The 62,593-nt window shown below is 51.5% G+C and overlaps 2 protein-coding genes and 1 long non-coding RNA gene across 5 annotated transcripts; 1 reads left to right on the top strand and 2 right to left on the bottom strand.

The window, feature by feature from the left end:
- Positions 1-4,010: 4,010 nt before the first annotated feature.
- LOC138838261 (uncharacterized) lies at positions 4,011-6,153 on the top strand. Its single transcript, XR_011375577.1, has 2 exons — positions 4,011-4,417; positions 5,717-6,153. It is a non-coding gene; the product is annotated as an uncharacterized lncRNA (long non-coding RNA).
- Positions 6,154-7,453: 1,300 nt separating this feature from the next.
- Positions 7,454-36,580, bottom strand: Crybg2 (crystallin beta-gamma domain containing 2). 3 transcript variants are annotated; one of them, XM_070037562.1, is made up of 20 exons: positions 36,516-36,580; positions 27,169-29,653; positions 26,427-26,474; positions 26,227-26,339; positions 25,919-26,042; positions 22,971-23,110; positions 21,125-21,251; positions 20,357-20,392; positions 19,615-19,751; positions 19,331-19,457; positions 19,006-19,145; positions 18,773-18,899; positions 18,421-18,453; positions 18,187-18,299; positions 15,544-15,673; positions 13,600-13,739; positions 12,866-12,989; positions 10,604-10,762; positions 7,785-7,944; positions 7,454-7,687 (listed from the first exon to the last, which is right to left on the bottom strand). In XM_070037562.1, the coding sequence occupies exons 2-20, from the start codon at positions 29,596-29,598 to the stop codon at positions 7,599-7,601; spliced, it is 4,497 nt and encodes a 1,498-aa protein (XP_069893663.1). In that variant the 5' UTR covers positions 29,599-29,653; positions 36,516-36,580; the 3' UTR covers positions 7,454-7,598. The 3 variants fall into 3 exon arrangements, with proteins under 3 accessions (XP_069893663.1, XP_069893665.1, XP_069893664.1); XM_070037564.1 differs by lacking the exon at positions 36,516-36,580 and adding an exon at positions 33,423-33,579; XM_070037563.1 differs by lacking the exon at positions 36,516-36,580 and adding an exon at positions 32,652-32,791.
- An 8,205-nt stretch (positions 36,581-44,785) lies between these two features.
- On the bottom strand, positions 44,786-54,376 carry Znf683 (zinc finger protein 683). Its single transcript, XM_070036978.1, is given in 7 exon segments — positions 44,786-44,981; positions 44,984-45,125; positions 46,343-46,471; positions 49,621-50,312; positions 51,868-52,039; positions 53,305-53,442; positions 54,278-54,376. Coding segments are annotated over 6 exon segments (1,380 nt in total). The 5' UTR covers positions 53,392-53,442; positions 54,278-54,376; the 3' UTR covers positions 44,786-44,823.
- Positions 54,377-62,593: the final 8,217 nt, after the last annotated feature.

The following is a 62,593-nucleotide window of genomic DNA, read 5'->3' as shown; positions in this document are numbered from 1 at the left end:
CACACAGATGCATGGATGGATAGATAAGATTTATCCTGAATGCTATATGGTGCTATTTGGTGCTTTTCACCCTGGCTGAGAAAGGGTGAAAAGTTCAGGACAGATCACACTGTAATATGTGCTACAATGCCCTTCTCCTCTCTCCACCCCTGCTATATTCCACTCTGTCACTGAACAAGTACACACTGAGTACTTACCCCCCTGAGACTGCTAGGCCCTGGGGACAGTCACTAAAGAACATTGTGAAACTGGTATGGCTTAGCAGTCCCCATGCTTTTCCTACCTAGACTCCTCCATTCACTGTCACCCCTGCTTGTGAGCGGCCTGTCCTGACCAGTTGCCTAGAATATGTCCCCCACTCCTCATCTCTTTCTTCTCACACTATCCTCTTGGTTTCCTCATAGCATTGATTTACTCAGCACTGAGTTTGAATGTCAGCTCCGTAAAGCAGGGACCATGTCCTTTTGCCCACAGCTGAGGACCAAGAGTTTAAACCAGACGCAGAGCAGGCAGTTATTATATTATGCTACAATGTGTATTTCCTTCTGATCTATCCTTCATTTCACTAATTCTCTCTTCAGCTGTCCCTGATTTGGGATTAAACTCCACACTGAATTCTTCATTTCTATTCATGTATCTCTCAGTTCTGGAATTTACAACTGGTTCTTTTTTCTTTTTCTTTTTTATCAGTCATGGGGCCTGAACTCTGTCCCTCAGCTCTTCAGTTCAACTATAGCGCCACTTCCAGTTTTCTGGTGGTTAATTGGAGATAAGAGTCTCATGGACTTTCCTACTCGGGCTGGCTTTGAACCGCAATCCTCAGATCTCAGCCTCCTGAGTAGCTAGGATTACAGGTGTGAGCCCCCAGTGTCTAGCCTAACTGGTTCTTTACGATAATTTCCATCTCTCTATCTTTTTAAAAAAAATATCTTTGAACACATGAGGCATAATTATTTGAAAGTTTTATTGATAATTTTACTGCTTGGATCTTCTGTGCAACTTCATTATCTGTTCCTTCTCTTGTTTTTTGCTTATTACCAAAGGTCAGGCTGCAATTTCTTGTTCACTCTGATTTCTCAAGTGTAATTTCTCATGCTCCAAACTCTAAGCCAAATTGGAAAGTTTATCAAGGCCTTCTTTTTTTATGGGGTCCTGAATTATTTTTTCTCCTTTTTGCCCCATAAATATATAGAGAGCTCAGCTCAAGTTTGTGTGTGTGTGTGTGTGTGTGTGTGTGTGTGTGTGTGTGTGTGTGTGTGTGTGTGTGTGTGTGTGTGTGTGTGTTGGTACTGGGGCTTAAACTCAGGGCCTGGGTGAAGTCTCTTAGCTTTGGGGCTGAAGGTTAACACTCTACCACTTGAGCTACAACTTCACTTCCAGCTTTTTACTGGTTAATTGAAGATAAGAGTTCTCATGGAGAAAACTGCCCAGACTGACTTTGAACTATGATCTTCCAAATTCAGCCTCCTGAGTAGCTCGGATTATAGGCATGCGCCATGGGTACGCAGCCTTCACCTCAGTTCTTCAGCTGTCTCTTCTGGAAGTGACAAAATACTTGCAGGAAAAAGGTAGACAAATGGCAGCGCGTTTCTGTACCAGCTCGCAATTCTTCTCATGGGTAACTCAGCACAGAGCTTGCTGCTGCCCAGAATAACTGAAGCCATGACATGCAGGCGGGCGGGGTGTGGTAGCAGAGTGGATGCTTTACTTTCACTGTGCTCTTGGCATGGCTGACACCTATCTGTACTACCTTTGAGGCTGTGTAGGATTGGAAGGGTAACAGGCAAGTCATATATCAGACCATCACCTTAGAGTCATTTTCAACTAAGGGGGCCCTTGGGACTTGGAATGAATGAATGAATCCATGAAAATCAATAGAAAGTTATGGCCAGTATTTAACTGTCTTTTCCACACAGCTGGCCCTCAGGCTCAGTTCTTTCCAATAATAGGGAAGAGATTGCCTAGTGCTGGGTCATTTTCAACAGACCAATCTTGGGTTTCAGCATGGGCCTCATGAACCGGGCAGGGCCTCCCTGCACCTGCTGCTCCTCCAGCTCCCAGATGGCCTCTCCCAGGTACAGCAAGGCAGCTGAGAACCTGGGCGCCACATGGTAAAGGACCAGGGGAGGGGAGATAGTGAATGGGTGGGGCCTCCTCTCACTTCCCTTCCTACCCACTTGCCTCCTCTCCACTTCCTGTTTCTCTCTCGTCTTGACTTTCACTTCTTTATTCTTTGAGTTGGTCTCAACCTTGATGGAGAGAAAGCCCTTTGAAGCCACTCCAGTGCCACCTAGGCTTGTGACCCAAGGCACTGAACTATAGAAGGAAAGTATGGGGCAGTCCCCTTACCATCTGGTATGTAAATAAGAAGCCCATGGACTCATGGGGGAGAGAAGGCCAAGTAGGAATTGGGCTGCAGAGTCAACTCCGGGGCCCATGGAAGCAGGACAGAAATTGGGACATAATCAATGAATTCTAGACAGGCTCTACACACATGAGCTGGGTGCTGGTGGCTCACACCTGTAACCCTAACTACTCAGGATGCTAAGATCTGAGGTTCGAGGTTCAAAGCCAGCCAGGGCAGGAAAGTCCATGAAACACTTATGTCCAGAAAACCAAAGTGGCGCTGTGGCTCAAGTGGTAGAGTGCTAGCCTTTAGCTGAAGAGCTGAGGGACAATGTCCAGGCCCAGAGTTCAAGCCCCATGACCAACGGGGGGAGGAGGGGGAGGGAGATTACATACACGGCTGTGGCTTCACAGAGACATGGAGTCAAGTTCTGAGCAGAGTGGACCCACCATTATTTATGACTCTGAACAAAGCACTTTTTCAATCAAATAGAGACAATGATTAAAAAAATAATAATATTGGGGCTGGGAAGGTGGCTCAGTGGTAGAGTGCTTGCCTTGCATGCATGAGGCCCTGGGTTCAATTCCTTAGCACCACATAAGGAAAAAGAAAAAAGCCGGAAGTGGCGCTGTGGCTCAAGTGGTAGAGCACTAGCCTTGAGCTGAAGAGCTGAGGGACAGCGACCAGGCCCAGAGTTCAGGCCCCATAACCGGACCTTTAAAAAGCTCCTGCCTGCATCCCTGGGTAGAACAGAGCACCATCCAATATCTGTGGGGTTCATCCCCTCACCCCACCCCTCCCTGGGACTTCCCAGCTGCTCCCCACCCAAATCCTGTCCCCTGTACTTTGCTTGTCCCTCTACCTAGCTCCCTACACACAACCTACTACCTGTATTTTCACCCTAAGCACAAAACACTAGCTGTTAAGAAATTTCAGAAAGAGCGCTGGAAAGGTGGCTCAGTGGTAGAGTGCTTGCCTTTCATGCACGATGCCCTGGGTTCGATTCCTCAACACCACATAAGCAGAAAAAAAGCTGGAAGTGGTGCCGTGGCTCAAGTGGTAGAGCACTAGCCTTGAGCTGAAGAGCTGAGGGACGGCACCCAGGCCCAGAATTCAGGCCCCATGACTGACGAAAGAAAGAGAGAAAGAAAGAATCCCTTTCTGTCTTCTCACTTGAAATGAGGAACCTGAGGCTGAGAGAGAACGGGGCCTGACTCAAAGCCAGCCCAGGGCTCCCTTGTTTGCATAGAAACCTGTTGCCCCTTCCTGAATCTAAGCACGCTCAGAACCTTCACTTGGAAGTTGCAACTTTATCTTGAAACCTACATTCCTTCTGCTCTTACCTTCAGTTCCTACCTTTTGCCTGTCTTACACACACACACACACACACACACACACACACACACACACACACACACACACACACACACACACACACACACACACCATTTATATAATATTTACTATTGTTACTTTTTTGCACTGGGTTATTATTAGTAGAGCATGGTGGTGTGTGCCTAAAATCTCAGCATTAAGAAGGCTAAAGCAGGATGACTGTGAGTTCAAAGCCAGCTATGGCCATGTTGTAAGAGCAAAAGAAATCAAATAGAATGGTCTATCACTGCATTTGATCCTTCTGAACATGGCTCAGCGATAGCATTTTGGACCTGGAGTCCCAGAGTTTGTCATGTGGTCGGTCAAACCATGATTTCAGATCCAAGGTTCAACTCTCTCCAGCTGCCCCTTTGGCTTTGCTGATCACTTATGTGCTGGCACTTAACCTGGTCCTTAGCCAAAGAACTCATCTATTGGGTCTGGGCACCTTGAGTCTGGTTTTATCCACCCCCAGTTCTGCAGGAAAGAAGCCGCTGCCCTCCCCACCCTTAAGGCCCTCCTTCCTTCCCCTGCCCCTCCCGCCTCCTAGTTCAAAAGCAGCTAAGCCGAGAGACGCGCCGCAGACAACCCTCAGTTCCTCTCCTGAAGCTGCTACCGAAAGCCTGGCAAGATCCTTCCAGGATGAAGGGCTTCCTCTTTCTCCTACTGGCCATCATCTTCCTGCTCACCATTCAGGTAGGAGCAGCCCCTGGAGCCCCTGGAGCCATTGCAGGACTCTCCCGACCACTCTCCCGGCATGGGCAGGAGAGCATGCAGGCTCCTGGAGGACCCAGCCTTCTGCCATGGGGACAGATGCAGTCAGGCTCCAGCAGGGACCAGGGCTATGGAGGTCTGCGTGTCTGGGCTCCCAGCCTAGCTGTGGTCAGTGCACAAAGGCTGAGCACCAGTGGCTCACGCCTGTAATCCTAGCTACTCAGGAGGCTGAGATCTGAGGATCACGGTTCAAAGCCAGCCTGGGCAGAAAAAGTCCCCTTGAGATTCTGATCTCCAATTCACCACTCAAAAGCTGGAAGTGGTGCTGTGGCTCAAGTGGTAGAGGGCTGGCCTTGAGCACAAAGAGATCAGGGACAGCCCCTGGGCCCTGAGTTCAGCAACAACAAAAGCTGCCTGAGTAGAAGCCTTATTCCCCTGTGGGGATCCTCCTAGGGCGCCAGGCACGCAGGGCTTCACAAGGAGCTGTGCATTACTAGGGAATGGAGGAAAGCGAGGACTCAGCCTGGTGAGGATGGTCCCCTCTACTGGGAGCCTGTGGAAATGAATGTCCCCAACAGAGGCTGCTCTGTTCTTGGAAGTGGCAGAGGGTCCCCCACCCCTGCCTGAGAGAAGCCTGGGGATGCAGTAATGCAACACAGGTGTCTCAGAATCAATGCCGTTCCAGACAGCGGCTTCCACAATTTCCATGTGGCCAGAGAGGGCTTTCTTAGTCAATATAGCAGACAGGTGTCATCAAGTTCTTGATCAAGAACAATTTGTTCAAGCAGCAAAGATAGCTCGATAACCACCCAAAATAGTTGATTTTCCACCCAGAGTAGCTTCAGTTGCAGCTCGATCAAGCATTAAGGACAACTTGTCACCATCTGGCCCATCCATCCCCTACCCCCCTCCTTCGCCAAGGTCTTTTCACCCAGCCCTGCTCCCCGTGACTGACTGCTGGACTCCCCTCATTTGGAAGATGAGAAAATGGGGGTCAGGGAGCCCTTGGCAAGGTCGAGAGGTCCAGGCTTGGGGCTCCTTTGTCTCCTTCTGAGCCCGAGAGGCTAATGGTCTGGACAGGTGAAAAGAAGTTTCTAGAACAGGCTGGGCAGGGACCACCCTCGGTTCCTGCCTGTGTCAAGACAGGAATCAACTAAACATCCTGACGGGACTTTGGGTTGGTAAAGGCCGAGAGTGAGGGGAAATTGTGTGCGTGTTTGGAGGAGCTGTGCCCTCAACATACACAAGCACATCTGAGCACCCCCACTTCTCCTCTTGCAGATGCAAACCGGAGTCTTGGGGAATCAGACCACCCCTGCTGGTGCCGGCCTTGCCCCTGCCACCACCACCAGCCGCAGCAGCAACAAAGGCTCTACCAAACCCACTGCCAAACCAGCCAAGAGCGGCGTCCTAGCTCTTGGTGACATGGGTTGTGGCAGTTTCTTCTTCTTCTTGACCAGCACCCTCATTCACCTCTTCTACCACAACTGAGGTGACAGCCTCACCACCCCCAGCACTATGCCCCCTTCAAAAAGCTGCCACCATTGCTAGCCTGAGTCATCCTCCCGCAGTCCTTGGGAAGGGCTGATCCCGGAGGTCCCAGGTGGGAGAAATTGACAAGTGGGGTGGGGGGCAATGATCAAAAATGGGGAGGTAATGATGTAGAAGGAAAGAACCACCAGCTGGGGGGGGGTCAATAAAGTTGTCCTTGGACTGGAGGGAGTCCCGTGTGTGGTCATCGGTCATCCCTAGTCCCCAAGAGTCTTTAGCAAGCCGTGCGCCAGTGGCTCACGTCCGTAATCCTAGCTACTCAGGAGGCTGAGATCTGAGGATCGTGGCAGGAAAGTCTATGAGACTCTTAGCTCCAATTAAAGACATGTCCTTCCCCCTCCCTCCCAAAAAACCTGGAAGTAGATCTGTGGCTCAAAGAGGTAGAGCACTAGCCTTGAGTGCAAAAACTCGGACAGTGTCCAAGCCCTGAGTTCAAGCCCCATGACCGATTAAAAACAAAAAAGTCATCAGCACAGAGGAGCTCCGTGACACCACCAGCAGGGCCCCAGTTATTCCGTACACACACACCCAGCTTCCCAGCTCTCCTGTGCCCAAGGTCCTTGCAGAGATGAGACCCAGATGCTGTCCCCTTCCCCTCACCCTTACTTATGTCCCTAAGTGTTTGGAGGTGAAGGTCTCAGAGATCCTATTCCAACCTGATAGACCTTGGGTAATCCCAAACTCAAGACTCTCCACTACCACCCCATAACTCAGAGTGAGAGCGGGGGTCTCCCAAATCCTGGGAACAGCTACTTGGTCTTACATCTCTCCATGGGGCTGGAGTTGAAGCAGGAGGCAGCTGCTCACCCATCCACCAGGGGTTGTGGGGAAGTAGGGGAGGTCGGGTAGCGGGGTGTCAGGGAAGACCAACAACCACTCTATAGATAGCCTCACCCCTCCAGGGTTTGGGCGGTTGGTGTCTGGAGCCACAGGGGCACCTTTCTCTGGAAGAAATGGCCACACTATAGGTCTGGGGTAGGGGGTGCTGTGTCCAACCAGGTTAGTGACATGGGCTCTGTCTGCTTTGGGTGCTTTGAGATCAGAGTAGGGGTGGTGGAGAGGAGCCTGGTGACATCATCTGTCTTGGCCAGCTCCCTGTGCCTACGCTAGTTCCACTTCAAAGTTTTCTGCATCCTGGGAGCCTTCGGGCCTGGCATGGTAGCTGAGGAGAGTCCTGCTCCACTCTCTGTCCTCCTTCCTGTCACTGGGTGTTCCCCCTGCCCGCTGGAGTCCTTCACTGGACCGCGGGTGCCTTACGTGGGCTCAGAGCAGGCTCAGAACAGATGTCGGTCCAATCCCAGGGTTCCCCCTGGTGGCCCAAGGTGGCATTACATCTGAGCTCCAACAACACCCCTACTACCCAAGCCACTCTCCTCTAAAAGATAAAAGAAAAAGAAAAAGAAAAAAAAAAAACACATCTGCCTGGAAGAAAACAGAGAAAGAAGGCCCGTGATCCTCTTCCCCAACTCTCAACATCGAGATGACAACAGCTGACAGCATATTAATTAGAAAATAGCTTATGTTACAACAAAAACCTAAAAAACATTTCATCCCAGCAAAGCCTTGGCAGGGTGGGGCGGGGGGGGGGGGTGTTGGGGAGGAGGAGGGCCAGTCAAAGTACATGGATGGTCCAGATCTGGGATGCTCTGTCCTTGTCCAGCTCCCACAGCACCACGTGATCCCGATCATAGCCTCGGCCACCTGGGGGGGGGTATCAGAGGTGGTCAGAGAGATCTGGGGGCAAGGCTGGCCTCGGCCCCCCCCAGGTGCCCGGCCCCCTGCGCACAGCGCACATTACCCTTCACATCCAGGATCTGGCCTTCAAACATCTGGCTGCAGATGTGGCCCAATTCGTCGATGCTCCATGTCTGGCGTGGCAGGCGGCTCTCTGCCCACAGCACCACCTTGGAGCCCGGGCTGGGAGGTCCAATCACCTGCAGGCTCATGGTGGGGGCCACCTGAGGCCCCAGGGGGTGGTTAGGCACTGTTTTCCTTACAGGGACTCTGGGTGTAAATCCTGACAGGGCTGAGACCCTAGGCAAGCCTCTCTGTCCTCTAGGTTGTTTGTTTATTTTGAATTTTTTTTGCCCGTCCTGGGGCCTGAACTCTGGGCCTGAGCACTGTCCCTCAACTCTTCAGCTCAAGGTGCTCTACCACTTGATCCACAGCGCCACTTCTGGCTTTTTCTGCTTATGTGGTGCCACTGAGCCCCTTTTTGTTTATTTGTTTGAAGGGCTGGGAAAATATTAGTTCCTGCAGAAGTCTTCTTTGATCAGTTTCTCAAAGTGTAGGATTTAATACCAGAAAAAAAAACTCAGGGCTGGGAAGGTGGCTCACTGGTAGAGTGCTTGCCTTGCATGCATGAGGCCCTGGGTTTGATTCCTCAGCACCACATAAGCAAAAAGAAGCTGGAAATGGTGCTGTGGCTCAAGTGGTAGAGCGCTAGCCTTGAGCTGAAGAGCCGAGGGACAGCACCCAGGCCCAGAGTTCAGGCCCCACAACCGGACCAAAAAAAAAAAAGTTGAGAGAAAAAAAAACTCCACACATGTGGAGCTGTGTGACTTTCAGCAAATTACTGACCTCTCTGGGCTCTGATGTCCTTACCTACACACTAAAGAGTATACTAGGACCTGCCCATAGGGCCAAGCATACATTTGTGCGGAGGGCTTTGTATAATACTGGAACACAGCAAGTATGCTCACTCCCGTAAAACAATGGCCTATAAAGCACTGCATTCCCATTATCTCTGGCTACTTTTTTCCTCTTTTGGCACTGCTAGTCCTAGAAAATTTCTGGCATGAAGATACCTCAGGGCCTTTGTACTTGCTGTTCCCTCCATCACCCTCCCTCATTTTCTTTCCTCCTCCTATCTTCCATTCCTTATTGTTGTTGTTTTGTCAGTCTTGGGGGACTCAGGGCCTGGGCACTGTCCCTGAGTTTTTTCACTCAAGACTAGTGCTTTATCACTTGAGCCACACCTCCACTTTCAGCTTTTTGCTAGTTGGTTGTAGATAAGAGTCTCATGGGCTTTCCTGCCCTGGCTGGCTTCCAACCATGATCTTCTAATCTCAGCCTCTTGAGTAGCTAGGATTACAGGCATGAGCCACCAGTGCCTAGCCTACCTTCCTCCTCCTCCTCCTCCTCTTCCTCCTCCTCCTCCTCCTCCTTCTTCTTCTTTTTTTTTTTTTTTTTTTTTTGCCAGTCCTGGGGCTTGAACTCAGGGCCTGGACGCTGTCCCTGAACTTCTTTTGCTCAAGGCTAGCACTCTACCATTTGAGCCACAGTGCCACTTCCAGCTTTGTTGTTGTTTATGTGGTACTGAGGAATTGAACCCAGGGCTTCATGCTAGGCAAACACTATCACTAAGCCACATTCCCAGCCTCTGATCTTGATTTATCTTTTCTCCATTGCACTTTCCCATCACCTAACGTAGTAAAATATTTCTCATGTAAGTTGTTTCTGTCTTCCTCTTCCCGTGGGACAGAAGCCCAGGACGGTAGGAGTCCCTTCCACCTTTGGCTGATATAGTCTAGCACTTGGGACAAGAAAGAAGTGCTTAGGAAAATACAGAGTAGCCAGGCGCCAGTGGCTCACACCTATAATCCTAGCTACTCAGGAGGCTGAGATTTGAGGATCACAGTTCAAAGCCAGCCCAGCCAGGACAGTCCGTGAGTCTAGTAAACCACTAGAAAACCGGAAGTGCAGCTGTGCTCAAGAGTGCTTGCCTTGGGCTGGGAAGGTGGCTCAGTGGTAGAGCGCTTGCCTTGCATGCTCAAGGCCCTGGGTTCGATTCCTCAGCACCAGATATGCAAAAAGAAAAAAGCCGGAAGTGGCGCTGTGGCTCAAGTGGTAGAGCACTAGCCTTGAGCTGAAGAGCTGAGGGACAGTGCCCAGGCCCAGAGTTCAGGCCCCACGACCGGACCCCAAAAAAAAAAAAAAAAAAAGAGTGCTTGCCTTGAGCTGAAGAGCAGGGATAGCGCCCGAGCCTAGAGTTCAAGCCCCACGACCGACAAAAAAGAAAAATACAGAGTGGATATCATTATTACAAGGATTCAATGGAAAGGGAGGCATGGCTCAAGTGTTGGAGCATCAGCCTTTAGCAAAAAAGCCAAGTGAGAGCTGGGCGCTGGTGGCTCACGCATATAATTGTAGCTACTCAGGAGGCTGAGATCTTGAGGATCCCAGTTCAAAGCCAGCCCTGGCAGGAAAGTCTGTGAGACTCTTATCGCCAATTAGTCACCAGAAAACTGGAAGTGGCGCTGTGGCTCAAGTGGTAGAGCGCTCGCCTTGAGCCGAAGAGCATAGGGACAGCGCCCAGGCCCAGAGTTCAAGCCCCATGACTGGCAAAAAAAAAAGTCAAGTGAGAGCGTGAGACCCTGAGTTCCAGCCCCAGTACTGGCAAGAAACAAAAAGTCTGGGTCACTGTCTGTGTGGCACACTGAGGCCCTGAGAAGAGAATGGCTTGCTGGTGTGTGTGTGTGGGGGGGGGGGTCCTACCCCTGCATTCTCTATTCCCCCAAGGCATCATGGGGCCCGTTCCTGACTGGGCTGGGCTCCCTAAGATAGGCTTGCAAATAACTGGGGCTCAGCTGTCCTGGGCCATCTCCTAAATCATACCTGGTTCTTCAGCAGCCCGTCCTCATAGAACCAGATGCAGCTGCCCCTGGCCTGGGGCCCGGACACAACCACACGGCCTGCCTTCATGTCCTCCACACGGTCTGGCACTGCCAGGAATCCCCCCAGGGCTGAATTCCACAGACGGAAGTAGGCTCGGCGCTGGGGGAATGAAGAGGCAGAGAGTCAGGAGACCGAAGACAGGCATGGCCTCCCAGCCTCAGCTCCGCATCTTCCCAAGACCAGGCCTCCACAGCCTGCTCCCAAGTCTCCCCTTCTTATGCACACATACTGTGGACACATGCATAAAACACATACACACACAGTTCTATGTGTGTGGGAATGCCTCTGGCCCACGGAGTCGTGGCACAGAAGTTCACAGAGGGCAAAGACACACTTAGATGCAGCCACCAGACTCACACAGCCTAGAAAACAGCCAGGCCTCACCCCAGCCTACTTCCTGCCAGATCAATTCGGAGATGTATGGAGGGATTCAGATGCACACACATGCACATGCATGTGTGCATACACGTACACGCACACACACACACACACATAGAAATGCTTTCACATGCCCATGCCAAAGAGAGGCCATGATGCGGTGAGTACCACACCACAAATCAGTGTGGCTCTCCATGTGGGGTAATAACAGCAGTAGTAATAATAATTACAGCTCACAAGCCAGGCCCCAGTGGCTCCTATCTGTAATACCAGCTACTCAGGAGGCTGAGATCTGAGAATCACAGTTTGAAGCCAGCTCCACCCCTCTGCCCCCTGCAAAAAAAAAAAAAAGTGGATCTATGACTCAAGTGGTAGAGAGCACAAAAGCTCAGGAACAGTGCCCAGGCCCTGGGTTTGAGCTCCAAGATGGCACCAAAAAAAAAAAAGGAAAAGGAAAGAAAATTAAATCACAGCTAGCTAGCGTTGGGAGCTGGTGGCTCACACCTGTCATCCTAGCTACTCAGGAGGCTGAGATCTGAGGGTCACAGTTCAAAACCAGTGTTGTCAGGAAAGTCCATAAGATTCTTATCCCCAATAAACTACTTGGAACAAGCCAGAAGTGGTGCTGTGGCTCAAGTGGTAGAGTGCTAGCCTTGAGTAACAGAAGCCCAGAGTTCAAGCCTCAGGACCAGATAAAAGAAAATTACAGCTAATGTGGGCTGAGTGCTTCCCATTCAAGCCCTGGTCCAAAGGTTCCACCACATTCCAGGTCTCCAGGCCTCAGATAAACCCATGAATCTATATGCTCTCCCCATTTTAAAGATCAGGAAATGGAGGTCTGTGGAGGGACAATACTTGTCCGAGATTGCAGAGCAAATCCTTGTCCACTTGTCTGGGCCTCTATTTCCCCATTTGTAAAATGTGAGGGTTGGAGCTAATCTCCAGGGTTCCTTCCAGCTATATGAGTCTGTGAATGGGGACTGTACAAACAGCCTCACACACAAACCCCCACTCAACAGGGGCCCGACGTGTGTTCAAGCACTCACAAAGACAATGCATACCACAGATGGGCACACCCATGTGCAGGTGCACATACACAGATCCCACAGCCTTGCCACCCCAAAATCGCATGCGTGTGGTAACTAGACCCACGCGTGGCCAAGCCTGGAGCTTTCATATACAGAGCCCAGGAAAGTCAGCTATGCATCCTACCAGACACGGGAGAAAATTCTCAGTCCTGTGTGGAAAACCTGCGTACATAGGCAGCAAACCCACGGGCTAAAGAATATTATTCCTTAAGACAAAGTACGGAGTAAAGCCAGGCACTGGTGCCTCACACCTATAATCCTTACCACTCAGGCTAAGATCTGAGGATCAAGGTTCAAAGCTAGCCCAGGCAGACAAATTCAATAGACTCTTATCTCTAATTAACCATCCAAAAGCTAGAAGTAGAGCTGTGGCTCAAGTGGTAGAGCATTAGCCTTGAACAAATAAGCTCAGGAACAATGCCCAGACCCTGAGTTCAAGCCTCAAGACCCTGAGTTCAAGCCTCAAGGCTGGCACGCACATACACACACACACACACACACACACACACACACACACACACACACACACACACACACACAGAGCAAGTTGATTTAGAGAAAACTGTGTATAGCCATATTGCACTGAGTCTTGTCTGGTCTTACAAGCTAGGCAGGGCCAGGCCTGATTAGACAATGAACCCCACTTTTGTGGCAAAAGCACCCAAACACTCCCTCCCAGACAGGCACACCCAGGGACAGGCGCAGCCAGGCACGGCCACCCCGATGCGCCACCCACCTGCTTGATGGGGTAGAGGGAGCCCACCCTTTGTGTGCCACTGTAGGTCAGCCAGTTGGTGATCTCACAGCTGCCCACCAGCCACTGGCGGCCCCGGAAGTCACTGTGCTCACACAGTACCCAGCTGCACTTGGCAGGTGCCAGGGACACAGAGAAGAAGACAGACAGACAGACAGACAGACAGACAGACAGACAGAAGAGAAGGAGACACAAATGTCAGAATAATAATCTCAGCCAGGCCTGGAGGCTCACGCCTGTAATCCTAGCTACTCAGGAGGCTGAGATCTGAGAATCACGATTCAAAGCCAACCCAGGCAGGAAAGTCCGTGAGATTCTTATCTCCAATGAACCATCAGAAAACTGGAAGTGGCGCTGTGGCTCAAGTGGTAGAGCGCTAGCCTTGAGCTGAAGAGCTCAGGGACAGCACCCAGGCCCAGAGTTCAGGCCCCATGACCAACCCCCCCTGTGCCCCCCCCCAAATAACCTCCACCTCCTCTCTCTCATGCTGGGCCCAGGGTCCCAGGGACACAGGGCTGGAGTGGGGTGGGAGGCGAGAAGGAGGCTGGAAAATAGATATGGGGTTTACAGGGCAAAGTGGGGGCTCAGAAACCCATGGGGCTGAAGTCCAGGCCCCAAGAAGAAGAGACTCTGCCCAGTCTGCATGTACCCCTCTCTCCCCACCAGAGCCCCTGCCTCCCTCATGCTCCCACCCCCACCCCCGCAGCCCCACTCACACGCCCCCCTTGATCCGCACGGACAGCACGTGGTTGTTGAAGCCCTCAGCCTGCAGACTCCGCACTTCCCCTCGGAGCTCGATCTCCTTCCCTTCAAAGCACTCCAGGCCATACAGGAAAATGGCGGGCTCTGAAAAGTGCTAGGGCAGGGTAGAGGAGGGGTGAGGCCAGGAGAGCCCCAGGCCCAACACGTGGACTCCCACGTGTGTCCTGAGGACCTACATGGCTCCTGAGACTGTTCACTGCCAGTGTGCCATCCCCAGATTCTCCATCCAGTCCAAGCTGGGGACAGACTGGGCCCCAACTTTCCCACAAACATCTTCTCTGGTAAATGGCATTTCCAAGCATTAATGGCCCGTGGCTCACACCTGTAACCCTACTTACTCAGGAGGCTGAAATCTTGAGGATCAGGGTTCAAACCCAGCCCAGACAAGAAAGTCTGTGGAGACTCATCTCCAATTACCCAGCAAAAAGCTGGAAGTAGTGCTGTGGTTCAAGTGCTAGAGTGACAGCCTGGAGTGAAAAGCTAAGGGACAGCACTCAGGACCAGAGTTCAAGCCCCAGTACAGGTATAAAAACAAAAATATGAATGACCAGACCAGAAACTTACAGTTCTTTCTATATTTCCTCCCCCCCCCCCTTCCATCCTTACAATGTATAATATTAGATAACAGCAGTGATGCTCATTTCCCGGGCTCACTGCATGTCAGATCCTGGGCCAAGTGCTCCACCTGCTCTCATTATAAGTCAACAACTCTGTAAGGTGGATACTATCATGACCCCCCTTCTCCCCCCATCTTTTTTTTGGTTGTTGTTGCTGTTGGTGGCAGTCAAGGGACTTGAACTCAGGGCCTAGGCACTGTCCCTGAGCTCTTTTTGCTCCAGGCTAGTCACAGCTCCACTTCCAGTTTTCGGATGGTTAATTGGGGGCAAGAGTCTCAGGGACTTTCTTATCTGGGCTGGCTTCAAACTGTGATCCCCCAGATCTCAGCCTCCTAAGTAGCTAGGATTATAGTTGTGAGCCACCAGCGCCCTGCTATGACCCGCTTTCAATAAAGGGGAAATGAACAGAGAAGATGAACCTGTTTATCCAAAGCCCCAAAGCTGAGCTTCAGACCCTCATCTGTCTGTCCTTAAGTTTCAGACCTTTATCTGTCTGTCCTTAGAACCCAGCCCGCGGCAGTAAGGGACACAGATTGCAGAGCCAGTTCTGTTTCCAGTGGTATAACTTGGAGCAAGTTATGGGGTGGGGGGAGGGGGAGCAGCTATGTGCCTCAGTTTCCACATCTAGCCATGGTAGCACATTCGCAGGGGTGTGGTAAGAGTGTAAGGCCTTGGTACTTGGGGGGGCCTATGCGTGTTTTCTCTGCGCTTAACCCAACATCAGCTGTTCGGACCGCTGATCCCCCCTTGGTTACCCAGTCCTCCAGTAGGGCTGGGGTCACTTTTGTCTAACTCTTTCCTGGTCCCAGACTTCACTGCTCCTTCTCCATCACTGAGGCAGCCTTCCCGCCACCTGCCTCGCTGTTCCCTCCCAATCCACGCCTGCTGCGGGGCCATCTTCCTAGTAGATCCTGATCTGATGCCTCTCCTTGCACACAACATCCCCCAGGTATTGCTGGTGGTGGGCACACCCTGAGTGTCAGCTTGCCCTGTCCCCATAGTACCTCTCATCAGCACACCCTAGTCTGTACTGTAACCTTGAGGTCCGTGCAGACCCTGGGTTTCTTGATGGCAGAGCTGTGTCCCCAGACCTATCTCAGCGGATCCTCCATAAACCTAAAAGCTGAACTGGCCAGTACGCCACAAAGTCCAGGACATCCGGGGAATCTGAGAAAGACTGTGTTTAGCTCCTGCCAGGCCCCTTAAGGAAGACAAGACTTTGTGCCCAGGACTCCCCCAGCAGGATCTGCCTCTGGGGTTGCACTGGATTGGGGGACTCACCAAAGGGACTTTCTGGAGAGAGCCCAGAACTGTGGAGGCCAGGCAGCCCATGGCGGTGAGAGTGGGGAACTCGCCCTCGGAGACAATGTGCTGGTCTCCCTTGAAATTCGGTTCATCAAACAGGATCCAGCTTCAGAGGGGAAGAGTGGAGGAAGGTGGGCAGTCACCCTAGCATGCTGCACACCCTGACAGCCAGGAGGGGAGGCCCAGAATGAGCAGCAGCAGGGATGGGTTAGACTTACAAAAGGACTGGAAGAAATCCTATTGCCCCAGTGGGAGAATTCAGCAATATCAAGCAACACACTGTGTAGCTACTCAGCATAGCTAGGAGTCTATCTCAAAGACATCCTTCAAAAACCAGGTCATAAATTGACCTGGAGGGCAAGGATGGGCTGGGGAAAGATGGGGGAGAACCCTGGAAGGGGTGACACTGACCAAGATGCATTGGACTCATAATCTGACTTCTGAAATTGAAACCCCTTTGTACAACTAATTAATAAAAATAAAGATTGCCCATCCTCAGTAGCACATGAACAGAAAAAGCCAGAAGTGGTGCTGTGGCTCAAGTGGTAGAGTGCTAGCCTTGAGCACAAAGAGGCTCAGGAACAGTGCCCAAGCTCTGAGTTCAAAATCTAGGACTAGCAAAAAAAAGAAATTAATCAATCTAATTGTATTCCAAGTTGGTGGTAGCCATACAAAAACAAAGATGATTTCAAATGTCTGTACATACCACTTTTTTAGGGGGGTGGGGGAATCGGTCGTAGGGCCTGAGTTCTGGGCCTGGGAGCTGTCCTTGAGCTCTTCAACTCAAGACTAGCGCTCTAACACTTGAGCCACAGCACCACTTCCGGCTTTTTCTGCTTATGTGGTGCTAAGGAATTGAACCCAGAGCCTCATGCATGCAAGGCAAGCACTCTACCACTGAGCCACCTTCCCAGCCCCATACATACATATGAATAATGCATATGTAACGAGATGTAAGTGAATACCTTGAAGATAGAAAGAACCACAAAGAAACCTCAAAGAGCTTTCAATGGTTTCTATTGTTCATACAAATACTGCTATTATAACTAGCATACAGACTTTATTTTTGGGGGGTTGGTTGTGGGGCTTGAACTCTGGGCTTGGGCGTTGTCCCTGCGCTCTTCAGCTCAAGGCAAGCACTCTACTGCTTAAGCCACAGCGCCACTTCCAGTTTTCTAGTGGTTTATTGGAGATAAGAGTCTCATGGACTTTCCTGCCTGGGCTGGTTTTGAACTGTGATCCTCAGATCTCAGCCTCCTGAGTATCTAGGATTACAGGCATGATCACTGGTGCCCGGCTGCATACAGACTTTTATCTTCACATACTACTTCCACTGGAAGGAACCAGAGTTCCTTAGGAAGTGGCTCATTGGGGCAAGAAATATACAAAGTGGTCCACAGGTAGAAAAAACAAGGAAATTCCCAAAACTTTTGGGGTCAGATCAAAAGGACCCCATAACAACCTGAGGGTGTTCCCATTAAGCCAAAGGTGGGTCATTTGAGCATATGAAAGAACAGGGCTGGGAAGGTGGCTCAGTGAGCGCTTGCCTTGCATGCATGAGGCCCTGGGTTCCTCAGCAGCACATAAGCAGAAAAAGCCAGACATGACGCTGTGGCTCAAGTGGTAGAGTGCTAGCCTTGAGTTGAAGAGCTCAGGGACAATGCCCAGGCCTAGAGTTCAGGCCCCATGATTGACCAAAAAAAAAAAAAAAAACAGTAACAGGCTGGGATGTAGCTCAGTGACAATGTGCTTGACTAGCAAGTGCAATGACATGGGTTCCATCCCCAATACAAAAGGAAAAATAAAAGCTAGGTGTTGGAGGCTCATGCCTACAATCCTAACTACTCAGGAGGCTGAGATTGAAGGATCACAGTTTGAACCCAGCCCAGGCAGAAAAGTTCCTGAGACTCTTATCTCCAATAAACTACTTAGAAAAAGCTGGAAATGGCTCTGTGGCTCAAGTGGTAGAACACTAGCTTGAGCACAAAGAGGCTCAGGGACAGCACCCAGGCCCTGAGTTCAAGTCCCAGGATCAGCAAAAAAAAAAGAAAAAGAAAAAGAAAAAGAAAACGGCAACAAGATTGGGAGCTGGTAGGTCATGCCTGTAATCCTTCCTACTCAGGAGGCTGAAATCTGAGCATCACAGCTCAAAGCCAACCTGAGCAAGAAAGTCTATGAGACTTTTGTCTCCAATTAACTGTCAAAAAAAATTGGAAGTGGGGCTGTGGCTCAAGTGGTAGAGTGCTAACCTTGAGCAATAAAGCTCAGGAACAGCACCCAGGCTCTGAGATCAAGCCTCAGAGTAGGCACACATATAAACACACAAAAGTTGTTTAAAAATAGGGGAATGGGGGTACAGACTACTAGAGGGGGAGGCTGGGATTTAGCTCATGCAGGCTCAGCATTTGAATGCAAAGCTCTGAGTTCGGTCTTCAGCTACACACACGAAAGGACTGGAGGGTGTAAATTTTATTGAAGTACATTATGTAAACATATGGAAAAAATAAAGTTAAATAAAATGGAATGACTAGGGACAGAACACTCCCATGCACCTAAAAGGTGCCCCCCACCTCCACCCTCACCCCCAAGCACACCCTGAGCTCCACCTCGTCTCCTCACCTGGCACCATGCACACGACAGGACTGGGGCTGGAAGGAGGGAGGCAGAGAAGCCTGGTCATCCTCGAAGGAGATGTGATCGCCCAAGAAGTCGGGTCCGGAGAAAAGTTGAATCTGGCGGGAGGGAAGGGGGGGCGATGGGACAGGGCAGAGGGAATGGAGGAGGGAGGAGGAGCTTTTAAATGAGGGAAGAGGATGTGGGCGCCACCAGCCCCTTGTGGGGTCGCTTCCTTACCTTTGAGACAAAGTGCAGGTCATGCTCCCCAACCTGAAGAGAAAGGACCCGGTTCAAGACTCAAGGAGGGACAGGATGACGCGATGCATCAATAAGGTTTCAAAACCACATAGTTCTCGGATTGCGCGGGCAGATGCTAGCCACGCCCCCCTTGGCCCCGCCCCTTCCGAGAGCCCCGCCCCCACGAGCTCGTGGCCCGTCTGCCACGCCCCCTCCGCGAAATACTGTCCCTCCTCAGTGAGACCCGCCCCGCTTGCGGCCCCGCCCTCGACAGTCTCGTCCAATGATTCCTGCGTGCCGGCCCCTCCCGCCCCGCCCTCCCACCCGACTCCGCCCACAAGCCTGTGTGCACCTGCAAGACTGGCTGCAGCGAGGCGAGGGCGCTGTTGCCCGAGCCCCAGTCATCACAGTTGCGGTACACGCCCTTCTCCAGCACGTACTGCTCCCCGGAGAAGCCCACCTGCTCGTAGGCCACCCACCTGCAGGAAGGGCGGGACTCGGGTCGGCGGGGGCGGAGCCAGGACCGGTCCCGGCACCGACCCAACTCCTGCCAGGCCCACGCAGGGCCCCAGCCCCGTCACTCACACGCCGCTGAGCACGTGGATGGCCTGTGTGCGTGGCCCGTGCCCTACGAGCTCCACGTCGGGCAGTGAGGAGCTCACCTCCACGCCGCGCCCCTCGAAGTCCATGGCCTCAAACAGCACCACGGCCGGGTCCCCGAAGTCCTGGGCCCCAGGGACAGTTAGATGGAAACCACCAGGAGTATCCAGATTCCAGAGAACCCACCGGGGAGGGGGAGAGACCAGCCCTCCGAGAGCAAGCACTTCCTGGGAGAACTAGAAAAGGGGTACACATTCTTCCCACAGACTGGGGAGGTCCAGAGGCAGTCAGTCCATCTGCCCTTGCTTACCGTCCGGATGACCCGCAGGGAGGTCAACAGCTCATCATAGCCACCCCACTGTGACCAGTCGGCGTATTCACCCTCCTCCAGCAGGTACTGGTGGCCCCGGAAGCCCTCCTTCTCGTACCCCACCCAGCTGGAGGCAAAGGGAGGATGGACAGACAGACAGATGAAGTCACAGGAAGCCTATGGTTAAAAGAACTGCTCTGACCCCAGACAGTCTAGCTTACTCTCCACCCTAAGGGTAAAGCAGCAGGGACAATGAGGTAAAAGGAATCATGCTAAATCCTCACCAGCCCCCAAGAATTCGTAGGGACCCCACAGAGGCCAGATTGGGGCTCTGGCTGTCCTCTGGCTGTTGAAGGTTGTAGATGTCTCTGCTTACTTCCCAGCTCCGGCCCTGAAAACCTGGGGCTTCATACACCACTGCCTAGAGAAAAGATATCAGATCGATGGGGTGTCATCTGGACCCAAAAACACCTAACCAGCCCAAAAGTCAGTCTAACTAGCATGAGCCAGGAGCTCCCCCAAGAATCCCCACCCTCTCACAGAGCTCCCTCCCTGTGCCTAATTCCTGTCTCCACTTCTGGCCTGGTTCTTACACACCAAAAGCTATTTTCTTTTCTTTTCTTTTTTTTTTTGTCGGCCGTGGGGCCTGAACTCTGGGCCTGGGCGCTGTCCCTCAGCTCTTCAGCTCAAGGCGAGCGCTCTACCACTTGAGCTACAGCACAACTTCCGGTTTTCCGGTGGTTTATTGGAGACAGGAGTCTCACGGTCTCTCTTGCCCGGGCTGGCTTTGAACTGCAATCCTCAGATCTCAGCCTCCTGAGTAGCTAGGATTACAGGCGTGAGCCACCAGCGCCCGGCTTACCAAAAGCTATTTTCTAGTAAGGCTTTTAGGTCTACTCTCCTAGACCCAGCTTCTGGGCCCCTCCTCGTGCCTGCTCTTTGCCTTCCACCCCAGGGTACCATACCGCCACCCCAACCACCACAACATACAAAGACACTCTCCGATCCTGAAGCCCAGGCCCTTACCTTGGGCTCCCCAGGCTTCTCCACACTTGGACAGCCCTGCAAAGGAGAGATTTTATTTTATTTATTTATTTTTTTTGTCGGTCGTGGGGCTTGAACTCTGGGCCTGGGCACTGTCCCTCAGCTCTTCAGCTCAAGGCGAGCGCTCTACCACTTGAGCTACAGTGCCACTTCCGGTTTTCTGGTGGTTTTATTGGAGATAGGAGTCTCACGGTCTCTCCTGTCTGGGCTGGCTTTGAACCGCGATCCTCAGATCTCAGCCTCCTGAGTAGCTAGGATTACAGGCGTGAGCCACCAGCGAGCCCGGCGAGAGATTTTTTTTTTTTTTTTGGGTCTGGTCGTAGGGCCTGAACTCTGGGCCTGAGCGTTGTCCCTCAGCTCTTTAGCTCAAGGCTAGCGTGCTACCACTTGAGCCATAGCACCACTTCCGGCTTTTTTTTTTCTGCTTATGTGGTGCAGAGGAATCGAACCCAGGGCCTCACGCATGCAAGGAGAGCACTCTACCACTGAGCCACCTTCCCAGCCCAAGGAGAGATTTTTGAGACACCAGTCCAGAAGTGAGGAAGACAGATAGAACTTCTTGACCCTGAGACCATTAAAAATGGGTGACCTATATTCTCCCTCTCCTCCAGCCCCATTCCCAGTAGAAGTTCCCAGGGGATACCAAAGCATTCCGTTCTACACTTATTTTTCCTCTCCTGCATACAAATGTAGGGCCATATCCCCTGGGACCCAGGGCAGAGAGGCCTGTAGGTATTTCCTACTCCTTACCAATTTCATAGGCTTTAGGGAGCCCACCCTGGAGTCCGATGTGCCCCAGGCTTCCAAGGTAGGGTACTCTCCAGGCTCCAGGATGTAGGGAGCATCTTCAAAGAATGGTTTAGGGTATAGCAGCCACCTAGGGGAAGTAGAAAGGCCACTGTACCTTAGACTCCAAGGTAGAACAGTAGAGTAGGTTTAGAGGATCCCGGGAGGTTTGGGAGAAAACTTGCCCAAAGACACTCAAGAGGATATTTCAGCCCTATGTCCTCTCATAGTAGCCATTCCTTTCCTCCAGTTTCACACAGCTGCTGGAGAGTTCTTCCCCATACACATAACCACTTACAAACCCCCTGTTGGACCAGGCACCGGTGGCTCATGCCTGTAATCCTAGCTACTTAGGAATCTGAGAACTGAGGATCGAATTTCTAAGTCAGCCTAGGCAGGAAAGTCTGTGAGACGCTTCCCTCTAATTAGCCAGTAAAAGGCCTGAGGTGGAGATATGGCTCAAGTGCTCAAGTACTAGTCTTAAGCAGAAAAGCTAAGTCATGGGCTGGGAAGGTGGCTCAGTGGTAGAGTGCTTGCCTAGCATGAATGAAGCCCTGGGTTTGATTCCTCAGTATCACATAAACAGAAAAGGCTGGAAGTGGTGCTGTGGCTCAAGTGGTAGAATGCTAGCCTTGAGCAAAAGAAGCTCAGAGACAGTGCTCAGGCCCTGAGTTCAAGACCAGGACCAGGAAGAAGAAGAGGAGGAAGAGGAAGAGGAGGAGGAGGAGGAAGAGAGGAGGAGGAGGCCCTGACTTCAAGCCTCATTACCAACACACACACACACACACACACACACACACACACACACACACACACAATCTAGTTGACTCAATCTCACAATGAAGAATGGCTACACAGAGGCCCAGGATCTCCCTTCCTCTTGGACTCATAGCTACTTACTTGCTGCTTATGTTAGCAAAGCTAGACTTTTTATTTGTGGTGCTAGGGACTAAGTCCAGGGCCTTATATCTGCTAAGTATATACCCTACCCCCGAACAACATCACCAACTTCCAGACTGAACTTCTGAAGATTACATCTCTCATGAGCCTTTGCATATGCAGTTACCTTTGCTGGATACACTCTTTTCCTCATAGTCAATAAACAAATATTTAGGAGCATCTCCTTGGGCCAGACTGCTCTGGACATCAGGGATATGGTACTGAACAAAACATAAATTCCTGTCTTCATAGACCTTAAATTTCTTTCCTTCTGTCTTGGTGCCAGCACCATAGCTTGAACTCAGGACTTCATGCTGTCACTCAGTTTTCTTGGCCATGGCTGAAAGCCTACGAGTGGAGCCATGCCTCTACTCCAACACTGGGCTAGCTCCAAACTGTGCTTCTCCAAGTCTCAGCCTCTTGAGTACTTTGAATACAAGTGTGAGCCACCAGTGCCCTGCTATGGAGCTTATACTCTCAGACAACTCGTTCCAGCTGAGGTATCTCTTCTTCCAGGAAGGCCTCTTTGACCACCCTTCCTGCTCCATACCTTCTTCTGGTGCTTTTCTGTGTTCCACAGTCCTGCACTCTCCTATCCCAGAACTCTGGTTGTAATTATCTGTTCACTTGCTTGTTCACTTTTGTTTTGAGATAGGGTCTTGCTACATAGCCCAGAGTGGTATGTAGCCTACGGTGGCCTCAATGGACTCAAACTTGAGATCTTCCTGCCTCAGCCTCCAGCGTGTTGGGACTACAGGCAGGAACCACCACCATGCTCCAGGCAGACTGAGCACGTTCGAGGTCAGGAACCAGGTCCTGTTACTTCTTTGTCTCCCAGTACAATGAATGTTAAGTGAAAGACTAGACTCACAGTCCTGCAGAGACAATGGCAGAGGTCACCTTCAGGGGGTTCTCCAGGCCCTGTGAGTCCTTCAAGGCTTCCGTGAATTTCACTTGCTCCCCAGTGAGGCCCACCTCAGAGAACAAGCTGATCTCTGGGGTGCAGTAGTCCTGCAAGAGGAGAAGCAGGGACAGAGACCTGTAAACCAGGACTTCTTGGTGACTACCCTGCCCCAGCCAGGGCTTTCCAGTTGTCTCCACAGAGACCCAGGAGGGTGGCTGGGGGTTTTCAAAGCTCTTCACAGTCCCTACTAGACCTGCGAGGCCTGAGACCACAAGTTCAAAGGAGTACCTGGCAAAGCATCATGCCCTTCCCTTGCCTATGTGTGGCCTGGCTTCCTGCCCGGTGGAGGGGTGGGAAGACCGACAGCCATATGTACAAGGACCGCCTCTGTTCAGAATGGCATTTGGGGATTTTTCTGTTTATTTGCTTTAGTGCTGTGTGGATGGAGCCCAGGGCCTTGTGGATGTTAGCCACACCCCAGGCTCTAGACTGCCTTCGACTGATTCATGAAGTTTCTGCATTCTGGGTGTTTCTTCCTTATTAGGACTATTTCATTCACTCACTTGTTCGTCAAATGATTATGAAGCATCTACTGAGTTCTAAGGTCATGTGCTATCCCAGTGGGTGTTAGCAGTACATTTACAAATGTGGAAGTTTTGGCTCAGAGAGTCACACAGGTTCTAAGTAGCAGAGCCAAAAATAAAGCAATGGAGTTTTTGTTCAGTGTTGCAACCCAGCACCTCCTACATGACTGGCAATAGTAGGTGCCCACTCAGTGCTGACTGAATCAAATGATTCTAGAACTGTCTAACCTCAGAGGTCTTGTTTTTCTCTTGTACATCATCACCTTATATGAGGATGAACTTACTGTTTCATCCTAATAAACTGTCCACAAACATTTGTGTGGTTTCTGGAGAGCCTTTGCAAATGGCCCTCCCCTCCTCCTGAGCCCTCATCCTACCTGAGCCTCACCGTCTTAGCAGGGAGATTGCAACAGCCTCAGACTCAGTTACACATCCTCTCACTGAAAATACCAACAAGGGCTGGGAAGGCCACTCAGTGGTAGAGTGCTTGCCTCGCATGCATGAGGCCCTGGGTTCCATTCCTCAGCACCACATAAACAGAAAAAGTTGGAAGTGGCGCTGTGGCTCAAGTGGTAGAGCGCTAGCCTTGAACTGAAGAGCTGAGGGACAGCGCCTAAGCTAAGTTCAAGCCCCAACACCGACAAAAAAAAAGCTGGGTGCCAGTGGTTCATTTCTAACAATCGTAGCTGCTCAGGAGGCTGAGATCTGAGAATTGCAGTTAGAAGCTGGCCCAGGCAGAAAAGATCTTGAAACTTATCCTCAATTAACCAGCAAAAAAGCTGGAAGTAGAGAGTAGAGCTGTGGCTCATGTGGTAGAGTGCTAGACTTGAGCAAAAAAGCTAATGGACACCAGGCATTCCCAGTAACAGCACACATACACACACACACACACACAAAATCAAAATTTAAAAACAAAAATAAAGGCCAGGTACTGATGAATCATGCCTGTAATCCTAGCTACTCAGGTCACTAAGGATCTCATTTCAAAGCCAGCCTGGGCAAGAAAGGCCATGAGACTTTTATCTCTAATTAATCACCAAAAAAGCCAGAAGTGGCGCTGTGGCTCAAGTGGTAGAATGTTAACTTTGAGAAAAAATGCTCAGAAACAGCTCCTAGGCCCTGAATTCATGCCCCAGGACCAGCACCAAAATTAATTAATTAATTAAAATGCTGTGACTTGGGAGGTAGAAGCGACTTTCAAGGCCTGCCTGGGCTATATAGCAAGAGCCTGCTTCAAACCAAGAAACAAAAATTAATGTTGTGCTGGGAAGGTGGCTTAATGGTAGAGTGCTTACCTAGCATGCATGAAACCCAGAGTTCCATTCCTCAGTACCACATAAACAGAAAAAGCCAGAGTGGCTCTGTGGCTCAAATGGTAGAGTACTAGCCTTGAACAAAAGAATCTCAGGAACAGTGCCCAGGTTTTGAGTTCAAGTCCCAGGACTGGCAAAAAAAAAAATCAAGAAGCAAAAATCAGTGTTGTTTGGCTGGGAATGTGGTTTAGTGGTAGAGTGTGTGCCTAGTGTGCAGAAAGTCCTGGGTTTGATTCCTCAGTACCATATACACAGAAAAAGCCAGAAGTGGGGCTGGAAGGTGGCTCAGTGGTAGAGCGCTTGCCTTGCATGCATGAGGCCCTGGGTTCGATTCCTCAGCACCACATAAGCAAAAAGAAAAAAGCTGGAAGTGGCACTGTGGCTCAAGTGGTAGAGCGCTAGCCTTGAGCTGAAGAGCTGAGGGACAGTGCCCAGGCCCAGAGTTCAGGCCCCACGACTGGACCCAAAAAAAAAAAAAAAAAAGAAAAGAAAAGAAAAAGCCAGAAGTGGCTGTGGCTCAAGTGGTAGAGTGCTAGCCTTGAGCAGAAGAAGCTCAGGGACAGTGCTCAGGCGCTGAGTTCAAGCCCCAGGACTGGCAAACAAACAAAAAATAATGCTGTTGTTTTTCACTTTCTACATAAGAAAATGTAACATAAACTTAAGAACTGGCCTGGGACACCCACCTTCTTGGTTTCCCTTCCCCAGGCAGCCAGAGAGAGGCTCATAGATTCTCAGTCTGCTCTCCTGGGTTGAGCCAGCTCTCAGAGCTCAGCTGGCGCTGTGTCCCGCAGGGCCAAGTAGACTTGAGTAGCTGTCTATGAACAAGTGCGTGAAGGAGCTCCATGGCAGCTGGGTGCTGTGAGACCCTCCCTGTCTACAATGCCAGTCCATAATAACCACATTCTGGCCCCGCCTGAGCCCATGCGCTTCTCACTAGAGGGATGTAAGGTTGTTCCCCTCCTAGGGCCCAAGTCTCAGGGCAGATGGGGTAACATCTGCGCCCACCACAGCCACTCACCTGGACGATCCGCCTCAGGGAGCCGATGCCTTGGCTGGCCCAGACTGGGGCTCTGAGCTCCACATCACCTTCAGGCAGGACCAGCTTCCGGCCCCGGAACTCTGGTTGTTCGTACAGCATCCAGCTGGGAGCACGAAGACCACCGGGTCATATGAGGAGGCTGTACCCATGGTCTCCAGGTAGCTAATATGGTTTGCACCACACTCACTGCCCTCTGTACCCCCAGGGTTACACACACACACACACACACACACACACACACACACACACACACACACACACACACACACGGGGTACTCCCCACTCACCAGCCTCGAACCACCCTTATGGAAGCAATGTGGGCCCAGGCTGAGGCATCAGCCGTGTCTCCCCAGATCTCCCTGCTGTGGCCCTGGCACCCGGGCTCGGAGAAGAGGATCAGCTGAGAAAGTACAACAGATATCCTCACCCCCTGTCCCCAGAATCCCCCCTCCCTCAGAATTCCTACCACTTGCCCTCATGTTCCTACCTTTCCAGGCCTGGTGTTCAGCTTGCCCTGGATCTTCAAGGCTGGACTCTAGAACAGAGGGGGTGATGATAAGGAGTCTTATGGGGGTCACCTCCTCACTGCCTCTCCATTCCTGCCAATGCAAGGACCTCCCATCCCTCCTAGTGGTCTTCATCCCCAATAGCCAGCTCTTTTTTTTTTTGTCAGTCATGGAGCTTGAACTCAGGGCCTGGGCACTGTCCCTGAGCTCTGCAGCTCAAGGCTAATGCTCTACCACTTGAGCCACAGCACCACTTCTGGCTTTCCGGTGATTCATGAGAAATAAGAGTCTCACAGACTTTCCTGCCCAGGCTGGCTTTGAACCTCAATCCTCAGATCTCAGCCTCCTGAGTAGCTAGGATTACAGGTGTGAATCACCGGTGCCCAGCTAGGAGTCAGCTCTTAAAGGACAGATGCTGCCCTTGTTTCAGGCCCCCCCTTCCCCCAGGGCCTTACCATCTTGTCCTAGGAGCTAGACCCTTGTGAGTCCCTTTCCCCAGCTTCTAGGATATGGGAGCCACCAAGCCCTTTGAAATACTCAGTGAAAACCTCCTGCAGTACAAACGGGGAAACAGACGCAGAAAGATAGGGACTGCACCCGAGCTAGACCTCAGACCTAAACCTCCTACCTCCAGAGACTTGGACTCACAGAATCATTCTGTCACCATCCTACCTTGGAACCAAGCAAAACCAAGCATTCCCCCTTGCCTGAGTCTTCACTCACCCATCGCTCTGGGGGCTGGGTCTGGGCTGGCTTCTCTGGTGGTGGCCTTCTACTACAAAGCAGGGACAAGTGTCCTGGCCCCTTCCTAAGCCCCGGTGCCCCATGAGGTGGCAGAGCAGATAATTTGGCACCCAGTGGCTCAAGGGTAGGGGCCTCCTTGGTGGCTGGCATCATATTGCCAAAGAGAAGGCTGCCTCCCAGACGGGAGGAAGGACGGTTGTTGGCTTGAAGTTCCAGCCCTGGCTCTGCTTGGGGGCCCTTGGTGCCGGCTACATGCTTTTTCATCATGTCCAGAGGTGAGCAAGAGATCTGGGCAGGTTTGGCAGGACGGGGGTCCCTGGAAGCGCTGGGATCTGCTTTCTCCTGCCTACGCTGGAGTTTCTCATCATCACTCAGGTAGGGGTTTTCTGGTTCCTCTTCCTCCTCCTCCTCCTCCTCTTCCAGCAAGGGCACCTCCTGGGGACCCGGTCCCAGTACCCACGGCCCAGGCTGGTCCTCTTCAATGGCAGGCAATGTAGCGTACATGGCCAGGTAGGAGGAGCGGGGGGGTCGGGGAAGCCGGTGCGTGCGGAGGATCTCAGGGGGCTCCATGCTCCTCAGGGTATCCAGAAAAATCTCCAGGTCAGCAGCCAGGGCCACCTCATCCTCCTCCCTTGATGGCTCTGGGAGCACCTGATCTTCACTTGGGCTGGGGACAAGCTGCGACTCCAGGCTGACCTCTGCTCCCATTGGTGCTGGGACAGGCAGGCCATCTGGGCTAGGGGACACCTCCTCCATGGAGGAAGATGGGGTGAATGGAACGGCATGGCTCTGGACCCCCTCTTCTGGGGCGGAAGAAGAGGAAAGGCTCCCTTCAGAACCCTGGACAGCTTCATTCTGTTTGGGGGACAGGGGAACAGGGACAGCTGGGCTTTGCCCAGTCTCTTCCTGGGGAAGGGAAGGGACAGGGCTGTCTTCAGGGACCTGGATGACCTCAGCTGGCTTGGAGCACGGGGCAGCAGGAGCATCAGGGCCCTGCAACACCTCTTGCTGGGTAAGGAGAGGTGCAGCAGGAACAGGGCCCTGAAGTGCCTCTTTCTGAGGAAGGCCAGCAACAGGCCCATGTTCCGAGTCCTGAACAGATTTGCTCATGGAGGAGCTGGGAACAGAAAGGGCTCCTGGGCTAGGCACAGTGTTTTTCTTTAGAGAAGATGGCGCAGGAGCTTGTACAGACTCTGTAAGTACCTGGCTCACCCTGGGCAGGGTGGGGGCAGCAGGGGCATTGCCCGATCTGTCTCTTTTTACCTCAGGCAGGGCATGGGGGGTGGGCTGGGTCCTGGGATGGGTGGGTAGCACACGCTGCTCTGGGGGATGGGCCGGGTCCAAGGAGGGCACATGAGTCTTGGGTCTGGGTGGAGAGGGTGCTGATGTTTGGGTCTGGAGAGAAGGCAGGGTGGGGTTGAAGGCTCCCTGTCTCCTTGGGGGCTCATTGACCCTGGCATCCAGGTCATTGTCATGGTCTGGGCCCGCTGAAGGGATGTCCTGGTTTGGAGATGGGTGAGCACCCCCTGGGATACTGGCAGGGGTCAGGGCTGAGCTGTCCTTTGGCTCTGCTGTCCTGGCCTCAGGCAGCTGCCCCAGGCCTGCGCCCACAGTGCCACCCAGGCCGGAGCTCCGTGGCCCTCCGCTGGTGGGCCTGGGGAGGCGGCTGGCAGGGGGGTTGCGCTCAGCAGGCACAAGGCTGCTGAGCAGCTCCAGGGCCTGGCGGCGGCTGGGTGAGCCCTCCGTTCCAGGGCTCACCACCACTGCCCGAACCGTGCGGGTCACATTGCGGCCTCTTGACAGGGCCTCCCCGGGCAGCGTGGGCCCCACGGTCACAGAGCTGCGGTGATCCACATGACCTCCTATGATGGTGGTGGTCCGCACTGTGCGTGTCACTCGCCATTCCTCGTGGTTTTGGGGGCTCCCACTTGTGACTCCTACGCCTGGGTGAGGGCTGGGTTCCCGGGGCCCAGGCAGGGGCACCAACAGCTCCGTCCTGGCCACGGCTCCTGGGCCTAGTGACTCATTCCTGGGAGCCTGGGGGCTGCTATTGCTCCAGTCCCTGGCTTCCTTCAACCTCCCCACTGGCCTTTTTTCCTTGGGGGGCAGTGTGTACTTCTTGGAAAAGATAGGCCCGTGACTCTGGAAGTGCAAGGAGCCAGCCTCGTCCCGAGGGCCCTGGTAATTCACCATCTCTTCCTCTTGAGTAGCAAAGCCATTGATCTCTTCTCGCCGGAAGCTGTGTTCCAACACCTCCTGAGAAGCTTCTGTCTGGGAGCCTGACACCAGGGACACTTTGTGAAAACGATGTCTGGTCTCTTCCTGGGCTGGAGGCCGCTGCCGCCAAGTCAATGTGGCACTGACCACTCGGGCCTCAGCCCGGGCAGGGGGCCCAGCTGTTTCCTCCATATTGGGCCCCGACAACCTGCCCTGTAGGGTCCTTGTCTCACTGTGATCCAACTCCCTGGAGGGGAGAAGAGAGCATCAGAGGGTGAGGTGATAAAGGCTCAGAGTAATAGAAAGATCAAGCGCCCTGCCACAGCCGGGCAGGGGAAGCTCGGGCAAATTGCTTGACCTGCAGGCTTTTATGTCCTGATCTGCAACACGGGCTTGAAACTCTGATTTCAATCAGAGTCCTTGAAAGAGTGGAGCTGAGGTTGGACGCTGGAAGGACAGAAATGGTGAGAGTACTAAGAAAGTTATATTGGTTCACTGGCTTTGGAAGGCTCTGGGCCCCCACCCATGTGTCCTGGGTCCAGTGCTCTAGGAGCCAAAAGCTTGAAAACTAAGTACCTTGTACAGGAGACAAAGAAACAGACAATTATAGCCTGAGAAGGTGGCTCGGTGGTAGAGTGCTTGCCTCGCATGCATGAGGCCCTGAGTTCGACTCCTCAGCCCCACATAAACAGAAAAAGCCAGAAGTGGCACTGTGGCTCAAGTGGTAGAGCGCTAGCCTTGAGATGAAGAGCTGAGGGACAGCACCCAGGCCCAGAGTTCAAGCCCCACAACCAACAGAAAGAAAGAAAAAGAAAGAAAGAAAGAAAGAAAGAAAGAAAGAAAGAAAGAAAGAAAGAAAGAAAGAAAGAAAGAAAGAAAAAAAGAAAGAAAGAAAGAAAGAGACAATTGTTGTTGAAGGCCAGCTATGGTTAAAAAAAAAAAGAGACTCCAACTAAACAAAACAAGTCAGGTGAACTTCCCAAGGTCACCTTAGGGATTTGTGAGCAGATGTGAGGAGGTATGTACACATCTGCACATTCAGGAGGAGCTGGTGACAATGCCAGAGCAGAGGGTACGTTCATGTGCCTCTCTGGGTCTCATTGGAACCCTGGACACAGCACGGTGGGCCTTATGATGCACTTCTGCTTAACTTCCCTCTGAAATCATTACTTCCTATGCATTGAACAGAGGAAGAAATTGAGCTTCAGAGAAGGGGAATGGCTGGTTCAGGGTGATGCAGCCACTAAGTTGCCATGCTGAGGTTTAACCTTGCATCATCTGTGTGTTTGTTGGCAGGTCCTGAGACTTGAACACAGTCACGGGTACTGTCCCTTCACTTTTTACTCAAGGCTGGTGCTCTACCCCTTGAACCACTACTCCACTTCTTGGAGATAAAAGTCTCATGGACTTTCCTGCCTGGGTTAGTTTTGAACTGTGATACTCAGATCTCAGCTTCCTGAGTAGGTAGGATTACATGAATTTCCATCTTCTGAATCCAGACATGGACATCCCATCTCCTACAAGTTAAGTGGGGGTTAAGGCCACATCTTTTTGCTCCCATGATCCTCTTTGGCCCAGCATTTCTTCCCTTCCTTCCTCCAGGGGTGTGGCCCTGTCTTATTTCTTTTCTGACCTCTTGGGTCTCTATAACCTCTTTTACTAAGTGGGGAAAACAAACAGCTCCTACCTAACCAGCCTTCCACACACTCAAGGAACTCTGTTGAAATTCTGTGTTTTAAATGGTCACTATAGAAGCAAGAGGCCAATGCTGAGCTCTTACAACACTTTGCGAAGTGCTTTACCTCATTGTTCTGTTGAACTCTTAGAAGAATCCCATGATTCCTGAGACTTCATAAATATGTTGTTGCTGTTGCTAGCCAGGCACCAGCGACTGATGCCTAGCTATTCAAGAGGCTGAGATCTGAGGATCCCAGTTTAAAGCTAGCCTGGGCAGAAAACTATAGGAAACTTTTTTTTTTTTGCCAGTCCTGGGGCTTGTACTCAGTGACTCGGGGCCTGGGCACTGTCCCTGTGCTTCTTTTGCTCTACCACTTGAGCCACAGCGTCACTTCTGGCTTTTTCTGTTTATGTGGTACGGAGGAATCAAACCCAGGGCTTCATGCATGCTAGGTAAGCACTCTACCACTAAGCTACATTCCCAGCTCTATAGGAAACTTTTATCTCCAATTAACCACCAAAAATGCCAGAAGTTGAGGTGTGACTCCAGTGGTAGGGTACCAGCCTTGATGAAAGAAAGAAAGAAAGAAAGAAAGAAAGAAAGAAAGAAAGAAAGAAAGAAAGAAAGAAAGAAAGGAAGGAAGGAAGGAAGGAAGGAAGGAAGGAAGGAAGGAAGGAAGGAAGGAAGGAAGGAAGGTAGGAAGGAAGGAAGGAAGGTAGGAAGGAAGGTAGGAAGGAAGGAAAGCTAAGAGAAGCTGTGTACCAGTGGCTCATGCCTGTAATCCTAGCTACTCAGGAGGCTGAGATCTTAGGATCACAATTTGAAGCCACCCCAAGCAGAAAAGTCACTTTGAGACTCTTATCTACAATTAACCACTCAAAACTGGAAGTATGGTCTGGGAATGTGGCTTAGTGGTAGAGTGCTTGCTTAGCATGAATGAAGCCCTGGATTCAATTCCTCAGTACCACATACACAGAAAAAGCCAGAAGTGGCGCTGTGGCTCAAGTGATAGAGCTCTAGCCTTGAGCAAAAGAAGCTCAGGGACAGTGCCCAGGCCCTGAGTTCAAACCCCAAAACCATTAAAAAAAAAAAAAAAAAAAAGTTAAGGGAGAGCTCAAGACCCTATATTCAAGTCACACACACACACACACACACACACACACACACACACACACACACACACACACACACACGCACACACACACACACGCACATGCACACACACACACACACACACACACACACACACACACAATCTAGTTGTTGCTAAGCAAACGTTCCTATTCTGCCAATGAGATTTAAAAAGGCTCAGAAAGGAGAGGGAATTTGTTCAGACACAGTAACCATGTTAGAGCACTAGCCTTCACCAAAAGAGCTCAGGGACAGCGCCCAGTCCTGAGTTCAAGCCCCACCACTGACAAAAAAAAAAAAAAAAAAAAAAGACTTAAACCCCAAGTGCTTAACCAGCATTCTAAACTACCTGATATATTCATCTAGTAGACTGTGTGTCTCCTCTGGGAGTTACTCTTAAAGGAGACTCCTGCACAGAGGTGCCCCCCACCCTCACCTTTTGATCTCCAGGCAATCCTAACCACGGCAAGCCTGTTTTCAGACCCTTGGATTCCAGAAGGGGTCCTCTTCGTCCCTTGCCAGTGTAGGGGCTGGCCTGCTTCAGGCCTCACCTCCTTTCTATGAAGCCGCCCTCAGAGGCCATACCTAGAGCAGAAAAGAACCCATTGCTCCAACTCACCTCTCGTCTCTCCTCCTTCCTGCCCCCCCCCCCCAGAAAAGCCGGTGGAACCCAGAACTTTGGCCCTGTCCTGTGGCCTCAGCAGTGACTCAGGTTTTATGAGGGGCAGAGATGAAAGGGACTGAGGCCCAGAGAAGCCTGGCTGGACTCCACAACCACTGGGGACTATGAAGACACCTGGGTTAGGGCCTCACATGGACGGCCTGTATATGGAAAAGGAGAGACTCAGAGCGCTACTGCTCCCCCAGGACAGGGCATGCTGGGAATGGATATACTCAGACACCCGTAGATTGGCTCTCACCCCTCACTGTGACCCTGACCCCATCTGTCCTCCCTAAGGAGTCACCTTCTTCCATGTCATCCTCAGAGGGTCTCCCTTACCTGGAGCTTTGCTCCTCCCTGTCCTCCCCACTGAGGCCCCTCTCCAGTCCTGAGTAATCACAGCAATAGCTACCTGTATTCATGGGGATTTCCTGTTCCTGACAGTGTTGATGGTAACCAGCAATGCCTGGACTCTAACCTGCTCATTCACCCATTCATCCAGCGCTCACTGTGCCAAGCAATGTGCTGGGCCCTGGTGAGACTCACCCCAAGCCAGCCGTCTCCCATCGAAGGCATCCTAGGAGTTGAAGGATAAAGAAGCAGCCAGGCAAAGCAGCCTCAAAGGAAGCTGTGGGTGATCAGTTCCGAAGAAACAGCTCAACTCCTGGCAATCAATTCCATGCCCTGCTCAGCCCAGCCCAGCCCAGCCCAGCTGGGGACAACACCCCTGACGGTCACTCATTCCACAGGCGTGTGCTCACCGCTTCTGCTTGCATACTTCTAGGGACAAGGAGGTCACCACTTGTCAGTTCACCCATCCCGTCCCTGGACAGTTGTGACTACTAGAATGTGTTGCCAGCTAGGCTGAACCCTGCCTGCCTACAGCTCCCTGCTTTTGCCCTTGCTTTGGAGACACACCCCAGTAACCCAGCTGCCAATCCCTACCACGTAGAAGCCTTCCTTCTCTTGGGCCCCAGACCAGAAGTGGATTTGCAGGCATGGTGACCTATGACCTCTAAATAAGGTGTGTGAGGCTGAGAATGGAAGGGCAGGGCTGGGGGGGGGGGCGGGGAAAGGGGGAGGAAGTGTGGGAAAAGTCTTGTCTAACTCAACAAGTCCTGCATTCTCCCCGTTTACCTGTGAGTCACCCCCAAACTAGGCCAAACCAGTCCACAAGCTTACATGCTAGCAAGTCCGTGCTGCGTTACACAGGCTCACTCAAGTCCCAGACCCACAGTCACCCAGCACAAAAACACACAGACAAACCCAGCCAGAAGCACACACAGACACCGAGACAAACATACAGAGATACAACAGACAGACAGAAACACACACAGCCAAAGGCACACGTGTGCACACTCTCCCAGTGCAGCTGTGAGCTCTCATTCCTATGACAACGCGAGCACAGGGGAGGCACACAGGCCTCACACATCCCTCCGTGTAGCTCCAGCTGGGCTCCACGCCTTCTTGTCAACTCTGGCCTAGAGACCCCAACCATAGGCAGTCAGGAAAAAGTAGGCAGGAAAGCTGGGTGCCAGTGGCACATACCTATAATCCTAGGTACCTAAGAGGCTGAGATCTGAGGATCATGGTTCAAAGCCACTTGAGGCAGATACATTGAAGAAACTCTTATCTCTAACTATTCAGCAAAAAGTCAGAAGTAGAGCTGTGGCTCAACTGGTAGGGTACCAGCCTTGAGTCAAAAACAAAAACAAAAACAAAAGACAGGGCTGGGAATGTGACTTAGTGGTAGAGTTTTTGCCTAGCATGCGCGTAGCCCTGAATTTGATTCCTCAGTAGCACATAAACAGAAAAAGCTAGAAGTGGCTCTATGGCTCAAGTGGTAGAATGCTAGCCTTGAACAAAAGCTCAGGGAGCTGGGCACTGGTGGCTCACGCCTGTAATCCTAGCTACTCAGGAGGCTGAGATCTGAGGATTGCTGTTCAAAGCCAGCCTGAGCAGGAAAGTCTAATAAACCACCAGAAAACCTGAAGTGGCACTGTGGCTCAAGAGGTAGAGTGCTCACCTTGAGCTGAAGAGCTGAGGGACAGCTCCCAGGCCCAGAGTTCAAATCCCATGACCCACAAAAAAAGGGGACAGTGCCCAGACCCTGAGGTCAAGCCCCAGTAGCCCCTCCCCCTACACATACGAATAGCCAAGGAGTGGCACTGGGTGCCCTATATCATTCTAGCTCAGACTACTGCTCTTTCCCTGCACCCTCTCCAAGGCTAGGCCCTCCTGCTCTGTACCTCCCCTGTCTCATGCAGGTCTAGGGACAGTCCAGGCCCTATATCTCCCCCTTCCTTGGCACAGGACTAGGCACACTGACTTTTGCCCAGAGTGCCAGGGCATCCCTGCCCTTGTCTCAGTTAACAGTGCTGCCAACCCCATGCCACAGTGTTCCAAACCCTACGGGCCCCACGCAGCAACCATTCACAGTGCCCCACTCTCTGCACAGGGCCAAAGAGGAGTTCTTGTGAAAAGGACAAAAAGAGGGTTAGAGAACAGGTTCTGGAGTTGTAGAAATCTGGGTTCAAATTCTAACTCTTTCATGGTTGACTCTTGGGTAAGTGACAGGACTTTAGTTTTCCCTCTATAATCAGATGATGGGACTATTTGGAGGATTCAATCACATTATGTATAGTAAACAAAGCACAGAGAACAGCCACCATCAACACCATTAGAAACTCCTCAGAGCCCCACCTGAGGCCCGGTGGATTTTGGGTGCTCCCATGTGAACCCTCTTCACTGAGTTTTGAGGGATCCATATCTCCCCATGAGCCCTCTAGGCAGATGTAGACGAGTCATTTCAACATAGGCTTAAACTCGACACCAGTGGCTCACACCTGTAATCCTAGCTACGCAGGAGGCTGAGAGCTGAGGACTATGGTTCGAAGCCAGTCAGGGCCAGGAAAGTCTGTAAGACTCTTATCTCCAATTAATTACCAAAAAGCTGGAAGTGGAGCTGTGGATCAAGTGTAAGAGCGCTAGCCTTGAGCAAAAAAGCTCAGGGACAGCACCTAGCCCTGAGTTGAAGTCCCAGGACTGACCAAAACAAACAAACAAACAAACAAAAACAACCAGGCTTGGGAATCTTAGCACCTCTTCCTGTAGCCACTAGCACAGAGCCAGGTAAGGTAATTACTGCTGCCACCGAGGTGTAATTAATAAGCATCCCTGCTATTTTGGCAGCTCAACTCTCTGGAGTTCAAAGCATGTTCTTTTAACTACCTCCTTCTTCCTCATCTCCAGCTACCAAATCCACTCAACAACTCAGGGCTCAGAGAAGTTAAGCAACTTGCCCCAGGACACCCAGCACCTTGGCTAGGTGCCTGTTCCCAGGCTGAAACAGATCTGGGGAGTGGTGGGTTGAGGCTGAAGAAAAGGTGACCTCCCTGTCCCCCATCTGTCCATCCCGGGATGAGATTTTTCCCTTCTAGGGCGGGCAGGGGAGCAGGGTACCAGCAGGTTCTAGGAGATGGTTTGCAGATAGAGAAAGGAAAAGGAAGCGAAGCAGGAGGAGTAGCAGAGCCAGCTTACACTCAAGGGGCCAAATGAATGGCTGGACAGACCCGAGAGGGGGTGACCACACCAGGATCCCCTCCCACCATCACAGCCCCTGGGCTAACCACTACTCACCCACTGCGGGTGGCCTTAGCTCTCCAGCCTGCCTGGAGCTCCTGCCGCTGGGCCTCACTCCCCTGAAACCGTGGGGCTCTCAGCCGGGGATCCCGGGCTGGGTTGGCTGGGCAGCCGGGGATGGGGCGGGGCCCTTGGGGAGGCTCTTGCCAGCCCCTGGATTCCTCAGGGCTGCAGAGGTGGGGAGCTGGTCGGGCCGGTTCTCGGCCCTCCTCCCCCGGCGGCTGCTCACACCCCTGCAGGGTGACAGTGAGGTGGTAGCGGACCCTCCTGGCAGAGGAACACGTGTGTAGGGTCTGGGCTGGCTCTGAGGGCGCTGGCCCTGGGGTGTCAGGCTCGCCCTTTGCTCCTTCGGCCCTGGGGAAGGCTGGCGGGCCGGGTGGCAGGGGCGCATCTTTCAGGTGGCCTGGTAGCTCGGGACTCTGAGGTGCTGTAGGGAAGGTCCTCTGACAGCTGGGACTCGGGGGTCCCTGTTCCAAACGCTGAGGAGCAAGTTCTGGGCAGGAGAGGTGAGCAGGCTGGTCTGGGGCCACGGGCGGAGTCAGGCTGCGGGGCCCCAGGGAGGCATGGTAGGCCAGGTCCCAGGCACTGCCCACCGCTGGCCTCTGTAGGCGCCCCAAGGGCTGAGTGGGTCTTGGTGAGCTGTGTCCTCGATTCTGAATCCCGAGCCGAAGATCCCATTCTGACTGGCTCTGGGTTTGGACCTGGTAAGAGCAGAGGCAGAAACATGGTGCTGATGTAGCTCCCTCAAGCCCTCTAGAAAACTCTGGATGCCCATGGCATGGAGAACTGAGAACTCTGGCCCTTCGGCATTCCCCACCCCCTCCCCTCCTGCACGTGAGGAACGTGAGGCCCAGAGACCCCAGGGGGATGACCACCCGGCAGGACAGTGAGAGCCCCCACCTCCCAGGCACCCTCCGGCCTCCAGGGCCTGGCAGTGTCTTTCCAGCCTGCCATCTCAGCCTTCCTGGAAGGCCCATTGCTGCTTTCATAGCGCCCTTTAGCATCATTTGCTCTGAGAATCAGGGGCTACAGGGACCTGCCTGATTCAAGTGTCTGTGCTCTGCCTCTCCAAGCCACCAGAGGGCCTGCATCCTGTCTTGCATCTTCCCTGCCTAAAATTCTCAAGACACAGCTGGAAGGAGGCAGCCGAGCACAGACGTAAAATCTGGAGACATGCATGACAGACGCAGGGACTAGGGGGCACCTGAAATTAGGACATCTGAAATACACCTGCTCTCTTCCCTGGGGTCCAGCCTAGCTGTGGGCATGAGGGAGTGGCTCAAGATGCCACACCCAAATAACATTGGTTCCCCGAACTACTTTTCAGGGATGGGCTTGTGTCCTTGGCATGAGTAGCCAAATGTGGGGACAAAATTCCCTTTGGCCAGGAAGGGCCTTGAATCCCATCCCAATTACTGTGTGTGTGTGTGTGTGTGTGTGTGTGTGTGTGTGTGTGTGTGCGCACATGATGGTACTGGGACCTGAATTCAGGGCCTTTTCCATTCAAGCCTAGCACTCTACCACTTGAACCATACCTCCACCTCCATCTCTGGCTTTTTTTCCCTGGTTAATTGGACATAAAAAATGTGGGCTGGGAAGGTGGCTCAGTGGTAGAGTGCTTGCCTTGCATGCATGAGGCCCTGGGTTCAATTCCGCATAAGCAGAAAAAGCCAGAAGTGGCGCTGTGGCTCAAGTGGCAGAGCGCTAGCCTTGAGCTGAAGAATTCAGGGGCAGCACCCAGGCCCAGAGTTCAGGCCCCATGACCAGCAAAGAAAAAAAAAGGGGGGGGGGGCTGGGAAGGTGGCTCAGTGGACAAAAAAATGTATCATGGATTTGTCTGCTGAGCTGCCTTCAAACCAGGATTTTCAGATCTCAGCCTCATGAATAGTGAGGATTACAAGTATGAACCCCTGGCGCCCAGCTCCCAATTACTTTCATTGACTCATCTATGAAACATTCAGTCGCTCATTCTCCAGGGGTCAGACATCTGGTGAGACAGAGAAGCTGAATGGTCCACATGGGGGGGACCAAGATGGAGACAAGCCGAGCCCCAATTCCAGTTCTGCTAGCAGCAGTAGCAGTAATAGCAATGTCACATGGATCTCAGCCTTCCTGTGAGTGTTCTCTGGAGTACTGTGCAAACTTCAAGAGATATTCCATGCCAACAATGAGTGATCAATTGTGGTTTTCGGGACCAAAGGGAGCCACCTTGAGCCTGCTTGAGCCCCTTCTAGAGGATGTCACCATTTGATTCATGGCAGAGAGGGGAAATCTGTGACCAGTTTAAGACACAGGCCCAGCATCCACTTCTGAGGGGCCATGTCAGGAAGGGTGGAAAGACAGAGCTCAAGGAGGTGGTGAAAAGGGGAAGCCAGGAGCAAGGAAAACTAGCATTAATTACAAAGTACACATTTGCTGACTACCCAGGCCTCATGCTGGATGTTTTGCAGCCATTACTTCATTTCTCCCCACGGTCTCCAGAGGCATTCTTGTGCCCCTTCTGCAGATGGGAATATTAAGATCACCAAGGGAATCTGTGACAGAGGGAAGATCAGTCCATCATCTGACTTGAAAGTCAGGATTCCAAAGTCCTACCCAGCCCTCCGGAGCTTTTGCCCTCACTCCCTCTAGGTTCCATCATACCTGGAGGTTGACATTGCTGGTGTTGTCATGGCTCTGGGCAAGGTCAGGGCAGCTCTGGCCGCCCCAGGGCCTGAGAAAGAAGCAAAGAGAAAGAATGAGCAGCTTCCAGTCCCCAAGGCCATCATCCTAGACGCTAGCCCTCTCCCCACCACTTCCAGTAATAGTTGCAATAGTTGTAATAGTTGGGGAAGTGTCAGCCTCTACTGCTCTTTCCCTGGGCTGGTTGCCTCCTTCCTAGAGGCAGAGAAAGAGACAGGTGAGCTAGAATCAAATTTAGAAGGGATAGACCTTGATCAAGATGCACTGTGCTGGGGGGAGGGAAGGGACAGTGGGATGACAAGCGAAGGGGTAACAATGATCTACAAGTAATGTCTCATTGCCTTACTCATGTAACTGTAACCCCCTCTGTACAACACCTTAACAATAAAATAAAAAATTTTTAAATGCACTGTCCTCATAAATTGACATGATGAATCAAAACTCCTTTGTACAACTATTTAAAATAATAACAAAAATGTAAATAAACAACATTTTTTAAAATAATGGGGCCTGGGCCTGTGTCAGGGTCAAAGTGCAGGGACACAGGTTTGAATGACTTTATAGCACCATGTCTGTTGAAAGCCCCCTGGATGTCAGACTTAGCACCATACTCTCTCCTCTCCACCCCACCCCCATCATGGGGCTTGAACTTTGGGCCTAGGCGCTGTCCCTCATCTGTTCAGCTCAAGGCTGTACTCTACCACTTGAGCCACAGCGCCACTTCTGGCCTTTTCTGTTTATGTGGTATTGAGGAATCAAACCCAGGGCCCCACGTATGTGAGGCAAGCACTCTACCACTGAGCCATCTTCACAGCCCAGCACCATACTTTGTACCTACCTATATTTGTGTGTGTGTGTGTGTGTGTGTGTGTGTGTTTGTCAATGTGCCAGTACTGGGACTTGAACTCATGGTCTGGGCGCTATTCCTTAGCTTTTTCACTCAATGTTGGCATTCTACCACTTGAGCCACAGCTCTATTTCTGTCTTCTTGGTGATTAATTGGAGATAAGAATCTCATGGACTAGGGCTGGGAAGGTGGCTCAGTGGTAGAGCGCTTGCCTTGCATGCTCGAGGCCCTGGGTTCGATTCCTCAGCACCACATAAGAAAAAAGCCGGAAGTGGCACTGTGGCTCAAGTGGTAGAGTGCTAGCCTTGAGCTGAAGAGCTGAGGGACAGCGCCCAGGCCCAGAGTTCAGGCCCCATGACCGGACCCAAAAAAAAAAAAGAATCTCATGGACTGGGGCTGGGAAGGTGGCTCAGTGGTAGAGTGCTTGCCTTGCATGCCTGAGGCCCTGGGTTCGATTCCTCAGCACCATATAAACAAAAAGAAAAAAAGCCGGAAGTGGCACTGTGGCTCAAGTGGTAGAGTGCTAGCCTTGAGCTTAAGAGCTGAGGGACAGCGCCCAGGCCCAGAGTTCAGGCCTCACGACCGGACCCAAAACAAAAAGAAGCTCATGGACTGAGTTGGGTACCATTGGCTCATGACTGTAATCTTAGCAGCTCAGGAGGCTGAGATCTGAGTATCTTGGTTCAAAGCCAGCTGGGGCAAGAACATCCACTAGACTCTTATCTGCAATTAACCCCAGAAAACCAGAAGTAGCGCTGTGGCTCAAGTGGTAGAACACTTGCCTTGAGCTGAAGAGCTCAAGAACAGTGCCAGGCCCAGAGTTCAAGCCCCACAACTGACAAAAAAAAAAAAAAAAAGAATCTCATGGACTTTTCTACCTGGGCTGGCTTTTTTTTTTTTTTTTTTGGTCGGTCGTGGGACTTGAACTCTGGGCCTGGGTGCTGTCCCTCAGCTCTTCAGCTCAAGGCGAGCACTCTACCTCTTGAGCTACAGCGCCACTTCCGGTTCTCTGGTGGTTTATTGGAGATAGGAGTCTCACAGTCTCTCCTGCCCGGGCTGGCTTTGAACCACGATCCTCTTATCTCAGCCTCCTGAGTAGTTAGGATTACAGGCGTGAGCCACCAGCGCCCGGCTACCTGGGCTGGCTTTGAACCACAATCCTCAGATCTCAGCTTCCTAAATAGAGAGGGTTATAGGTGTGAGTCACTAGTTCCTGGCATTTACCTGGATTTTAAGATTCATAACAATCATAGCAGATGGATATAGTGTCCCCAATTTTCCAGATAAGAAAACTGAGGCCCAGAAAAGCAAAGTGACTTGCTCAGAGTCACATAGCTAGTGTTCGGACTGACTGTCACATTCCAATGATTGTTTGGACACCACTGCACTAGTAGGGACAACACAAAGGCAGTGCCTTGCCTCAGGTCCCCTCCCTGGGCACAGCAGGAATCAGAGGCTGGTGCCTCGGTTAGGGGTCCCATTCCCACAGCTGGTAAGTGTCATCACGCAGGCCCTGTAGCCTCTCCCCTTCCCTGCTTACTCCTGCCTCACCTGTACCCCAAGCCCGGGGCTCTCTGAGTTGAGAGAGGGAGAAGGGCCGCTGGGCCTATAGGGCAGGTTGCTGCCAGACAGGGTAAAGGCAGAGGGTGTGTCTATCAGATGATGGTGGGCAGGGCCCTGGCAGGGAGTGGGCACCCTAGGGCATGGAGTGGCTAGGCCCTCCCCTGTTTAGGGTGAGAGAGTAGTATAAAGCCCTCCCCTCATTCCCCTACCACACCCTCATCTCTCCTGGGGGCAGCAGGACATGATAAGATCAGAACAAATTGCCTGGTAACAGTGGAGACATACAAACACCCCACACTTGACAGTACACCCACATTCATTGCCTGTATAGGGTCTGGGAGCTACTGGGGCCCTCTCAGATTCTTACTAGCCCACTCCTGGCCATTGGGCTCAGCCATCCACAGAGAAGTTTCTTTCCTTCCAATCAGATATCAGCTACCCCGGATAAACTCAGAGGGGTGAAGGAACTTGCTGAAGGTCACCCAGAGAGGAGAACCTGGGGTTAGAAGCCTGAGCCCTCCAGCTTGAAGTCTGGCCATTTTCCAAACAACAGTTTCAGGATGTGAGCTCTGGAGTAAAACTGTGGAAATGTGTACCCCAGCTCCACCACCTCCAACTGTGTGACTCCAGGCAGGTGACTTCACCTCTCGGAACCTCCATTTCCGGATGTGAATCACTGGAAATACATGCTTCATTGGGCTGCCATGAAGATTACATGAAATAATCCAGGTAACCACGAAGCATGTGGCAAATAAAGCTTTATTGTTATTGCAGTCTACAGCTTTTCTGTAGGTGCAGATGACAGGGAGGCATCTCAGCACGGCTTCTAAGGGCAAAGACAGCACAATCCAAGATAAGTCCGGAACCTGTCAGTCATGACAAACGGATGTGAAGACCAAAGGGACATTGACCTGTGATGTCAGAATCAAAGTCCACAGCCACAGGAGGAACTACCCCATCTGCCTTTAAACTGTCTCTGAGGAGGACACTGTCCACAGGCTGCTTGCCTGATTTAGGAAAAAAATTTTTTTAATTTAAGGTCTTAAAAGAGCACAGGGAGTTTCCACAGTTCACAGATCTCACACTGAACCACATATTTTTGCTCAGAGGTACCCATACACGCTTATTTAAACACATTATATTCTAACACACACACACACACACACACACACACACACACACCCCTACACTCCGGGCAGCCCACCGGCCTTTCTCATTCCCCCCTCACCTATCCCGGGATCTGGCCACCTCTGAGGTCTCCATTCCCCTGCGCTCCTTCCGGACCCCAAGTCCAGCCAGGAGGCGGGCCAGGCGGGCCCCCAGGCCCCTGCGCCGCTTAGTCATGGCGAGACCCAGGCCTGGGGCTCGGACTGAGGGACACTTGCTGGCGACGGGCCACCCGGATCCGCTGCCCAGGTGGAGAAGCACCTCCTCCGGCCCGCCCTCCCCTGTGCAAACAGCCGCCCGCCCGCGGCTGTGGGCGGGGTCAAGGCCCCGCGGCACGCGGTGTCTTCCCTGGGGTCCGCCCCCACCCCGGCCAGCTGGCCCAGGACTCTCGGTCAGAGTCAGGCGCCCAGCTCCACGCTCGATCCCCTTGCTCTCTGTCTGGTCCGCACAGCTTCTTCAAGCCTCTGAAACGAGCCAGAGGCTGACGGGTGAGCGCAACCTCGAAGCTGCTCAGAGTTTGGATTTGGGGGTGTGGCTGGGAGGCGGGGCTGAGCGGAGGGAGCCCGAGCGCAAGGGGCGGGGCCTTCGCTACGGGGGCGGGACTTGTTGGTGGGCGTGGTCTCGACGGCTGGGCGGGGCCGACCTGTTAGGTTCATAGGCCGAGCGCGGTAACGCGGTGACCCGGGTGGGCTCGGAAGCCGGCCCTCGTTGCAGGTGGGACCCAAGCCCACCTGTCATTGCCCGACCGTGCTGGGCTCAGTGCGAGGGTTCTGTGTCCTGGAGCCACTTTAAACAGAGCGGGAATGTCGTTCCGCGCTGAGATGGAGGGACCGCTCCGAAACCCGCAGAGACGCGGCGGGCGCCCCCTGCCGGAAGGCGGCCGCACGCACCCAGCCCAGCCGCTCTGCTGAAAATCATCCTGGCCTCGTGCCTCCCAGGCAGAGCCCTTCCCACTGAGGCTGGGAGCACCGCATGCCTGGAGCATTTGAGGGCGTCTCCTGCGATGCAGGGACGCAGCCATCAGAGGTGGAGCTGTTGCTCCAGCCTTTACCAGAAGGAGCTGAGGGACAAGGCCCGAGAGCAAACCGCAGTACCAGAGCAGTACCAGTAGGAAGGAAAGGGGAGGGGAGGGGTAGGAGAAGGGGAAGGGACTCAGTGGTAGAGTGCTTACTTTGCATGCATGAGGCCCTGGGTTCGATTCCTCAGCACCACATAAGCAGAAAAAGCCGGAAGTGAAGTGGCGCTGTGGCTCAAGTGGTTGAGCACTAGCCTTGAGCTGAAGAGCTAAGGGAAGAGTGCCCAGGCCCCGAGTTCAGGCCCCACCACAGACAAAAAGAAAAGAAAGAGAAAGGGCTGGGAATGTGGCTTAGTGGTAGAGTGCTTGCCTAGTATTCATGAAGCCCCGGGTTCAATTCCTCAGTACCACATAAAGAGAAAAAACCAGAAGTTGTGTTGTGGCTCAAGTGGTAGAGTGCTAGCCTGGAGCAAAAAGAAGCTCAGGGACAGTGCCTAGGCCTTGAGTTCAATCCCCAGGACTGGAAAAAAAAAAAAAAAGAAAGAAAGAAAACAAAGAGAGGGAAGGAAAGGAAAGGAGGGAGGAAGGGAGGAAGGAGAGAGGGAAGCAGAGAGGGAGGGAGGAGGGAGGGAGGGAGGAAGGAAGGAAGGAAGATGGGGCACAGAGGGAGAAGGAAAGAGGAAAGGGGAGAGGAGGGGAATGGACCAAGTGTCTTGTCCTGGGCAGCACAGTCTGCACATGGCAGAGTCCTGAAAGGACTGTCCACTGAGGAGTCCAGATGGACAACTCTGTCCCAGATAGGTCATATACAGAAGAAGAACCCAAATCCAGCCTGGGATAGATGACTGCAGGCTCCCATCTGACACACAGACTCTTCCAGGCCGTTTCCCCAGACCTGCATCCAGGTGAGGTGTAAGGATCATTAATTGCCCAGAGACTCAGAACATCCCAACTCAGCAGTGGGGAAAACCTTTACTTTCTCTTCACCCCTTCTCCCCAGGGGAGTCCTGAGAAGACACTGACTCCAATGCTCAGGCTAGCTGTTTTCCCTGAGATACAGAGGACATCTGGACCTTGTCCACAGGCCAGCCCAGCTGCTGCTCTGACGATGCTACCACAAGATCTAGTGCTCCCTGGTCCCACTGGGCGAGAGACTCCAGGGACAGGTGGGTTTGTGCTAGCCGCACTAGGCATGCGGCTGATGGTGCACCGTCAGCTGATTATGCTGGGTAAAGCGACGTAGGCAGAAGCTGCCCTGGAAACGCTGGGTCCTCGAGTGCAGGCATAGATGGGTCTTGAGGTTGCTGGAGCTGCTGAATCGCTTGTGGCACATCTGATTAGAATGGACACTCGTATCAACTCTACCCTCTGGGCCGGCTCAGCATCTCTCACTCCCTCTGTGTCTTGAACACATTCCTCTATACAATTCCCTGTCAAATGCAAGCCTGGAAGCTCTTCCTAGTAATTTCTGCCTGGGATCGCAGTATGTGGCCCATAGGAGCCAAGCAGACTCAGGTTAATGTCCTTCATTTACTCTGTGTATCCTTATAGAAATCACTTCTCAGGGCCGGGGAATGTGGCTTAGAGGTAGAATGCTTGCCTAGCATGCATGAAGCCCTGAGTTTCATTTCTCAGTATCACATCCACAGAAAAAACTGGAAGTAGCGTTGTAGCTCAAGTGGTAGAGTGCTATCCTTGAGCAAAAGAAGCTCAGAGATAGTGCCCAAGCCCTGAGTTCAAGCCCCAAGACTGTCAAAAACAAAAGTCACTTCTCTCTGAGCCTTACTGAAAACATATGACTGTTAACTCCTAGCCTCATGGTTAGGATAGACTGAATGGGATCATCATACAGAACCTTTACTTCTGAGGCTGCAGCATCAGTGGGTGCAATCAGCATTTTCTGGGGGTGGGGACCACATAGTCTTCCCCAGGAGGTCTTGGAGCAGTATGACTTGGTATCAGAACAATTTCTATATTATGGAGAAAAAGCTGAGGCCAGAGGGTAATGCCACTAGTCAAAGGTCACACAGCAAGTTGGAGGAGAGGCTGGGATTTGCACACAAGTCTTCTGATTGTGTAGCCTACACAGAACCACTACACTGCTCTAATTTCTGCCCCTGTAAACAGAGAGAATCCCTGCTCTCTGACCTCCTGAGAAATGAGGTCAGGCTCCAAGAAGGAGGTCTCTACTGATCTAATGGTTTTCCTACTTAGGTTCTTTGCATATGCTGCATTCTTAACTCCTGTGAGAACCCTGAAAGGCCAGTCAGTAATGGGTATATATTCCTTGGGATCCTCAAGTTCATTCTTTTCTGTTCATAGTCATACGAATCTATTCCTTCCTCCAATATCATTCATCCCAAAATGGTAGGGAAGGTCATTCCCCCGCCCCCCCACCTCTCTCACACATACACTTTCCCCTACTATTCTCTATCCTCTGTGTCCATCTCTACTTGCTCAAAAGGATTGGACTGGAGGCTCAGGTGGTATAACTCCAGGGAACTAGAAGTCCTCAGGCTGCAGGTGTGCAGGGAGTGGGGGAGGTCTCACCAGGCATTGGTGGGGCCGCTCCCCAGTGTGCACCAAGTAGTGCTTCTGCAAGTGAGCCAGCTGGGTGAAGCTCTTCTGACACAGGGCACACTGGAATGGACGCTCCCCGCTGTGCACGCGCAGGTGGACCTGAGCCAGGGGAGAGACATGCTGCCAGCTGCCCAGAGCCCCTGGCAGGGCCTAGGGTTTTCTCCAGATCTCTGCTGAAATCTAAGCCTCTTAGTCTCCTGGCCTCTCTCCTAACACCTCCCTCAAGGCCCAACTATCACCCCCAGAATGCTCACACTCTTTCTGCTAGAAGCTAGGAGGGGCAAGGAGGCCAGGCAAGGGGTACCCAGTATAAGTGCTACTCCAAGTATGACCCACAGTCAGCAGCATTGGTATTGGTGGAGGAGCATGTTAGAAATGGAGCAGCCAGCTGAGCACTCGTGGCTCATGACTATAATCCTAGCTACTCAAGAGGCTGAGATCTGAGGATTGTGGTTCAAAGCCAGCCCAGAAAGTCCTGAGACTCTTTTTTTTTTTTTTTTGGTTGGTCATAGGGCCTGAATTCGGGGTCTGGGTACTGTCCCTCAGCTCTTCAGCTCAAGGCTAGCACTCTACCACTTAAGCCATAGCTCCACTTTTTGCTTTTTCTGCTTATGTGGTGCTAAGGAATCAAACCCAGGGTTTCATGCGTGCAAGGCAAGCGCTCTACCATTGAGCCACCTTCCCAGCCCTCCTGAGACTCTTACCTCCAATTAACCACCAGAAAACCAGAAGTGGAGCTGTGGCTCAAAGTGGTATAGTGCTAGCTTTGAGGACAAGAGCTGAGGGACAGCACCCAGGCCCTGAGTTCAAACCTCACAACTAACAAGAAAAAAATGCAGAGGCTTCACTCTAGGACTCCCCCAAGTCACAACTCAAGGGCTGAAGCCTGGGAATTTGCAGCTTATTGACTGTCAGGTGGTGTAACATCTGTTAAAGTTCAAGAACTCCTGCACAGGGCTGGGAAGGTGGCTCAGTGGTAGAGTGCTTGCCTTGCATGCCTGAGGCCCTGGGTTCGATTCCTCAGCACCACATAAGTAAAAAGAAAAAAGCCGGAAGTGGTGCTGTGGCTCAAGTGGTAGAGCACTAGCCTTGAGCTGAAGAGCTGAGGGACAGCGCCCAGGCCCAGAGTTCAGGCCCCACAACCGGACCAAAAAAAAAAAAAAGAACTCCTGCACATCAGTAACTATAACTTGTTCTCACCTTTAGCAAGTGGCGCCTAACTTCTGAGCCTTGCTAATACCAAGTGACACGGCCATGAGCGCCCCCTGCTGGATGATATCAACAATACTACCTTACTTCTGGGCTGATTTGTGGGACCCCACTTGACAAAGGTTGGTTTTCAGTCTGTGTCTAGTACTCACCAAAATTAACTAGCTCACCATCTGCCCTTCAAAAACAGTAAAGAGCCAGGCACCGTTGGCTCATGCCTGTGATCCTAACTACTCAGGAAGCTGAGATCTGAGGATCATGGTTAAAAGCCAGCCTGAGCAGGAAAATCTGTGAGACTCTTATCTCCAATTAATCACCAGAAAAGCAGAAATGGCATTGTGACTCAAAATGGTAGAATGCTACTCTTGAGCAAAAAAGCCCAGGGACACAGCCTAGCCCTTGAGTTCAAGTCCCATGAAGAAGAGGAAGGAGGAGGAGGACAAAGAGAAGGAGGAAGAAGGGAGGGGAGGGGGAAGAGGAAGGAGAAGAAGGAAAGGAAGAGGAAGTAGTATTTGGCTGGGAATCCAGAAAGGAAGGTGCCCAGAAAAGGGGCCTTAGCAGGGTGCCAGTGACTTATGCCTGTAATAATAGCTACTTAGGAGGCTGAGATCTGAGGATCAAGATTCAAAGCCAGCCCGAGCAGGAAAGTCCATGAGACTCTTTTTTTTTTTTTTTTTTGTCTGTCATGGGGCTTGAACTCTGGGCTTGGGTGCTATCCCTGCGCTCTTCAGCTCAAGGCGAGCGCTCTACCCTTGAGCCACAGCACCACTTCTGGTTTTCTAGTGGTTTATTAGAGATAAGAGTCTTATGGGCTTTCCTGCCTGACTGGCTTTGAACCGCGATCCTCAAATCTCAGCCTCTTGACTAGCTAGGATTACAGGCGTGAGCCACCAGCGCCCGGCTTCCATGAGACTCTTATCTCCAATAAACCACCAGAAAACCTGAAGTGACGCTGTGGCTCAAGTGGTAGAGCACTCGCCTTGAGCTGAAGAGCTGAGAGACAGCGCCCAGGCCCAGAGTTCAAGCCCCACGACCAAAAAAAAAAAAGAAAAAAGAGAAGGGCCTTGTGCTAAACATTTAGTGATGGTTAAGTCACAACCACCTTGTAAAAACCCTGGCCAGGGCTGGGAAGGTGGCTCAGAAGTAGAGTGCTTGCCTTGCATGCCTGAGGCCCTGGGTTCGATTCCTCAGCACCACATAAGCAGAAAAAAAAGCCGGAAGTGGTGTTATGACTCAAGTGGTAGCGTGCTAGCCTTGAGCTGAAGAGCTGAGGGACAGCGCCCAGGCCCAGAGTTCAGGCCCCACAACAGGACCCAAAAACAAACAAACAAACAAACAAAAACCCTGGCCATTCCGTTTCCTCATTGTTAACCTAAATGAGATGATTTCCTCATAGACCGCATTCTAGGACAGACAGAATTTTAGTGGCCAGCTTTTTTCCTCTTCTATTTATTTATTCATTTAGTGCATGTCCTAGGGCTTGGGGGCCTGGACTCTGTCCCTGAGCTTCACAGCTCTTCTACTGACTCTGTGTGTGTGTGTGTATGTGTGTGTCCCTGAGCTTCACAGCTCTCCTACTGACTCTGTGTGTGTGTGTGTGTGTGTGTGTGTGTGTGTGTGTGTGTGTGTAATCTGAATAAGAATCTCACAGACTTTCCTGCCTGGGCTGGCTTTGCACCATGATCCTCAGATCTCTGTTTCCTGAGAAGCTAGGATTACAGACATGAGCCATCGACACTCACTCAGCTATTTATTTTTGAGATGAAGGATTTACTCTGTTACCCAGACTGACCTCCATCTCTTGAATATACGCTATCCTCCTGCCTTAGCTTCCTGAATGCTGGGACAATGGGTGTAAGACCTCCCACTGGGCCCAGGACCATTTTATCCTGCATCTTTACCCAGCTGAACTTCAAGGTCGCTTGGCCCTAGAGGCTGCCCGGGAATGACTTCAAGTGTTCTGGACTTGATTCTAGACACAAGGTAAGCGTTAAGAGGAACCACGGGAGGGCTAAGGGGGACAGCAGGGAGGCAGGTACCTTGAGGTTGGAGAGCTGTCCGAAGCTCTTGCTGCACACATTGCACTCGTACAGGATTTTGCCATTCTTTTTCTTCAGTGGGTAAGGAAGGGCTGTGGTGCCGGCCCGGGCAGGTGGTAGGGCTTGCTTTCCTGCAGCCACCAGGCCAGCTTGTGCGAGCCCTGGGTTGGTAGGGAAAGCTCTGAAGCCTAGATACCCAGCCTGTGGGGGCGGGGCCTGGCCAGAGGCTTGGAAGGCCCCTGGGCAGAGAAGCAGGGTCTCCCCCAGGGCACTGTGATGCCCCGGCTCATTGGTTGTCATCAGCAAGCTGAGTGCAGCTGTGGTGGGGTAGGGGGTGTCTTGGGGCACCAGGAAGATGTAGGGATGTTGGACAGCGGATAGAGGCCCGTGGATGGGCAGATATCGTGGAGGCAAGAGAAGTGGGTACTCGGGATAGAAATGATGGAGGTGGAATGGGAGCTCCTTGGAGATAGGGGTTAGAGGGGGACAGGAACAGAAAGCCAAAGGGCTAGGGGTCCCTCTTTTCAGCCTGGGGGCTGGGGAGTGGTTGTTGTGAGGAGGGAAGGAGGGGCAGGGGGCCCCGTGGCTTGCTCTTTCCTCCTGGCTCTCCATCTTGTCCCTGCTCGGAGAGTGCTTGGCTGTGCGTTTGTCATTATCGCTGGGGCTGGCATGCCGCGCTGGCAGCTGGTACACTGAGCAGGAAAAAGAAAACAGTTTGGCCACCACAGCCTCAGGTGAAAGTCCATCTCCCCTACAAAATTGCCCCACTGAGCCCTAAGGCACTAGTGGCTCAGAAGGCTGAGATCTGAGCATTGCCCTCTGAAGCCAGCCAGGGCAGAAAAGTCCATGAGACTCCAAATAATCAGCAAAAAAGCCAGAAGAAGAGCTGTGACTCAAGTGGTAGAGCACTAACCTTGAGCAAAACAGCTCAGAGACAGCACCTAGAACATGAGTTCAAGTCTCAGCACTGGCACACGTGCGTGCATGAACGCACACACACACACACACACACACACACACACACACACACACACACACACACACACACACACACACACACACACACACACACACACACACACACACACACACACACACACACCAAAGATTTTTTTTTTTTTTTTGGCCAGTCCTGGAGCTTGAACTCAGGGCCTGGGCTCTGTCCCTGAGCTTCTTTTGCTCAAGGCTAGCGCTCTACGACTTGATTCATAGCACCACTTCTGGCTTTTTCTGTTTATATGGTACTAAGGAATTGAACGTAGGGCTTCATGCATGCTAGGCAAGCACTCAACCACTAAGCCACATTCCCAGCCCTGATATTTTTCTTTTTAGTACTTTTTTTCTTCTCTTGTTTTTGCATTGCTGGGGATTAAACTCATCATCTGGCTCATTCTTTTTTCTTACTTTCTTTTTTTTTTTTTTGCCAGTTCTAGGGCTTTAACTCAGGGCCTGAGCATTGTCCCTGAGGTTATTTTGCTCAAGGCTAGCACTCTACCACTTGAGCCACATCACTACTTCCAGCTTTTTGCTATGATTAATTGAAGATAAGAGTCTCACAGACTTTCACGCCTGGGCTCCCTTTGAACCACAATCCTTAGATCTCAGCTTCCTAAATAGTTAGGATTACAGGTACCCAGCTTTTTTAAAAATAGTATTAGAATTTGAACTCAAGGCCCCATGATTGCTTAGGGAAATAAGTGCCTTCCCACTTCAGCCATGTCCCCAGCCCTTTTTGCTTTTAGTTTGGCTTTTAGACTGGATTCTGAGCTTTTGCCAGGACCAGCCTTGGGATCCTCTTGCCTTTACCTCCCAAGTAACTGGGATTATAGGCATGCACTGTTATGCATGTTCCACAAGCACACATTGCCGATGAAGGAACAGTCCTCAGGGATGTGCCCCAAACTATTAAACAGAGAGGACAGAACCATGACTCTAAGCCCAGTTCCCTGACTCTCAGTCCATTGCTCTTAGATTCTTCCAGCCCAAACATTCTAGGCAAAGCTTATCTCCATCTTCAATGACTGGCTATATTTGCTCTGGGTTCCCCTTTGCCAGAAAGTCACTATCACCTCCTTGAAAGGCCCCAGCATCCTCCGGCCAGAACTTAAAGTCAAAGCAGAAATAAGGTGAGCCTTGAACTCTGTCCTCACTAGAGATACTGAGTCACTTCCTCCACTCTGGAACCTTAACTGTGCCCTTCCAACCCTCTGCCCATTGAACACATCCAGCCCCATGCCCTGGGCTTACTCATGCCTGAAGCATCCTCTGGGAGATCCTTCTGGGTTGCACCCAGTGTTGCTGGCTGCAGAGAGCACAGGATTGGATCCAGGGCCTGGGGATAGGTCATCAGGTCAGACCTGGCACAGGATGGGCCATGAGCATCCACTGTGTCTGGAAGTGGTCTGCAGGCGGAGAAGACCTGGAGAGCAGGTCAAAGTGCTTAGGAACTGGAACATGTGGGTCTCTTAAATGGTCCCACCCCTAGTTTGGTTTCCAAAGGGTAGAAGCTAAAACATGACCACACACTCTGTCACTATGTCTGTCACTCACATGGCTTCCCTTCCCTCATCCAAGGTTTATTTTGTTCTCCCTCACTCTGTGACTCTGGGGCTGCATTCCCCCTACACACACACACACACACACACACACAGAACTTACCTTGTTTCTTCTTTCAACCCCACTCCTGATCACCCAGGTCTACTCCTGATCCTGGTCCTGGTCCTCAGCATATACCTCAGACCACCTACTGGGTGGTTTTGTGTGTGTGTGTGTGTGTGTGTGTGTGTGTGTGTGTGTGTGTGTGTGTGTACATGTGCCAATACTGAGGCTTGAACTCAGGGCCTTTCCCTTACCTTTTTCACTCAAGCCTGGTGTTCTACCACTTAAGTCGCAACTCCCCTTCCTACTTTTTGGTGCTTAGATGGAAATAAGGGTCTCATAGATTTTACTGCTCAGGCTGGCTTTGAACCTTGATTCTCAGCAGGATCTTATCCTGAGCAGATAGGATTATAGGCATGAGCCACCAGTGCCTGGCTTAGTGTGTTGTATTTTGAACAGATATAAAGTAAACTTGGGGGGAATCTGCACCCAGGTCTGTAAACCCTACAGAATGCCAGCTTCTCACTTAAAGTCTAATGCTGTGATCATACCAGCCAAGTCTTCTGCATGACCAATACTGGGTCTTAAATTCGGGCCCTCAAGTTCTCACTTGGCTTTTTCTGCTCAAAGCTGACACTCGACTACTTGAGCCACAGCTCTACTTCTGGCTTTTTGGTGATTAATTGGAGATAAGAGTTTCCTACTTTTCTGGTCTGAATGGCTTTGAACTATGATCCTCATATCTCAGCCTCCTGAATAGCTAGGATTACAGGCATGAGTCTCTGATGCTCTGTAACTTCTCTCTGGAGTTCACAAGAGAGTCTGTCCCTGGGACACAGAGACAGCATCTTTCAAGGCATATCCCCATGATGTACCTGGGGTAGGCAACGTTCTGAGCCACGGAGATGGGGACCCAGCTTACTCCTCCTAACACTACCTCCTTTCATGTGCAGACTACTCTCAAAGAGAAGGCTGGGCCCCACCCTATCTGGTCACCCATAGAGCTGGAAGTCTAGGCTGGGGAACAGGAATCCCTCATGGCAACAACCCAGTTGACTAGGTGGTTTTCCCTTTATTCCCCATTACTTGCTGAGAAGATGTATGCATCAAGGTGAGCTGTGAAGATCCTCCAGGGAAGAGCTGGGGTTCTCGGACTTGCTCTCCTATTAACATGCTGTGTGACCACGAGCAGGTCACTTTCCCGGTTGGCCTCAGTTTCCCTATCTGAAAAACATAGGGTTGGTTACTGTGAAAGGATAATGATCTAGTCCTGCCAGATTCAGGAAGGGGACTAAGTGGAGACTGACCAATCAGAGGTAAGTAGGAGGAGAGGTGGCCTAAGAGCACCAGAAGGTCCTAATGGAAGCTCTGAGGGAACATTCCAGATTCTTCAGGGCTATAAGGAATTGAGACGCCATCCTTTCCATGAGGAGGATCCACACCATCTAAGCTCACCCAGATGGCTTTTTTGGGTAGCTAAAGAACCTTCAGGCCAGGCATCAGTGGCGCTCACCTGTAATCCTCGCTACTCAGGAGGCTACAATCTGAGGATCACAGTTGGAAGCCAACCTGGGCAGAAAATTCCCTATGAGCCTCTTATCTCCAATTAACCACTGAAAAACCAGAAGTGGTACTGTGGCTCAAAGTGGTAGAGCCCTAGCCTTGAGCAAAAGAACTCAGACACAGCATCCAGGCTCTGAGTTCAAGCCTTTCAACTCACAAAAAAGAAAAAGAAAAGAAGAAAGAAACTTCAGGGCCATACCCAGACGGTCCCAGGTTCCATCCTCACCAGTAAGGAAGCCTGGGAGGGAGAGAGCTGAGAGTCCCCTGAACAGCCTGACAGGAAGACGCTCTGCCCCAGTGCTCAGCTGGGTCAGCACCCTGCATCTCCGCCATCTTCATCTGAGGCCACCCAGCACAGGAACCATCTCAAGTGGTCAAATGCCCCAAATCACCATCCCCTTCTTCTGTTTTCACCACCGCATTCTTGACCCCCAGATACCCTAAAACCTTCACTTCAATGGTTCAGTCCGCCAAAACCCTCACTCCCCAGCCCTACCTTGGTCTGAAGGTGGCCTGTGCTGATCTCTTCTCTGGCTGCACAGCAGCCTTCTCTAGCTGGGGGAGGAAGGAAAGTGGGCAGACAGGCAGGTGTGTGGGGCTGAGGCCCCAGTCAGTGTGAAAGATAACAAGAAGGTGTTACATTTGAAAGTTCCCTTAAATAGGAAGGGGGGCAGGCAGGCCTAGGGAGCTTGTGAGATCCGATTGGGGGAGCCCTCCCCCAGCCATTCCCTCCCTCCCCGCCCCCCCCAGCTCCATGGGACAATTGCTGGTTTGGGAACTAGTATTTCAGGGTGTGTGCATGTGGTGGTGGGGGGAGCCGGGGGGTATCTTGGTTCTCTGAGCAGGAAAGGGACAGAGTAGGGTTCCAAGGCTGAAGTTGAGGGGTCTTTGTGGGGATGAGTGACAATGAAGACAGAAGCAGGAAGTAACAGCAGTGATGGTGACAGGCAGGAGCAAGAACAGGCAACATGGTGACAGAAGAGGCAGAGAGGGTTGTCAGCAGGAATAAGAACAGGCAGAGGGCTGGGAATGTGGCTCAGTGGTAGAGGGCTTGCCTAGCATGCATGAAGCCCTGGGTTTGATTCCTCAGTACCACATAAATAGAAAACGCTGGAGGGACTGGGAAGGTGGCTCAGTGGTAGAGTGCTTGCCTTGCATGCATGAGGCCCTGGGTTCAATTCCTCAATACCATATAACCAGACAAAGCCAGAAGTAGCGCCGTGGCTCAAGGGGTAGAGAGCTCACCTTGAGCTGAAGAGCTGAGGGACAGCGCCCAGGCCCAGAGTTCAGGCCCCACGACCCACCAAAAAAAAAAGGCTGGAAGTGGTACTGTGGCTCAAGTGGTAGAGTGTTAGCTTTGAGCAAAAGCTCAGCAATAGTGCCCAGGCTCTGAGTTCAAGCCCCGGAACTGGCCAAAAAAAAGAGTCAGGCACCTATAGTTTAGCCTTTGATCCTTGCTACTCAGGAGACTGGGATCTTAGGATTATGGTTTGAAGCCAACCAGGGGAAGGAAGGTCTGAGACTTTCCAGGAGAAATGGCTTAAATAGTAGAGCACTAGCCTTGAGCAAAAAAGCTAAGGGAAGCTGGGTGATGGTGGCTCACACCTGTAATCCTAGCTACTCAGGAAGCTGAGATCTGAGGATCACAGTTTGAAGCCAGCCAGGGCAGGAAAGACTGTGAGACTGTTTTTCTCCAATTAAACAACAGAAAAGGCTGTGGCTCTAGTGGGAGAGTGCTAGCCTTTAGCAAAAGGAGCTCTAGGAGGGCATCCAGGCTCCGAGTTCAAGTGCTAGGGCTGGCAAAAAAAAAAAAAAGCTAAGGGACCCAGGCCCTGAGACAAGAAGCAGCAGTATAGAAGGATATGGGATAAAACAAAATAGAGCAGGAAACTAGCCTCAGGACACAGAGGCCCAGACACAGCCACACATCTTTCTCCTCCTTGTCTTCTCTCAGGTGTCCTGGCGCTAAGAAATTCTCTCCCAGAATCCATCTAAAAAGCTGAATCCTCCAGAGGGCAAGAGATCAAAGACATAGGAGAAAGCGTATAAGATTGCACAAGGTGGGGCTGGGAAGGTGTCTCAGTGGTAGAGCACTTGCCTTGCATGCCTGAGGCCCTCGGTTCGATTCCTCAGCACCACACAAGCAGAAAAAAAGCCGGAAGTGGTACTGTGGCTCAAGTGGTAGAGTGCTAGCCTTGAGCTGAAGAGCTGAGGGACAGCACCCAGGCCCAGAGTTCACACCCCATGACCGGACCCAAAAAAAAAAAAAAGATTGCACAAGATATGAAAAAGGGGTCTCATAGGCCAAAATACCGCTTTTTTGCCAGGCACTGGTGGCTCATGCCTAAACTCTTAGCTCCTCAGGATGCTGAGATCTGAGAACTGGGTTGAAAGCCAACCCAAGCAGAAAAGTCTTATGGAGCTGTGCTTCAAGTGGTAGAGACCCAACCTTGAGCAAACAAGCCAAGCAAGATCACAAGGGTCCCAGTTCAAGCCCCAGTAACACACACACACACATACACACACACACACCACACACACACACACAGTGCTCTTTTTGGAAAGGATTTGAACTCAAGGCCTTGTTTTTGCTAGTAAAGCATTCTGCCATTTGAGTCATGTTTTCAGCCCTTTTTGTTTTATATTATTTTCTAGATAAGGTCTCATGTTTTGGGGGTTTGTTGTTGTTGTTTACAAGACTATCATTCTTCTACTTATGGTCTCCCAAGTAGCTGGGACCACATGTGCGTACCAAACACACAGCTTGTTGGATGAGATGGGGTCTTGACAAGTTTTTGCCCAGGCTGACTTTGAACTGCAAGCTTGCTGATCTCTACCTTTGGAATAGCTGAGCCACCATATTAGGCCTTTTTTTTTTTTTTTTTGTCAGTTACGGGGCTTGAATTCTGGGCCTGGACGCTGTCCCTCAGCTCTTCAGCTCAAGGCGAGCGCTCTTCCACACTGACACTTCCAGTTTTCTGGTGGTTCATTGAAGATAAGAGTCTCACAGACTTTCCTGCCTGGGCTGGCTTCGAACTGCAGTTCTCAGATCTCAGCCTCCTGAGTAGCTAGGATTATAGGTATGACTCTAGAAGTGACTTTGTCAATGGAGCAATTTCATTATTTCCATGAGCACAAGGTGGTGTGTCACTCCGGGGCCTCACCCAAGTTCTTGAGTGTCTGAGCCTCATGTTTAAGTCTGGCCCAAAGGGACACAGTGTCAATTAGTCATCAGCCTCCACCCAGCCATACTGCCCAGGTGACATCTCAGACTAGCTGCCATGGTTACAGGGCATGCCTTGGTGTTTCCCTGCTAGCTCAGGCCTGAGGCTGGTACTCACTGCCACCGTAGCCTCCATCACTTCCTGTGATGACCATTTACCACTTAGCTGATGGCTACCCGTCTGTGAGCCTGTCAGGTACAGGGTGCGCTATATACTCACTTTAGTTTCCTGAGTCAAGAAGGTTTTCTGGATGGAGAGAAAGGACCTCCCACTATAAATCCTAATGGTCAGGACCTAATTCCAACCTCCCTCCTCCAACGCAGTGTACGGCAGGCAGGAACCCGGCCAGGCGGACGCCCCGCCCCCACTGTGGATTCCAAGCCACTGGCCCTGCCAAGGTAGGTCCCTGGAGGCACCACTCAGTGAATGGGGAGGTGCCATATCTGGCTTCTGAATTTCAAACCAGGTTAGTGGAGGAAAGAAAAGCATTTAGGGTGGGTGCTGATAGCTACTCAGGAGGCTGAGATCTGAGGATCACAGTTCAAAGCCAGCCCAAGCAGGAAAGGCCATGAGTCTTTTATCTTCAATTAACCAAATAACAGAAAAAGAAGAAGACAGGGGGTTAGGGGAAGCTGTCAAAGTCTCTTCTCAGCTGGTTTTGGAGAATGCTTCTTAGAAGTGGTCCTAGCTGAGCCCAGTATGTCCACCTCCCCCTATCTCTCTGTTTGTCTGTGTGTCTTTCAGTCTCTCTCTCAGTATTGGATTTGGATTTGAATTTAGGGCCTCAACTTTCTCGTACTGCCAGACCTTTTTGATTTAGTTACTCTTCAAATGATAAATATTTCGTTTTATACCTTGAGCCAGCCTGCGCTGCAATCCTCAAAGCTTGATCCACAAAGCTTGGATCAAAGATATAAGTCACCATGCCCAGTTCTTTTGTGTGTGCACGTGCTGGTCCTGGGGCTTGAACCCAGGGTCTGGGCTCTGTCAGTGAGCTGCTTTTGCTCAAGGCTAGCACTCTACCACTTGAGCCACAGTGCCTCTTCCAGCTTTTTGGGTAGTTTAGTGGTACTAAGAGTCTCACAAACTTTCCTGCCCCAGGCTGGCTTCACAATCCTCAGATCTCAGCTATCTGAGTAGCGAAGATTACAGACCTGAGCCAACAACGTTCAGCTCTCAGGACCAACTTTTTATTGGTTGAGATGCATTTTTTCTTTTTGCCCAGGATGACTTCCAACCATAATCCTCTAGAACTCTGCTTCCTGCATAGCTAGGATTCCAGGCATGAGCCATCATACCCAGTCCCAGCCTCTGTTGTCCATTCTCCACGCCTGGCTCTCTAGCCTTCTCATTCCTCATTCTTACTATATTGTTGTTTTTTTTTTCCCCACCAGTGCTGGGGCTTGAACTCACAACCTGGGCACTGTCCCTGAGCTTCATTTGCTCAAGGCTAACATTCTACCACTTGATTCCTAGCACCACTTCTGGCTTTTCTATTTATGTGGCACTGAGGAATTGAACCCAGGGCTTCATGCCTACTAGGCAAGTGCTCTACCACTAAGCCACATTCCCAGCCCTTTTCCTAACATCTTTTTTTTTTTTGGTCTGTCATGGGTCTTGAACTCTGGACCTGGGCGCTGTCCCTCAGCTCTTCAGCTCATGGCGAGCGTTCTACCTCTTTATTTTTTTTTTTTAGGTCCAGTTGTGGGGCCTGAACTCTGGGCCTGGGCGCTGTCCCTCAGCTCTTCAGCTCAAGGCTAGTGCTCTACCACTTGAGCCACAGTGCCACTTCCGGCTTTTTTCTTACGTGGTGCTGAGGAATCGAACCCAGGGCCTCATGCATGCAAGGCAAGCGCTCTACCACTGAGCCACCTTCCCAGCCCCATGAGCGCTCTACCTCTTGAGCCACAGCGCCACTTCCAGTTTTCTGGTGGTTTATTGGAGATAAGAGTCTCACAGACCGTCCTGCCTAAGCTGGCTTTAAACTGCAATCCTCAGATCTCAGCCTCCTGAGTAGATAGGGTTACAGGCGTGAGCCACCAGCGCCTAGCTCCTTCTACGCTTGTAGATAAATTCCTTTTGTGCTTCAGTTCTTCAGTAGCTTCGGTAACTTATACCCAAGTATTTCTTGTTTTCCATGGCCAGAGTGGACAACGAAGGGACAGGACACAGGCTGGAAGATCCCACAGATCATAGCTGCCCTTACAAGCAGCTTGCCACGCACCAGACGCGCTGTGCTATGGGCTTCAAGATTAAATGAGCTGCACCTCACTGATCTTCACAGCCAGCCGTGAGATCACAGCCAGCATGAGAGACAGGGGCCAGAGAGAAGAAACAGCACACCTGGAGCCACACAGCAAGCAGCTCTTGAGTACCAAACCCTCTCCTGGCAATGTTAGCTCCCCCTCTGACCCCAGCTCCCCCCCCCCACTTCTGTTTCTCACTCTTTCAAAGTGTCATCCACAGTGTCCAGACAACCCTTTCCTGCCTTCCCCACACCCATCCCCACCAGCCTGTCAGTGTTTTCACCTCCTGCACATGCTCCTTGGACATACTCCTCTCGATCTACTTCCCAAAAGCCAGAGCCTCCCAGGTGCCCAGGCCACAGCCTGCTTCCCTTGCAGCCTTGCTGGAGATCACAGGGGAATGGGGGACACTAGCCCTGAGGAAGACTTCCGCTTACATGTCCACAGAGCCCCCACAGCTCAAAGGGGGATAACCGCCCCCACAGATCCACAGGGCCCCCCATACCTCTGGTTTCCGTATGCCAACTCTAAGCCCTTCCTGATGTCACACTCTGCCCCCAACTCTCAGAAAAGTTGCCACAACCTCTTGGTTAGAGACAGAAAGGGAAAGGCCCGGGAGACTTGGGGTCTCTAAGCCTCAGCGGCTAGAAATGCTAAAGGCAGAGGCAGAGGCCACAATGCCTCCAGCTCTTACTCAAAGCCAAGCTCTTCCTTGTTCCCATCTCCTAGGATCCATCAGATCCTCTGTCTTGCTCTGTGATGTTAAGCCCCTCCCACTCTCCCCCCCCACCCCCCTTCAAGAAGCCCAGGAATAGGACTGCGACCTTCTAATGGGGACAAGAGTGGATGCTTTGCTCCGGATGGGATGTCCTAACCACACACCTCAGTGATATTTGTCACTCACAGAACCAAGCAGAGTCAAGGTTCCCCCAGGACAAATAGCGGACAGCTTCTGAAGAGAAGGGACGTGTGGAACACAGGACAAGATTATAGAGTGTTGGGTCTCCGGATCCTGGTACCTACTCCTCCCTTTCTTCCTCTTCTTCATTTTCTTCCCCCTACTCCCGGATAGGGTCTCATTAAGTAGCACAAGCTGGCCTTGAACTCACATGCTCCTGCCTCAACCTCCTGATGCTGAAATTACATGTGTGTGTCATCATGCCTGGCTTGTCTTTCATTAATTACAAAATGATACATCCTCGTAGTAAACTCTTCAAACAATAGAGAATAGGAAAACAAAAAGTGGGAGCTCCCCTCCCCCACACTTCCCAGTGGTCAAGGTGTATTCATCCCAACATTCTTTCTTTCTTTCTTTCTTTTTGGTTGTGGGGTTTGAACTCTGGGCCTGAGCACTGTCCCTCAGCTCTTCAGTTCAAGGCTAGCACTCTATCACTTGAGCCATAATACCACTTCTGGTCTTCTGAGTGGTCTATTGGAGATAAGAGTCTTACGGACTTTCCTGCCTGGGCTGGCTTTGAACCATAATCCTCAGATCTCAGCCTTCTGAGTAGCTAGGATTACAGGCATGAGCCACCGGCACCCAGCTCAACATTTCTTCATGAACCAGCTAACAGGTAAGTGGAGTTTTAAATTAATGAGTTTTTGAGGTGTTTGTTTTGTTTTTTTTTTTTTTGGGTCCGGTCGTGGGGCCTGAATTCTGAGTCTGGGCGCTGTCCCTCAGCTCTTCAGCTCAAAGCTAGTGCTCTACCACTTGAGCCACAGCGCCACTTCCAGCTTTTTTCTTTTTTCTTTTTGCTCATGTGGTGCTGAGGAATCGAACCCAGGGCCTCATGCATGCAAGGCAAGCGGTCTACCACTGAGCCACCTTCCCAGCCCTGAGGTGGTTTTTTGTTTGTTTTTGTTTTTGTTTTTGCCAGACCTGGGACCTGAACTCAAGGCCTAGATGTTGCCCCTGAGCTATCTTTTTTTTTTTTTTCTCAAGGCTAGTGCTCTGCCACTTGAGCCATGGCTCAACTTCTAGCTTTTTGGTGGTTAATTGGAGATATTAGTCTCAAGGACTTTCCCCAGAGCTGGCTTAGAACTTCAATCCTTAGATCTCAGCCTCCTGAGTAGCTAAGATTACAGGCATGAGCCACTGATGCCTGATCAGTATTGTTCTTTTAGGGTTTTTCTGTTTTTGTTTTTCGCGGGGGGGGGGGGGGGGGGGTCCTCAGACTTCAACTCAGGGCCTGAGCACTGTTCCTGAATTTCCTTTTGATCAAGACTAGTGCTTTACCATTAAAGAGCCCAGCTCCACTTCCAGCTCTGTGTGTGTGTGTGTGTGTGTGTGTGTGTGTGTGTGTGTGTGTGTGTGTGTGTGTGTGTGTGCTTTAATTGGAGATAAGATTCTTATGGATGGGGCTGGGAATGTAGCTTAGTGGTAGAGTGCTTGCCTAGCATGCATGAAGCTCTGGGTTTGATTCCTCAGAACCACATACACAGAAAAAGCTGAAGTGGCGCTGTGGCTCAAGGGGTAGAGTACTAGCCTTGAACAAAAGAAGTTCAGGGACAGTGCCCAGGCTGTAAGTTCAAGCCCCAGGACTAGAAGAAAAAAAAAAAAAAGAGTCTTATGGACTTTCCTGACAAAGCTGGCTGTGAACTGAGCTAGGATTATAGATGTGAGGCTAAAGTATTATTTTTATATAAACATGAGATTATACAATAACACATTGTTCTGTTGCTTTTTTTCTCTTCCTTCCTTCCTTTCTTCTTTCTTTTTCTTTCTTTCTCTCTCTCTTCCTTTCTCTCTTTCTTTCTTTCTTTGTTTCGTTCTTTCTTTCTTTGTTTCTTTCTTTCTTTCTTTCGCCAGTCCTGGGGCTTGAACTCAGGGCCTGGGCACTGTCCCTGAGCTTCATTTTTGTCAAGGCTAGCACTCTACCACTTGAACCACAGCACCACTCCTGGGTTTTTCTGTTTATGTGGTACTGAGGAATAGAACCCAGGATTTCATGCATGCTAGGCAAGCACTCTACCACTGAGCCGCATTCCCAGCCAGTTGCTATTTCTTTTTTTTTTTTTTTTTTTGGAGGGGGGATCCTGTCGTGGGGCTTGAACTCTGGGCCTGGGTGCTGTCCCTCAGCTCTTCAGCTCAAGGCTAGCACTCTACCATTTGAGCCACAGCACTACTTCCGGCTTTTTTCTTTCTGCTTATGTGGTGCTGAGGAATCGAACCCAGGGCCTCATGCATGCAAGGCAAGCGCTTTACCACTGAGCCACCTTCCCAGCCCCCAGCTGCTATTTCTTATCCTGAAGTCTACTGTGGCAATTATTTCATGCCATGTACAGATACATCTCTCCTGCCTTTTCCTTACTATATAGTGTTCCATTGCAGAGCCTGCCATA

The sequence above is a fragment of the Dipodomys merriami genome, unplaced genomic scaffold (assembly GCF_024711535.1).
Source record: "Dipodomys merriami isolate MVZ:Mamm:240054 unplaced genomic scaffold, mDipMer1.0.p SCAF_28, whole genome shotgun sequence".
NCBI classification, from domain to species: Eukaryota; Metazoa; Chordata; class Mammalia; order Rodentia; family Heteromyidae; genus Dipodomys; species Dipodomys merriami.
Note: the sequence above shows the minus strand (reverse complement) of the source record. Positions and strands in the feature narration are given on the sequence as shown.

Excerpts from the sequence above, each read along its gene's own strand:
- Crybg2 (XM_070037562.1), bottom strand. The coding sequence starts at position 29,598 with ATGGAGGAAACAGCTGGGCCCCCTGCCCGGGCTGAGGCCCGAGTGGTC. Across the intron at positions 19,146-19,330 it reads CCCTGCGGGTCATCCGGACG|GACTTCGGGGACCCGGCCGT; the intron begins GTAAGCAAGGGC and ends CCTGGGGCCCAG. Across the intron at positions 7,688-7,784 it reads CCAGATCCTGGATGTGAAGG|GTGGCCGAGGCTATGATCGG; the intron begins GTAATGTGCGCT and ends ACCCCCCCCCAG.